Raw genomic sequence first — 72,089 nt, forward strand, 5'->3', positions numbered from 1 at the left:
ATGCATTTATTTTCACTTTTGTGTGAAAAAATTGGATCTAAGACACAGTTTACTGCCCATTTGATTACATTCCATGTTTGATTTCACTTCTGCATGAATGAAGCCAAATACAAACACAGATTTTTGTTTGGAAAACTGTCATGCAGAGTGATTTGCTCCAGCATCCCTTTACTTAATTAACTCCACGGCTGGTTCCACCACAAGGAATGATGACCTCCTTTTCTGACCAATATGCTTTTCAGCTGGAAGTGTATTTGCTTATAGACGGTCATTGTACAAATGTAATACTCCTCAAAAATCCTCAGAAAAAAAATCCTTCTAGTAGGTAAGACTTAGTACCAAGATGAGTTTTAAAGACAAATAATATGTAAAATAGTGGATGAAAACAATAATTTCAACAGAGGAGGGACCTAGCATTATAAGTAAACAGGTCAATGAATCATTGAGCACTCAGTAAATGAGATGGTAAAGTCCTCTCTAGTGATGCCCAAAAAGACCTCATTAATAGTGATGTGGGCCTGTCCTTGTGTGATAAGGACTACATTGGACAGTCTGTACACTAAAATGTCACCCACTGGGTTCAGAGACCATGAAAAAAAATCACACGAGGAACAAGAGGAGATCTTCATATGCATATATGGAAGTGAAATCAGGTTTTGGAGGGGTAATAAAACTGTGAAATTTGGACTGGGAAGTGGGCAGCACTGTAATGCTTATAGGAGGTATAAATATTGTTGTTCTGCATGGGTGTTCTAGAATTATGCTGCTGGTTAAATGGGATGGATTGACATCCTTAACAGGTTTGCAAAATAACTAAATATGTTGTTATAGCTTGCTAAAATGCAATCCCCCAAGCAATGCAGTAGTACTTTGAAAGGAGAGGTTGAAGTGATGTTAAGGATACAATACGTGAGGAAAAGGATCTAAATATTACTGACCAGTAGTGCACTAGATTACTGAAATTGAGTCATATAATAACACAGGCCTTATATTGGTCTCTGCCATTATATTGAATGTTTCTCTCTCTTTAAATTCAGCAAGTAAATTACAGACTATACAGTGCAGTGAGGACTTAAAAAAACATTTACTTGGCAAGTTTTTTTCATGATTATAAAGTGGTTTGTTCAAATTCAAACTATTTAACCTAAAAGTAAATCAATACAAATAAACAAGAACCAAATCATTATAAAATACAAGTTCTAACATAACTAACAAATACGTGCCAGTAAGTATTGCTTTCACATTCAGTTTCTGCCAGGTGTGCTGGCATTTGAATTGTGTAATACCAGAACATAGCCATAAATAAATGGCATGAATAACGTACTCAGCAGCAATGCATTACCTTCTATGTGTGCAAAACTCACAAAAAAGCCCTGCTCTTAATAATGCCTGCTTACAATTCTTATATAAACTTTACATTAGACTTGTCAATCAAGTTACCGATTCCTGCTTCTCTACAAAGTTCAGCTGATCATTTAATAAAAGTTTTGTCATTTACATTTAGGATTTCAAAGAAAGTCAAAGAACTTAAAAAGATGTAAGGGGCAGTGCTGTAACAGTATTCTGTAGGAACTTCAGTTTAACTCCACTTATGCTGAGTTCCAGATTTTAAGAGCCGATGTTTCTGTGTCACCTTGTGAAATCATTGTATCATCCATGCTTCAAAGTCATGCCCAGTGTAGAGCAGAAGCTGGGTCTCACTGAATGTAAGACATTTAAGCTGTGTTGGTCTATTCAGGGTAGATAAAGTGTAACAGTGAAATCATGTCTGTCTATAAATATATTGACACCTAGATAAAGGGCTTAGTGAGAAATTTCAAAGTTTACTGCCCATTAAACCAGCATAATTACCCCAGGTTTACATGGAGTGCCTATGTATTCTATGTAATGCTTTGGCATACTCCTGGATGCTTTTCTCGATTCTGTAGGCAAGCACTAGCAACACAAGTAACTGTTGCCAAGTTAAGAATTAGGGCACTCTAATGAGCTGCTGTTTATAGGGTCACGTTTCTACTTAAGGCATACGAGCAGCTAAATGGTGGGAGGAACAGTGATGGAAACCAGAGAAAATGCTGTATCTGATGCTTGCCAAAAGCCAACATACGCTGACCCTGCACTGCTTAGTATATTCAGATATATTTTAGAGTAATACTTTGTCAGCTAACAGAAAACAGGAAGTTATCTACCAAAGTCACCCAAAGAGCAACAGCTACAAAATAAAAATTTGTCTTATTACATTTTCATTTGTTTATTTTATTTATAATTTGCATACTGGAATGATCAGTGAATATTTTTTAGCCATGACCCATGCCAAGCTATCTATCTATATACACACACACACACATACATAACACACACACACACACACACACACACACACACACACACACACACACACACACACACACACACACACACACACACACACACACACACACACACACACACACACACACACACACACGCACACACGTATATGTAGACATTTCAGTGTAGTTAATCAACCAACATATTTTTAACAGGAAGAGAGAGCACTCTGAGCACAGAGAAAATCCAGACAGATAGGGAATGCAGGGAAACTCCAAGCAGACCCCTGGTGCTGAGGGACATTGAATTTACCACTGAACCTTTGGGGTCCATGCAGAGAAACTCCAAGCAGACCCCTGGTGCTGAGGGACATTGAATTTACCACTGAACCTCTGGGCTCCATTCTTATATGCTGTTTCATAACTAAAGGTTCACTATTCTGTCTACTGTCTTTATTCCTAACATCTCACACTAGATAAAAATTTTGCAAATACCATATCCATTTCTTTCAGTTTAAGAAGTATAGTACAAATTTTTTCCCCAATGAACATATTTCACTCAACCCTGAATTAACGATACCTTCATAGCACAAACATCATAAATTGATGCATCAGTAGTTAACAGAAGACGTGTAGAATGCCTAACTGCCCCTGAGCACTTTATAGTACAAGTGAAACAGTCAAATACTATACAAAAAAACTCAGCTGATATTACTAAGAATTTGTCAGAATGAAGATAACTTTAAGGTGACTGTTGTGGAACACTAGCCTTTAAAGATGAGCCCAACATGTAATTCGGTGCATGTTTATCAATCTGAAATAATTCTTATATCCCTTGCTGACTCAAAATACCATGGTTAAGGTAAAGGATTTGAAAAAATTCAAGACATTCATCTTGAGATTTAATAAGAACAATTGAGGAACATTAAGTTGCCATATGTAATGTAACAATATGTGCCATTGTTTTGTGCACTGATAACTTTTTTATATACACAAGCTACCATAAGGCACTCTGTGCACTAGTCATCGCAGGAACTTGTACCCTAGATTCAGAAACATTTTGTGGTTGCAATTGCAGCCATTCCTCCTCTGTTTACTGTGCATGTGCGGAAAGACCCAATACTCATTAACAGTGAATGCGGCCAGAACAATGTACACAGCTTTCAGCTAATTAAAATTTCTGGTTGCAACAGGGACTGTGGGAAGACTGTGTAAGAGCATGTTGTGGCTACAGGAAAGTGCAAACAGCAGTAAGGCTTGTCTGATGAACATGAAGCACAGTGGTGCTTGTTCAATCTTGCTCTCATAGTTGCAGCCAGAGAAAGAGCTATATGGCAGCCTTACAGAGTCATGAGAGATGTGCAGAGCTGGATCATTGTCAAATGGAGCCCTGGGCAGGGTAATAGGTCAGGGCCACCCAAAGCTGCCCCTCCTGCAGCAACCACCTAACCCTGCCCCCTGCAGCAGTCCCATCCTCAGCCATTCTAGTGTTTCATTACTTGGCTATTTCTCCTCAGTTACCATAAACACTATTCAAATCTGTCAGTGTGCATACTGTTTTCTTATTTACTTTTGCAATGATTACAGATATTTAAATAGAATACCAGAAACACTGACAGCCATTTGTAAAACAAACAATACAGTCTCATAATGAAAACACTTAGCATGAGCATTAAACTTCTCTGCTGTTGAAACTGACATTCATTGAAAAAGGTTCATAGGTAGGTACTAGGCTATCATCCCTAGAGCCAATATAAGCCTAGCCAAAAAGTTCCCTGGCTTTCGCCACCCACGAAAGTTATTTTCCTGCGCACTTGTCGAGCAGAGCCACAGAGGTGATCCCTGGGGTGGGTGAATTTCCTATTTCCCATCCAATTGTCTAGCTTCCTCTTAAAGAGGGCTAATGAGGAGCTTTGTTTGATGTGAATGGGTAGTCTGTTCCAGAGTATGGGAAGTCTCTGGGACAAAAATCTATCCCTCCAGCATGTTCTGTTTATTGTGATGGCAAGGTTCAGGTCCCTGGAGCATGTGGCATGGAGAGACTGGGGTTTCTTTAAGTGTAGCATGTCCAACAAAACTGGGTTTGACATGGCTTTGTAAGTTAGGCAGGGGTCACCTCTGAGTAGGTGATAAGCGACCGAGTAGAGCTGAAGTTTTTTGAGGTGGTCTGCGTATGGCATCTGTTTGAGGCCAGTAATCCTCTTAGTGAGGTATTTCTGTGGCTTTTCTAGCTGTTGCAGATGTTTTGTGAGTTACATGCCAAATGGGGCATTGTACTCAATGATGGGTCTGATGAGGGATGAGTAGAGAGGAACAATGACGTATTATTTTCTAGAGAAGAACCATTTTGTGATAAGGTATGCCACATAGAAGAATTTCATGACTACTGTGGTGATGTTATTGTCAAACGAAAGACTAGTATCCACCTGTGTCCCAAGGTCTGTTATCACATTTTCGGTGTTAAGTAGTCTACAGCCTATGAGATAGTTTATGGGTACAGTGTTTTTCCCAAAAGGGATGACAATACACTTTTTGGCATTGAACTTGAGGCCATGACTTTGACACCAAGCATCAGTCTCATTGAGGCCCCTTTGTAGAATGTCCATATCATTAGGTGATTCTATTATGTCTCCCAGTTTGCAGTCATCTGAGAACTTTGTTAGCCAAAGACCTGCTGCATTAGCCTGGACGTCTGAGAAATAAATGCCAAACAGGAGAGGACCCAGGACTGAACCCTGTGGTACTCAGCTTGTCACTGGTTTGAAGCTGGATTTGGAGTCGGCTACTTTCACTGTGTGGATTCTATTGGTGCGCCAGTTGGCCACACATCTTGTGACACAGGGATTTATGCCCAGTCTAGTGACGTTATCTATAATTCCAGAGTGGGGGATGGTGTTGAGGTGACACAGGGATTTATGCCCAGTCTAGTGAGTTTATCTATAATTCCAGAGTGGGGGATGGTGTCAAAAGCCTTAGTGAGGTCAAGATAGGCTGTGTATACCATCTTACCCTCGTCCACAGCTCTGGTGACTGCTTCAAAGAAGTCAATCAGGTTTAGGAGACATGATCTACCTTTTACAAACCCGAACTGAGTAGGGTCCAGATTTTGCAGGTTACCTGTGTCTTTGTTTATAAGTTCTATGATGATATGTTCCATGACGTTGCAGACCAAGCTCGTCAGGCTAATGGGGTGGTAGTTCCCGGGGTCCGCGGTGGCACCCCCTTTGTGGAGTGGGATAACCATCGCTGTGCACCATTCAGTAGGCACAAAGTCTGAAGTGAGGCTATAACTGAACATGGTACTTAGGTGGGGTGCCAGTTCGTCCTGTAGTTCATGCAGAACACAGCCTGGGATGTTGTCTGATCCCATGGATGCTGTGTTTTTGGCTTTGGAGAGCACAGTCTTAACTTGTGCATCCATGATTACAGCGGTATGAATTCTTCCAGTATGGGAATGGGCCCTTTGGGGGGTAAGGGGGTGAAGTTTGCACTGAAACTATCTGCCAGGATGTTGGCAATGTCAGTTGGTTTTATGTATCTAGTGCCATTGTTCTGTAGCTCGGAGCAGATCTGAGTGTTGCTATTGAGATTCTTGACATAGATGTAGAATGCTTTGTGGTTCTCTTTAGAATTAGTAGCAATTTTATTTTCATAGCTAGCTTTGGAGGATTTTATGAGGGATCTCAGCTTCTTACTGAGGCTGACCAGGGAGTTCCTGCAATCAGGGAATTTTACTTTTTTCTGCAACAACTTTTTCCTTCTGTTGTAGTTTATTTATGGCAGGGGACCACCAGATTGGCTTCCTTCCTTTTTTTGGAGGATAGCATCTTGGTTCTTTTGGGGATGGCACGATCCATGCACTCATGTATGTGTTTATACAGTGCATGTGTATAGGATTTAGCAGTCATACCTCTATTATCCGTCTGCACGGGTGTGGTGAAGTTTGCCACTTCTTTCTTAAGAAGTGTGAAGTTGGCTTTGGAGAGGTTTTTAACGGTGGTTTCCTTAATGGGGGGTGGAGGCAGAAAATTGATGTCTAGGGCGATTAGCTTATGGTGAGATCTGACCAGTGAGGAGTTGACTTCTGGTGTGGAACATTGGTTACCCATGTTTGTAATGACCAGGTCCAGGGTATTGTTGCCCCTGGTGGGGGTATGGACAAGCTGATCCAGGGCATTGGAATTTATGAATTCCAGAAAGTGTTGAGCTAATGAGTTAGTACATGAGTAGATTTCCCAGTTGATAGTGAGGTAGACGAAATCACCCAGTATTAAGGTATTAAACTGTACCTTAATATTATCCAGTATGTCAAGGAATGTGGAGTGGGTATCCTGGGGCATGGTGGGGGATTCGTAGCAAGCTGCAACCTGGATTACAGTCTTGCCCAGTGTTAGTTGCACTTGGATAATTTTGGATACATTATGTTGAGCAACTAGCCTGGAGGTCTGGATATCCTTAATGAATATGGACACTCCTCCTGCTTTAGTGTTTCGGTCCAGTTTAGGTGGCCGAAAGGTGTGGTATGAATTATAGCCTGGTAATGCAGGGGTGCTCTCTAGAGCTTTGAACCAGGTCTCTGTTACTGCACAGATGTCGATGTTTTCCATTTTAAGGAGTGCTTCCAGTGAGTGGATTTTGAGGTTTAGACTTCTAGCATTGAGTAGTATTACCCTCAGTTTTTGCTTGCATGTACCTGCTGCGGTGGTAGTTTTGTCATTTGAATGTTGCCTAAAAAAGGTGCTATAGGGGTGGCAAGAGCCTTAGCCAGTATCCGGAATCTCAGGGGCGGCAGATGCAGGCCATCTCTGGCAAAGCATTGTGGTCTGTCGATCATGTTGTCCAAGGCAGACAGATACTGGATCCCCTTTGAATGACACCAAAAACTTAGCCAATTGTTGAAGTCAGTCATTTTGTCCTTGAACTGCGGTATCATTTTGGGCGATGGCAGGATGCTACTCAGGGCTAGGGTCATACCTGCCTTAGCTACATGATCCAAGAGCTCCTTCATGTCTCTTTTCATGTAGTTCAGGGAGGTACATCTCAGGTCATTCACACCAACATGGACAATGACAGAGTCATATTTGTACTTGCTGTGGAGTGACCTGAGTGTGTGCATTATGTGGCAAATCCTGGCACCTGACAGGGAACTGACAGTAACTTTCTCCTTGTTTAGCCTGGTGAGTGTGCCTGACTATAGAGTCACCTATGACAAGTTTGTTGGGTATGTTGTTTTGCCTTAAGGGCTGAGGTTGAGTGGTACACTGATTGTCGTTTGGGTAGTGGGGGGTGGTGGTTGCTTGCGTTTCTGCTTTGGAGGTCTCTGTTGTTTGGGCAGATTTTTATTGAGAGCCTCCGTGAATGTAGGTGTGTGTTTTGTGTTACTATGTATGGGTTTAGGTGGTGTACGAATTGATGGACTATGTGTTGAGTATGGTGTGGTGTAGGTGTTTACCTTCTCCTCTTGATTGTCTAGTCCATTCTTGGCTGGAAAGAGCTTGGCTTCCAGTTTGGTTATATAAGTGCATCTCTCACAGGTTGTAGTGTTGGGTGGTACAAGGAGAGGGTTGTCGGTGTACATGAGGCAATTGCTACATTGCCCCACAATGCCCAGGTGGACAGGAGAAAACACCGGGAGCTGAGCCTTAGACATGCCTAGATAGGTGCATTTTAATTTAAGTACTAAAAACTTTTTTTCCTCCTGACAAGTGAGGAAAGTTGAGTGCTGTAGTAATTTGTAGTTTATATAGTGCTTGCAACAAGTCTTAAACAAGTGCTGAGCACAAGGATGCAGTTTTGAGGGCTAAAACTAGAAAACTGGCTAGTTCTAAGGGAAAATTTGAAGAGTAGACTTTCTGGCACGGGAATAGTCTAACACTAGTTAAACGGCACTGTGTGTTGCACAAAACTGCACAAATACGAGTTTTTAAACAGAAAGAGGAAAGGGATAGAAACAGCCCAAAATGGCCAATAAAACTACAGTTTATGAGCTGAAACCACTCCGCCAGCAACAGATAGGCTGTTCCAAAGCTCAACACTCTCACTGATGAACAGAGAAGCTTCCCTCTGTCTTAGAAAGGTCTGGGCAACACAGGTACATACAAACTGCCCAGAATTCAACAAAATCTGAAAACTGGACTTTACTAGTTCTAGAAAGGCGGGAAATGAGTAGAGGGATAGGATTTTTTTTGTTTTTTTATTAAAGTTAAAGCAAAAACAGGAATAAAAACACTTTTAACACAGAAAACAGGGTATCGCACTTGAGTGTGTAGCCCTTTACAGTTAAACAGATGAAAAACACTTAAAATGATAATTTAAAGTGCAAACAGTATAAGAATTCAAAAACAGTTCAAATAAGTAGCAAAGTTAATAAAAAAAGGTTTAATACGGCTAGCGAAAATAAGCAATAAAAAGCAAAACAGAGGTACTTAATCCACTCAAAGTCTCCTTTTCTCTTTCTGCTGCTGTAGGACTCTGCAGGACACCCAGGCAGGCTCTTGCTGAGGTAGTACAAGCACAAAAAATGGACAAACACAGGTTTTTTAACAGAAAGATGAAAGGGATAGAAATTGCCCAAAATGGCCAATAAAACTACAGTTTCTGAGCTGAAACCACTCCTCCAGCAACAGATAGGCTGTTCCAAAGCTCACCACTCTCACTGATGAACAGAAAAGCTTCCTTCTATCTTAGAAAGGTCTGGGTAACACAGGAACTTGCAAACAGCCCAGAATTCAGCAAAATCTGAAAACTGGACTTTACTAGTTCTAGAAAGCTGGGAAACGAGTAGAGGGATACAATTTTTTTGTTTTTAGTTTTTTTTTTTAAAAAAGTTAAAGCAAAAACATGAATAAAAACACTTTTAACACAGAAAACAGGCTATCACGCTTGAGTGTGTAGCCCTTTACAGTTAAACAGATGAAAAACACTTAAAAATGATAATTTAAAGTGCAAACAGTGTAAAAATTCAAAACCAGTTCAAATAAGTAGCAAAGTTAATAAAAATAGTCAAAATCCACTCAAAGTCTCCTTTTCTCTCTCTGCTGCTATAGGACTCTGCAGGATACCCCACATTCAAAGAAAATGCATCTGGCCATGGAGGATTAAATTTACCTTTGAGCTGTTTTCAAATCATAGGCTCCTTGTGCACATTTTTAGGGCCATGCATACATATATGTTTTCTTTGATTCATCTTCCTGATTTATTAAATTATATTCCTTGTATAATATGCCACCACTTTTTAGAGTGTTTTTTAAATTTGTAGTTTTGAATATTCTTCCAGTAACCAATGAAACAAAATGTATGAACCAATAATGACAAAGCTACCCATTTTAGAAAATTTCAACCATAAAAGGCCACTCAAGCTTCTGTCATTACAATTCACCAATAGTAGTCAATAAGACAATTTCTGCAGAAGTAAAAATCATCCAAATAATTACACATTAAAGAGGTCTATAACTAATGAAGAGGTTGCTACTGGCAAACAACTTTATATTTCAGTGTTTCATCTACAAATTCAGTGCCTGCTGCTCTTGAAGAATTAATTGCCTAGATTACATTAAAAAAATTGTTAAGCTGGTAATATTGCAATAGGGATTGACTGACAAACCAACAACAGGTTCATAGTTACTAGGTATCTCATATAAAGGAGGACACACTTAGGAGTGTAGAACCCCCATTCCCCCTTAAAACACACCAAATAATCAGCAAGTAAATCGCACTGCAGTATCAGCACTCCATCTACACTGGGATCTGAATGGAGAGATGATAAAATCAGCAAAATGGGAGAAGTAGTATTGGAATTGAATTCATCCTCAAGTTTTGGTGAGTACCTTCTTGAGGTGGACCCTGTTTTTCACAAAATATCACCAAGAGAACACTGATACATAGACTGTAATTTATATAGCATATATCATGGACAGAAGTAGGCTAAAAAATAAAAAAGATAGTTGAGTGCAGAAGTCCCAGGATAAAAAAGTGCCCAATCGAAAATATTCCTACAGTGGGGCTAGGCTAGGCCCAGGGTGAGGATGCCTCCATTGTTGTAGAGGGAAGTAGCAGTCCATAAAAATCAAAAAATAAAAAAACTGAGCCAAGAAAGAGCCATACAGATGACATAGTAGATTACTGAGGACAAGAAAGAAATTATGTATTCCAGGCTAATGATATATGAAAAGATTAAGAGAGAAATTAGAGGAAAGAAAAATACTTCCACAAGAAAATCTGTCAGAAGCTTCAAAATTTGTGTTCATTAATACAACAGATTTAAGAAAAACATGATATAGGCTAAGAAACCTTGTGCCGTTTGGAAAAAGAAATGACCGAGGAAGTCTGAAAATTTAAAGAACAAAATTTTGAGATGTTTGAAGGGTATAAAAAAGAAATATGGGCATGGAAAAGAGAGAGAGATCTGATATGGTACAATATTTATGCAAAGGAGAAAGTCAAATTAATCAATATAAAAAAGGCAACCTCAAAGATATTCAATGAGAAATATAGGCAAAGGCATCCAGATATGGAAAATTTCATAATAAAAAAATAAGATCACAAAGAGGGAATGTAGAACAGAAGATTAGCCAAGCAGAAGTTAAAAAAATAAAAGCTGAAGGTATGGAATGTTTGCAAAGTGAAGGATTCAGTGTAGAAAATCTAAGACAGGTCATATCACAGCATGATGGAACAACTAGTCCCCAAAGTAAGGAGAAACAAGAGGAGCAGGAGACATCTGAAAAAGAAATATGGACATGGGAAAGAAAAAGAGATTTAATATGGTGCAATATTTATGCTAAGGAGAAAGCAAAACTAATTAGTGCAAAAAGGCAGCACCAAAGATATTTCAAGAGAAATACAGGTAAATACATTCGGAAATGGAAAAGTTCAGAATACAAAAAATAAGAAAACAAAGAGGAAAAGTAGAAAACAGGATTAGTAATGGATATGTTAAAGAAATAGAAACTGAGGTTACGGATTATCTGCAACATGAAGGATTTAGTGTAGAAAATTTGGGTCTACTTTATTCCCACGAAAGTCGAATTGCTCAAATACAAATTGCGCGAACCATAATGAGCGAAACAAGAATACGTCGAATGCACTAAACCACGAAATTCAAAATCTCGATGTCTCATAGTTGGCCAACCCCACCACCCGCAACATACTACCTACTGAAACACAGTAAAAAACAACACATACACACACTAACCAAAACCCTACTTCTAACCCTAAAGTAAAGCACCAAAACCCTGCTTCTAACCCTACATTAAACCTACATACACAACTATCTATGCACAATCCTTAACCCCTCCCTAACCCTAAGGTCCGTAACTACCACACACTTACCCTACTGAGCTATAGCCAAACAAACTAAATATTCCACACACATAAACAAAACCCTACACTAAACCTTACATACATTACCTGTCTATGCACTTACCTTAACCCGCACCCTGACCCTAAGGTCCGTAACTATCACACACTTACCTTACGGAGCTATTCTGCAGATGGGCCAACTATGCAAATTTGATATTTCCACTTTCGCGTTTTAGTACATTCGATGTACTCGCATTTTGCTCATTATGTGTCCCACAAATTGTATTCGAGCGATTCGGCTTTCGCAGGAATAAAGTAGACCTGAAAATTTAACTCAGATAACAACACAACAGGATAGATCAATGGACACCCAAATTAAGGAGAAACCAGTGGAGCAGGAAGCATCTAATCAGTTGACATATGAAGATAATTTGGAGCCTCTCGAAGGAAACCAGTACAAAGGTTCAGTTGGCGCTATACAGCAACAGAAAGAACAGTAAACTGTGGCAACTCTAATACAGTCAATGTGTAGAGTGATAGGCCAGTGAGTTCCCGTATGAAAGAGCAATGGATGACACAGGATGAAAGTTGAAGAGAACGTGGCACAGGAAGAAGCTCTGGAACTTTCTATGGGATGCCCACAGGAAACAAAGAATGTGCCCTCAGTTTAGAAGAAAATTATCTGAGAAAAGAGTGTTTGATTGATTTAATAGAGATGGATAGACATATTAAGGTCAATGAAAGAAATAGACTGCAGAAGGTCAATAAAACCCAAAAAGTTAGAAGTTTGATAAAACAAATGAACACAGTAATTAGGACTGTCCATAGAGATTGATGTGACATAACAGAAGTAAATAGGATACATTACTGTGCAGCCAAATTAACAACAGATAAAGTCCTACCACAAGAACACAGGGTAGTAAAGGAAAGGACGGGGAGAAATTGAATGCCATCACGGAAGTATTGAATAGAGAAAACTATAAAGCAAATAAGACATGAAGTGTCACTGTTAGAAGAGTATAGAAGAGGGAACAGATCAACAAAAATACTCAGAAAGATAGGTGTGATAAAAGCAATGCCCAGTATTGTAAGGGATCAGGATTTATCATGCACTATTGCAAATAATAAACTAAAAATATCAGCACAGGCACAAAAACTTAGAAGATACACAGATAAATATAAAGGAAAAGTACAAAATAAGCAATTTATTGATGACTCAAAAAGGTTTTATAGAGAAATGGGAAATAAGGTAATAGGAAATGAAAGACCACCAAAAAAAGAAGAAATAGATACATTTTGGAGAAATATTTATGAAGATCCTGTGGAACATAACAAAGATACTAAATGGATAGAAGAAGTAAAAGAAAGAATAAGAAGTTCAAATGTACAGGATATGAAATGGGATGAAGTTACAGCCAGAGAGATTGAAACAAAGTTAAGAAAAGCCTCTAATTGGAAAATCCCAGGCTTAGAAGCAGTTCCTAACTTCTGGCCAAAGGTATTAACATCTTTGCATGAAGATTTAGCCACAAGTAAGAACTATTTATATGCGTAACCCGAACAAACACCAGCCTGTCTAACAACAGGAAAAACAATGCTCCTACTTAAGAGTGACCCTGCAAGCTACTGTAAAAACTATAGACCAGTAACTTGCCTTCCAACAATGTATAAACTATACACAGGAATTGATACCAACAGAGTTCAAAGTCATTTAGAAGAAAACTCAATTATGGCAATAGAACAAAAGGGTAATATAAGAAAGTCATATGGAACAAAGGATCATTTGTTGTTAAATAAAATCTTGGTGGAGAACTGGAAAAAAGGGTAAGACTAAGTATGACATAGATAGACTGCAAAAAAAAACAACATATGACAGTATCTCACATTCATGGATAAAAGAGTGCTTACAAATGTATAATATACACCCTACACTGATAAACTACATCCCAGCAAGTATGAAACAGTGGCAAACCACTTTACAAGTTTACAGTTAAGCCACAATAAAGGACAAATTATTATTCCAGGGATAAAAATCCAAAGGGGGATATTCCAGGGTGACTGTCTGTCACCATTGCTCTTTTGCCTTGCCCTTAACCCATTTAGGTATCTGCATAACATAATATGTCATGGCTATAATTTGGCTCCTAGAAAGCAACAAAGTGTAATGCCTTTTCATCATCTCTGTTGATGATTTAACACTGTATAGCTCATCAGATGAGGAACTGAAAGCACAACTGCAAGTAGTCAAAACATTTTCAGATAGTATAAGAATGTCACTTGATCTTGATAAATGTGCAAAAGCAACCTTTAAAGCAGGAAGCTGCAGCACCAAGAGCAAGTGGGAGTGTTTAAATATTTGGGAACTGATGAAGGATCAACAATAAAACATGAACAAATGTGAATAAAACTCAGTAAGGAATATTTTAGAAGACTTAAATTAATCCTGAAAACGGTGTTGACATCTAGGAACAGAGTTCAAACTATAAACCAATTTGCTCTTTCTGTCCTAACTTACAGTTTTGGAATGATTGAGTGGCTCCCAAAAGGTATCAGATAGATTAGATAGGAAAACAAAAAGGATGCTTCATGCTCTTCGAATGATTTGTAAAAATCAGTGTATATCAAGATTATATATTCTCCGTTTTGAAGGTGGTATGGGCCTCCTTCAAACTGATTACATGTATAGATCTGCAGTCATGGGAGTGTATACCTATCTGTTGACCTCACAAGACCCAAACATAGTGAAAATTTTGAAACATGAGAACAAATCTAACATGACTTCCCTGCTTAGTCTAGCAGAAGTATATTGGCAGCAAGCTGGAATGTAAATTAAACTAGAAGTAGATAAAAATCAGGCAGCAACTGAATGTGCCAAAAAACAAAAGAAAGAATATAAGATGAAGGATAAAATTCAAAGTCAAAGTAAACTTTATTGTCACTTAGAACTGCACACATGCAACCTAAATGAAATTTCGTGCATCAGCTCAGGTTTTGAGATTACAAAGGAAAGTGAAACAACATATACAAGTAGAGGAATAAACATAACTAACAAATACAATACTGCTCCCAATACACGCAAGAAAGAGTAGAGACATTTACCAATACTCATATACGAAAATAATACCCTCCCCTGAGTTAAATTAACTACCCTATTGAAAGTAATACAAAACACACCACAGATTGAACAATGCCCAAGTTGTTTGTCTAATATTGCACTTGAGTGAGTTAAATAATACTGACTTTAGATATAATAAATACCTCTTGCACTTAGTTGGAATATATGTAAGTACATATTGCACAAATGAATAAAAATTGACTAATGTGTCCAGACCCCTGGGACTAGTGCAGAGTTCAGAAGTCTAATCACTGTAGGGTAGAACCTGTTACTGAATCTTGTAGTCCTGCAGTGGATGCTGCGATATCGCCTGCCCGATGCCAGATGCTTAAACAGTCCATGCGCAGGATGCGTATTGTCCCGTATTATTTTGGTGGCTTTTCAGATGCTTCTTGCAGAATAAAGATGTTGTATTAATGGAAGACTGGAACCTGTTACCTTCTCTCCAACCCTCACCACTCTTTGACTGTGCAGCTTCCAAACCACACTGTGAATTTGCAGGTGAGGATGCTCTCTACTGCACCTCTACAGAAGGTGGCGAGAACATGAGGAAGAAGCTTAGCTTTTTCCGGCCTTCTTAAAAAGTGGAGGTATTGGTCTGCTTTCTTGACCAGTTGGCTGATGTTTCCTGACCATGAGAGATCCTCTGATATGTGTACACCCATGAATTTCATACTCTTAACCCTCCCCACACTCTCACCATTGATCCTGAGCACTGGGTGGTTTATTCTCCTTTTCCTGAAGTGGATGATAATCTCTTTGGTTTTCCTTACATTGAGGTTAAGGTTGTTCCCCTTGCAGCAACTGATCAGAGATGCCACCTCCATTCTCTACGGCCTTTCATCCTCCTTTGTGAGGAGCCCCACAACTGTGCTGTCATCAGTAAACTTGGGATGGTGAATAGCATGATGCACTTTGATGTGTTCTTACCTGAACACACCCTCTGTAGTCTCTCAGTCAGGAAGTCCAGGATCCAGTTACAGAGATGTTTACTAATTCCTAAATGTGACAATTTTTGTATCAGCTGCATTAGTGCCACCATATTAAATGCAGAGCTGAAGTCTATGAACAGCATCCTCACATAGTTGTCTTTGCCCTATACATGCTCAAGAGAGATATGTAGTACTACTGATATGGCAGTGATCAGATGAAAAGGCAAGAAATGTGGAAAATGCATAAATATAGTTGCAGGTATGAAAACCTCCTGGAACAACCTCATGTTGATCAGGACTGACTGCAGGAATAGTTAAGGAGAGATAAATTCAAACCAAAAGATAAAAAGTTAATATTGGCAACTCAAGATAGCGGACTATGTACACATTGGTTTACAATGTCCATTGAACATGTGAGAGAAAAAGACAAAGGTAGGTTTTGTAAAACAGAATTGGAAACAGTTGCAAACCTTGTTGCTGGTTGTGACATACTAATGGCAGAAGGACTGTATACTGAAAGCCATAATAATGTGGTAAGATTGTTGCATTTGGGATTGTGTAAAAATTATAATATTGAAGAAGCTGAAAAACACTGGAAACATAAGCCACAAAGCATCACAGAAAATGATGAAGTCCACATCACATGGGATCATCCATTACCAACAGTTCAAAAAAAGAGATCCTAGAAACCAGACATAGTGTTCCATGAAAATAAGTCAAAAGTAGCATTGATCATTGAAATCGCTACACCCAGTAACTATGTTACTGATACATGTAACTCCACACGAATTGCAGAAGGAGTCACTACTGGGCACATTGCGAGCGTTGCGAAGAACACTTCTGGCTGATGTCAAAGATTGAAACAATACTAATTTTATGTACTTTGATCATACTTTGACTTAGGAATGGGGTCCATTCCTGTCATGGTATTAGAAACCCAAAAGATTTGTAGAAATTAAAAAATGTGGGAGTAGAATCCACAGCCTTCTGTACCAAACACAATTATGCTACTAAAACTGCTTTCAAATTTTACAGCACAAACAGTGGCTGCCATTTGATAAACAAAATTAGTTGGACCATTGAAAGCAAACTTAGCATGAGGAACAGTAAACTTCTCTTCCTTTGAAACACACAATTCTATGAAAAAGAACTGAAACTCATAATCCCTTGAAAATACACTGAAACTCATAATTCCCTGGAAATGTATTGAAACAAACTCATAATTCATTCAGCAGTCTGGTAGTCAGTGTAAAGGATTCAAGCTCTTGTCTCCACTGTAGCTCACAATTCCTTCAGCAGTCTGGAAGTTGGTGTAAAGGATACAAGCTCTTGTCTCCACTGAAGCTCACAATTCCTTCAGCAGTCTAGTAGTTGGTGTAGAGGATTTAGGCTGTTGTCTCCTGTAACCAAACTCCAGTGTCAAACCTCATAATGTTATCTGACTACATGCCCTCCCCCCATAACTAAGGCATTACATACCATACCTCCATACCGCGCAACCTCTTAGTATAAGAAATCTGGTCAAAGCTTAAAATAATGGTGGGACAAAGGACCAAAATTAGGGACAGATTTTAAATATTGCTGTTATAGACTAGAAAGTTGTTAGAATAGCAGCATTTGTCTTAGTATGCATTTTCTGAAGGAAATGAAGTCTGGAACTCAAATGTATGGTACTATTTAGTTATTTCAATCCTCAGTGATTTGCCAGAAAACCACAAATTTTATGAGGAATATGTAAAAAATATGAAGCATAAATCTGGACATTCTCCAAAATCTGGATAGTTGAGAGGTATTCTTACCTCTTGACCTCTTAGTGCAAGAAATCTGGGCAAAGACTGAAATAATGGGAATACTATGGCCCAAAAATAGGGACAGATTTTAAATATTGCTCTTTTTAACTTATATAGTTGCTAGAATAACAGGATTTGTGTATGAATGCATTTTTCTGAAGGATATGAAGTCTGAAAGTCATATATATGTCATTATTTAGTGACTTCAGTCCTCTGTGAATTGGCAAAAAACCTCAAATTTTATGAGAAACAGACCAATACTATGAGGCTAAATCTGGACAGTTGAGAGGTATGTTAAAAGACACACACCTACCCACCTACCCACCTACCTTCTCTCTGCTCACACACACACACACACACACACACACACACACACACACACACACACACACACACACACACACACACACGCACACACACACCTTCTCTTTTACACAGCAACAAATGGCTTGTTTAAATTCCACGCACACCTACTCTCTCACACAGCAACCCACACACACTTTGTCTCTCATACAAACAGAACTGCTAATTTAAATCTCACTTACATGCGCACACACACACACACACACACAAACACACACACACACACACACACACACACACACACACACACACACACACACACACACACACACACACACACACACACACATAGACTATCTTGCCCTCTCAACGGAATGGTTAGTTTAAATTTTGTGAGTGAGTGCGGAATGTGTTTACTTCTGCATTGGCGTGCATGCATGTGATACATGCATGGTCCTCCTTAAAGGAGAAGACGCTGCCACCTTGGATGCAAACACATTCCACACTCATGAGCGGAATTTTTATTTTCATTTTTTTTTTTATTCTTAATCATTGAAGCCTCATGGCTAGAGTGGGCCTTCCCCAGCCATGAGGCCCTAGGTGACTGCCTATGTTGCCCAGTGCTGGATGTGGCTCTGTAGATGTGTGCTAATCTATGTTATGACCCAGTGATACATACATGCAGAGAGAATAACTTGTGAAAGGTAGTAATGGAATCAATATGAAGCTGGGAGGGTAAAATAAGCAATAGGACCACTCAAACAAAACATATAACAATGGTGTGGCTATATACAATGTCCGTGGGATATGAGCCCTACAGCCTTCCTCACTTGTATTGTGCAAAGCAATTTACATACAGGCTGAGATACAGCAGGAGTGAGGCAAAAGTGTTTAGGGAGCACACAGCAGTTGTTTGTTACCCACTTGCAGAATGAAAGAATAAAAGACACAAAACATTCAATCTTAATGGTATTTGAATCCACAGTTATTTCACTTGTAGTGTGTAAAACACTGGGGATTCAAACCCATAATCTTCTGCACTTGTGTTGTGCAAAGAATTCCATTTACAGGCTGAGCTATAGTACTAATGAGATAAAAGACTGCTACAAAACACACAGCAGATGGTTGTTACATACTTGCAGAAGGAAAGAATAAACGAGACTAAAAAAAAACATATAACTCTGAGGGGAGTTAAACGCACAACCTGTAACAGACAACATGTACAGACTGAGATATAGAAGCAGTTTGACAAAAGGCTGCAGGGAAACACACAGCATTTGGTCATTGCACACTTGTAGAATGAAAGAATAAGAGAGTCAACACTGACACCTCAGGCACTACCTTTGGGGTTTAACCTATCATCCACAGGGTAATTTGTATTTGTAACACTTTGCAAGGGTAACTCCTCAGATCATGATAGCTGTATTCTACAATGTATATACTAAATGGCATCCAGTGATGCTCAGTGCATGTACCTGGCCAGTACAGACTGAGGCTAATATACGTAGTGCATGATGTGGTTGTACTTGGTAGATGGACGTATGGAACATGGCAGTCTAGCTCTGTCCTATAAGACAAGCAGTGCCAGTGTTTAGCAGTTCTAAATGGGCATTGATGGTGCTGTTTGTGACCCATCACACACAAGTGCAATCTGGTAGCCCTAGATGGGCATGCATACACGAGGTGTGAGTATCTGTTTTTGACCAGAGATGGAAATGGTAGTATGGGAAAGAGATCAAAAGGGGAGGCAAGCAGAGGGTAGAGCAGAAGGTGAGGAAATAAGGAATGAGCAGGATGGAGGAGGGAAAGGTGGGGTATTTTTTTGGGGACAGTTACCCATTTTTCATGTATAAAAAGAAGGTAAGTTGGTGGAGGAAGAAAGTTAGGGAAATCAGAGAAAGGTAAGTGGGTTAGGTTAGGTAGTAGGGGAAGACAGACAAGACTAACAGTGTGTGTGGTAACATAATGAAGTAGGGCAAACACAATGGTGAAAAAGATAGACAAACAGAGGGGAGACATTGGTGAGGGGAGGATTGTACAACCATCAGATTTGGACACTGACACAAAATGGAGGGGATTCACAGCTTCAGTCCCTACTAGTTGAGATCCAGTGGGAGATTACTCACCATCCTGGATACCATCACCAATGGGCCATGTCTCAGATGGTGGAGATAGTACTGTGCAGAAACACAAAGATTCACTTATGGAGGTTCTCTGTCTGGCTGATTCAGGCATCTAACCTCCTGTTGAAAATCTTCCCCAGAATGTCTGCCAGCTGCTGATGGGTGACAAAGGTATCACCTCCGCTGACACTGCTACTGGTTTGTACAACTGTCCTAGCATCTAGTGTAAGGAGACATGGGTAGTGCATGTGGGGCAGGAGGTGTGGAGATGACTGTGGTATCCTAATTTGATGGGTACTTCTGGTGACAGCGATGGTGGTGGAACTGCTGCTGCCACCCATGGGCCTGACAGACCTTGCTAGAGGAATGCAAACAGGTCATGATACTGCTGCACATAATAATAAAAATAAAATGAGGGAAACAAAATAATAATCACAATAAATATTTAATAAAAAGGAAAGAACCAAAGAGTGTGGCTAGAGAGAAATCCAAATACTGTGAAAATGAGGCACTGCAATCCTGAACCCCTAGGCTAGTTAGAGACTGAAGTTAAACAGCAAGCACTACCTATGTAATGTAAGTAGAATTTATGTTATCTATACAGATTACCTGCCATTACATGCCCTGCGATTAGATTATACCTATAATAGTGAATTAACAACAAAATACTTCCCAAGTTAACATCACTGTCACCATACAAAGGTGACAGGGAGAGATAAATCCTCCCCCATCATCACCTATATTTCAAAAGATGAAGGATTAATGTGATACACTACTTGGACAAAGTAATAATGTCTGCACTCCACAACACAGCAATGATATCTGAGACAAATACTACTCAAACATACCTTTCACTCAGAGTTGATAAGCAAAGGAAACAAGTATATTGACAAAGATTGTCCATGACATAGATGTCCACCAACCTAAAAATATTGCTCATGCACATTTCTACAGCTACATATTTAGGTAGTACAATGAGATAGAAACCTCAGCTGAAACCTTGTTATAGGACAAATGGGGATTGAACCCACAGACATATGTAAAATGTGTAAGCACAGCTTTAAAATTCTGACCCACTTGCTCAAGGATATGGCAAGATGTATAGAGAAACACACACTAATAACATTCAACAGTAATACTGCTACCTTTGACCTATGGCAGTTATCACAGAAGTGCCAGAGATTTATGAAAGTTATGCTTTTTAAAAATGACTTTCTACTACTATTAATAGTAAAAGATGTACATTCTGAAGCAGGGTACTCACCCTGGTGCTCTCATAGGGTGCTCATATCTCTTGCTGTGCAGCTGCCTGTTGCCTGCAATGTCTTCAGGGACTATAGAGATAAGATGAGCACTGTGTAATACACGCGGATGGCATGTAGTGGCAGGTTATATGCGTAGCTAACATAAATTCTACTCACATTACATAGGTAGTGACTGTTGTTTAATTTCAGTCTCCCATTGACCTTGGAGGCCAGGATTGTAGTGCCTCATGTCACTGTAATGATGATGGCACTGTTCCTGCTTGGCACCCCTATCAGGTCTCATGTGTCTCATCTGCCACAAAAGGACAAGTATTGACAGCCACCTCATTTGTGTGACACATGGTAGACTAAAATAATATAGGTAATCTATTATGGTTCACAATGCCATAAGGTTTGAAACATGGCAGTCCTGTATCCCTGTGTTTGTTGTTAACAAATCAGGCACTACAGTGACTCCATTTACAGATGGGTGGATTTGGAATTACAGATTCCTCCCACTAGAGGGTTGGGCTGGGCCATTCATGCACAGTGTTACCCGCAGTGACCTTGGTTTGTGCCAGTGGTGACTCATGCTATTGGACTGCAGGACTACAGCCCCCCCAGCTGAAAAATCAAAATAAAAAATCCCAGAACTCACACATGCCAAAATAAAATCCCAGAACTCGTGCATGCATGGAAATTCGAATCTGGACTGCTGTTTAACCAGTCTGGATTCAGAAGATGGCAACAGTCTACAAATATCCCAAAAGTCTATGCGGTTGTAACCACATAGACTGGAAGGGGATCGGACTACAAGGTCTGCAGTCGGACCTTGTCAGGAGTTGCTTCCATCAGAATACTGGCTTATGGAGGAGGATCAGAGCACTCTTTCAGGTACTAGGTGTGTGTGTGTGTGTGTGTGTGTGTGTGTGTGTGTGTGTGTGTGTGTGTGTGTGTGTGTGTATGGCGGAGGATCAGAGGCACACTTTCAGGTACTAGGTGTGTGTGTGTTTATGTGTGTGTGTGTGTAATGCCCCAGTTAACTATAACTGGTGGCTAGAGGGAGTAATTCAGGTTAAAACCCTCAACCTTGGGTACATGTAGCAAGAACCTGAATTCCCTACCCATCACCACTTGTGAAAAGCATTCAGATTTTTGCCTCATATTTTTGTTCTGTTCCTCATAAAATCTGTGGTTTTCTGGATTTTCATACATTTGATTTCAGACTACAGCTGTGGTGATGCAGTGGTTAGCATTGCTGCCTCACAGCAAGAGGTTCTCTGGTTTGATTATTAGCTGGAGCGCCTTCTGTGTGGAGTCTGCATGTCCTCCTTGCGGTCGATGTGAACTTTAAAGACATCCTGGTATGTGTGTGGGTGTGCCAGGTTGGCAACTCAACACTGTAAAAATTCACTGCCAATCATGAGTGGACTGGAGTTCTGCTGTGACGATCTCTAACCGGTGAAAGCCAAAAGACTTTATTCTTCAGAAAATACATGGTAACACAAAACATTTTATTCTAGCAATTTTCTAAGTTGTGCCTATTTTTGGGGCTGTATTCCCCCATTATCGGCTTTGTGTAGGTTTTTTGTGCTAAGAGGTTGACAGCTATGGTGAGAACTGAATTTACTGAATATGTTTGGGGGCTGTATTCCCCCATTATTGGCTTTGTCCAGGTGTTTTGTGCTAAGAGGTTGACAGCTATGGTGAGAACTGAATTCGCTAAATGATAGCCATTTAAGTTTAAGTCTTCCTGTCTTTCAAGAAGCAGCTGATATGACATACAGGTATGTTGCTCTGACTGTAGTGCACAGGGTCCTGTGTTCAAGACTTAGCAGTGAAATGCATGGCGGTAGCACGACATTTTATTCTAGCAACTTTGCCAGGTTATACAAGCAATGTTTAAAACATGTCCCTGGTTTTTGGGTTTTTGTCCCCCCCCCCGCCTAATAAATTTTGGCTTTTTCCAGATTTCTTGTGCTTATGTGCTGCAAAGGTGAGAGATACAGTTGAGTGTCGAGTGGATTTTACAAGAAGCTAAGAGCTTCAGGGTAAGTTTAGTGCTACTTATGCTGAGTCTGCTTGCATTGTTAATAGCACAACAGGTAGTGTACTTGCTTTTGATGCAGAAGGCTGTGGGTTCTACTCCCACAGTATGTAGATGCATTACTGATACTGTAATGTGTTGTACTTTTAAAGGGGTGGATGCTGCAGTCCTGAGAATGTCTTCTTTGGTGGAGATATCTACCTAGTAACTATCAACCTGTTATAAGCTTGCCATCCATTCCCTATTGCAATATTACTAGTTTATCTTTTTTTAATGTAACATGGGCAATTTATTCCTCAAGGGCAACAGGCATTTTATTTGTAGATGAAACAATGAAATATAAAGTTGTTTGCTAGCAGCAACCTCTTCATTAGTTACAGATCTCTTCAGTGTGGAATTATTTAGATGACTTTTACTTCTGCAGAGAAGTTTGAGTAAACTTTTATAATGGAAATGTTCTGAATTGGGCAGTTTTGTCTTTATTGCTGCATGCATTTTGTTTCATTGCTTTCTAGAAAAATGTTCAAAACAATACATTTAAAACACCGTCTAACAACTGTACTGTATTATACAAGGAATATCATTTAATACAATCATGAAGGTGTATCAAAGACCACATTTATGTTTCATGTGCAAGGGGCCTATGATTTGAAAATAGCCCAAAGTTAATCTTTATCTGCCACTGGCTAGATGTATTTTCTTTGAATGGGGGTTTCAATGCTGTTTCAATGAATGTGAGTTTCAAGGCCAGAGAAGTTTTAATGCTAAGTATGTTTTCATTGTGACTCACTAAACTAGGTATAAATCCCTACATCACAAGATGGGTTGCCAATTGGCTCATTGACAGAACCCACACTGTAAAAGTTGCAGACTCCAAATCTGACTTCAAACCAGTGACAAGTGGACTACCACAGGGTTCAGTCCTGGGACCTCTCCTGTTTGGTATCTACTTCTATGAAGTACAGGCTAATACAGAAAGCCTTTGGCTAATAAAGTTCACAGATGACTGCAAACTAGGCGCCATAGTTGAGTCCCCAAATGATGTGGACATCCTACAGAAGGGCCTTACTGAGACAGATACCTGGTGTCAGAGCCATGGCCTCAAGCTGAATGCCAAAAAGTGCACTGTCATCCCCTTTGGTAAAAACTCTGTACCCATGAACTACCACAGAGGTGGCAGTCTACTTAACACTGAATGTGTGATAAGAGACCTGGGGACCCAGGTGGAAAGTAGTCTCTCCTTTGATAATCACATGGCCACAGTAGTCAGGAAATCCTTCTATGTGGCACATCTCATCACAAAAGGGTTCTCATCTAGGAAAAAAAGAGGTCATTGTTCCCCTCTACTCAACACTCATTAGATCCATTATAGAGTACAATGCCCCTTTTGGAATGCACCTCACAAGATATCTGCAGCAGATGGAAAGGCCACAGAAGTACCTCACAAAGAGAATTACTGGCCTCAAATAGATGCCCTACACTGACCATCTCAAAAAACTCCAGCTTTACTCCGTAGCATATTGCCTACTCCGAGGTGATCTCTGCCTAACATTTAAAGCTATGTGAAACCCAGAGCTGTTGGACATACTTCACCTAAAGAAATCCCAATCCCTCCGAGCTACATGCTATAGGGACCTAAACCTTGTCACCACAATGAACAGGACATGCTGGAGGGATAGATTCCTATCCCAGAGACTTCTCATACACTGGAACAAGCTACCCATCTATGTCAAGCAAAGTTCCTCATTAGCACTCTTCAAGAAAAATCTTGATAAGTGGATGGAAAATAGGAAATACACCCCGGGGATCACTTTGGTGGTTCTGCTCGACAGGGGCACAGGAAAATAACTTTCTTACCTTGTTGGCTAGGCCTACTGCCCTTGAGCCAATAGCCTAGTACCTTCCTATAAACCTATGAGACTGCATTGCTTTGTTTAGCAGATGTCTATTATTGTTTGTGCTATAAAATGTAAAATAAAACTTTTAAATGAAATCCAAATCATCGTAGGAGTAAAGCAGTATGCACATTACAGTGTTTATGGTAAATGGGGTGAAATAGCCAAGTAATGGGACATTGGAATGGCTGCAGGGGGGGAGGCCCCATTCGACCATGATTTTGTGAGGGGGAAGGGTGGCAAACTCAAAGACAGCTCCGTGTGAACTATACCTCTCAACTGTCCAGATTTTTACAGAATGAATAGGTTTTTGCTTCTTATTTTTGCTTTATTCTCATAAAATTTGTGGTTTTCTGGCAAATCATTTAGGAATGAAGTTACTAAATAATGACAGACATTAAGTTTCAGACTTCATACCCTTCAGAAAAATGCATGCTCAAGCAAGACCTGTTATTCTATCAACTGTCTACGTTTATACAACAGCAGTTTTTAGTACTGTCTGTATGTTCCCCCAATATATTTGGCCTTGTCCAGATTTCCTGCATTTAGAGGTTGAGAGGTACAGGCAAATAAATCACTTTATAGAATTAGGTATATCTAAACCTCTCAACTGTCCCCGACTTTGGCTCAGAAATGTTGCTCTCCCCCTAATAATCCCTCCACAAAATGGCAATTATAGAAGAAAATGTGTAGGGTTTACAATTAAGAAATAATTGTAATGATCAGAGTTATAGATTACTTTTATTTCAGAAATGCATGTAGATTCTCTTATTTTGTCAGCTGCTCAACATAACAGTACTAATATTAAAATGTGCCGCTTCTTTGACAGGTTCCCAGGTGTATTGTGTGGCTATTTTATATTTTTCCATCACATTTTTGGTCAATTTTTTATAAAATTATGGTTTTCTGGCAAATTAGTGGCAAATCATTAAAGATTGAAGTTAGAAAATAATGATTTCATACCCTTCATAAAATCCGTACTAATTCAAGACCTCTTTCTAAGCTTATAAGAGCAATATTTAAAAATTGTCCTTATTTTGGGCCTTTGTCCCACTTCTATTTATGGCTTTGTCCAGATTTCTTGCTCTGAGGTTGAGAGGTATGACAGATGAGTCAGGGTCATCACCGTCAGCCAGAGACATTTCAAATTGTGAAATGCTTGTTGCAACCCACTCCCCCATGTAATGACTCTGGATGTCTCCAAGCAAGGCAAGGAGAAGTTATGCAGTGTATGTGTGCAGAGTATCTCCCCATCCAAGGTAGACACAAGTACTACAGTGGCTTTTCATCTGTCATTGATTTTGCAGAATGTTCTGGTTTTCTGTCATATTTTTATACTGTTGATTTATGCTTCTTATTATTCAGAAAATGCATGTTGTTGCACTGCCTATTGCTCTGTGTTTAAGTAGCAATGCTTTAATGACCATCAAGTAAGCTTGTCTGAGATTGTAATAGGTAAGTAAGCTTTAATAAGCATACTGTTAAAGAATTACCAACATTGAAAGACTTTTTTGTTGTTGTCATGCAGAGAATATTTACATAACTAGATAATGTATAAGCCTTAGATATTGAAATGCATATGACACTATTTGTAATAAAGGACAGGATTACAGTATTTTCAGTAGCTCACTACATTTGTTGGAGACTTGCAGTCATCTTTGCAGGCTTTACCAGTAAAGTAAACAGAATGCCAGTCTATCATGTGTGGTCCATAACCTGTGCAGTAATCCTTTAAGCAATTTATCTTGAGCTTGTTTCTTGTTTGCTGTTCATTTTTTACTTTGATCATATTTTCCCCATGAAACAAGTAGATATTTGTTGTCAGGCAGCAGGTCTTTTTTGGATAAGAAATATTTTTACAAGTGAGGGTATCACAGAGATTGCTACTTTCAGCATGTTACTTGGTACTTTTATAAAGTTGAATATAAATTATAATTAGAACTGCAGTGCAAGGAGACGTGGTTTGAGTTGAGTGATGCTTGTTTTTTCTATACTTGATTTTGACTAGCATTCTAGTAATGTATTTAAAAAGTTATTTATTTTTTTCATGCCTCAACCATTTTGTTTCTATCTAGATATTAAGTAAGCTGTCATGTAGCCAATGCATTGAAATATTTTTTTCTTCTACACTTCATTTTGTCTTGATTGAACTCTCATAATGATGGTTTGGCACCCAGCGTAGCGTATTTAATTAAAGTCCCAGTTTCTGTGGTTTAGAGCATAGCTTCACCCCTTTCTGGTTGGTCACACCCCTTTCCATTGGTCCCACCCATTCAACTGTCTCCTGCAGCCCCCTTTGATTTGAAGTCACCAGCTGCCACTGGTTTGTGCACATCATAAAGGAGAATTGAGTATGATGGTTAGCAAGTGTACTCTTCTCCCGAAATGAGTGATTCAGAAACAATAACGATCTGAGTCCTAGTTAACATAATCATTGTACTTAGCCAGATGAATCTGCATGGATACAAGCATGTCAGCAGACAGAGCGCCTCACTGCACTAAGGAAGAAACTGTAGAGCAGCTACTTTTGGAAGGTGAGAAAGCTGAATAACCCAAGAATTGATCAAGCAGACCTACAGGTCTGCTTGTACAAGGTAAGTGGTCCTTTTCACAAGTCTATTTTTTCAAGTATAGCATGGCTGCTTTTCACTGCTATTGAACTTGTAGGCATAATAAGAGATAGGTTTGTCAATAGGTATGTTGGGAAAGTGTATTGAGAGGTGGTTGCATATTTGTGAGACACAACCATCAGGCCATACTCAGAGCTAAGTTTAAAGAATTTTGCTGGACTTCTGATGCTAATTTCGGCAAATACTTGTGTCTGTTATATACATTAGCTATGTTAGTTGCAAAACAATTTTTATCCTCAGGAAAAAAAACAGTCATGTCACCTTTCCTTTCAATAGTATGGATAATGTTTTGGGGGATATTTGTTCGGTAAACGTATGTGCCTGACTTTCATCAAAGAGTGTGACTTCAGATACATAACTGTTAGATACACCAACAGCGTGCTATACATCCAAAGGAAGATACTGGTGGTGAATAGACTTGACAGGACCTCACAGGAGCAAAAATGGTAATTCAACTTTTTTTTCATACCTATTGAACAATGCCTAAATAATGGGAGTCAGTACAAGCACACTACTGACTCTGGCACTTTTGCTGAGAAATTCACCTGTAAGCCAAAATTCTCCAGTGGAGAGAATAACGTGCTCCTCCAGGCTCTCCATACCCATGGATGATGGCTCTTTGGTCTACATGAAACTGTTACTGACCAGACTTACTGGGACAGTAATAGGGATGATGATTTTGCAAACATGAATGTGATTGTGATTGGTGGCCACAACAAAAGTTATAACATGTTGTGCTATAGGACCAGTGACATCATAAGTACTGCCCAACTACTGTTATGGAAAGGCAGAGCAATGAGTGGGTTGGGGGGCATCATGTGTCAAACCTCTCACAGAAATAGTATAATTCCTGGCCTCTGTGAGGCGTAGTAACACCTGAAAAGAGTCCCACAGTGCAGTACTAGATGGTGACAGAGCTATTTCTGTGTAACAGTACCTGAAGTCCCCTGCAGCCCTTAGTCACTGTGAAAATTATTAAGTTGTCTGATTACATTCCCTAGGAACATTGGGATTCACCCTCCACAGCCATCCGGACAAGATATATGATTAAAGTACTCTTTATTATCATGTTAATGCTTGTAAACACAGTTGCCTCTATATTTCAGGTGCTGGGCATACTTACATAGGATAGATATTTTGTATTTGGTGTATTAACAGGTAATTATTTATGCTGAACTGTGGAAATGCCCCTCTTTAATGTTGAAGAATCTGCAGCCTATGATAATGATGGAAGGGATGAGCTGGCATAGTTAGGGAGGACAGAGTGTTGGATGCAGGGAATGTGACCACTACATTCTTAGCAAAGTCTGTCTATGGAGATAGCCTTTATGCCTGTGGTTACCCAGGTTAACCATATTTCATGGGGAGAACAGGTTAATGGGGGCACTAACAATCAACAAAGTGTGCTAGTCCCCGATATACAGATATCAGCATCTACCCCTAACACCCATGGGCACAGAGGTCCACATAGGGTTTCTGTAATGGTGCTTGCTGGAGACATGGTTACTACCCTCCTGCTGAGGTTGGTTTGTCAGTCCCTGCAAACCAGCATATGTGCAGGGCCATCATGGAGGCACAGGCTACTACAATCGCAATACTGAGGATGAAGCAGTGTATACATGATGGCCTAAGAGAGTAGATGTCCTGTATTCGTGATTGCTTGGATAGACTCAAGTCACACACTGGAACATACACTTTGCAGTGGTGTATTCCCTGGCTCATGTAGTGTCTTCCTTAGCTCATGTACCAGGGGGGTGAGAGGTGGTCTATGAAGCTAGATGGTAGCCATCATGGCCATGGATGACCAAGGTACCACTTCTGCAGTGCTAGCACTTCCACACCTACATCTGTTGTGAAGGTGTCTACATCCAGGAGAGGCTGTCCCTGTGGTCATGGCCATCACCATATGTTACACCTCACAGCAGACATCACTCACAGTTATGTAGCATACCAGCATCTAGCTAGAACTGTTATACATCCAGTGCACTTCCTGGTAGGGCCAGCTGTCATGGGTGGTGGAGTACACAGGATGGTGAATCCTCTTCCATGAATGCCCTGGACCTGTATGGTACTTTGTGCAACAGTGTTGCAACGATCACTGAAAATGTGTGCCTAAAAACCCACACTCACATCACCACAGCCCCTGTACATCATACACACGTCCACTGGCAATGGCCTTTCTCAAAGAATTTTACATTAAAGCCCCCCTTCCCACAAAACTGACAGCACACAAAACATGACATTTTACTTTCATAGTCCTCAGCACTCATAGGCTTCCCCGTGAAAAATATCCACTCCTGTGTGCCCTTCCCCACCTATGAAAATGATGATAACTGTGCCCTGTCCATTTCTTATCTGTGTTGTCTATGTCTGATGCCCAGTCTGGTGGTTTTGCACACATCATTTTTATTTTAGTGTATCAGCTTTACTCTTGTGTGTTATATTCTGAAGCTGTGTGCTAACCCATGCCTCTTTGCCAATGTCATGGCATACTCTGCCCACCTCCATTTGGTGCGATCACTCTTTTATGCTGATTTCTCCACTGATTCTTCATCTGACCACTCATGACCAGCCTCCACTGCCTTATGTGCTGAGGGCTGCTGGCCCAGCAAGTGCTAACCCTGCTGCAACTGCTTCAGTAGTGTGATATTATGTAAAATTCTATACACTGACAGTATTCTTGTGCATATGCCAGGGTTATACTGCTGGGCACAACTGGCTGAATCCAGACAGCAAAGGCATACCTTAAGCAATAATGTTTCTTGTTAGCAGTTGGGTATGATTGTACTCATGGTCTATTTGGTCATTTGAGCTTCTTATGGGTGTCATGAGCCAGGGATCCAGGGCATATCTGGCTTCACCAACAAGATGTCCCCATGGAAAGTCACCCCTCCCAAACCATTGGTTCATGTCACGTGTGTGATATGTGGGAGTCATGATAACTGCCAGTGAGGTCTGCACAAACATTGCATTTGATACCTTGTGTATTATAGAACACCTGCTGTTGATGGAGTGATATCCTTTGTGGTTCACCTACTTCCTTCCCAGTTCACCAGCTGATACCTTTATTTTAATGTAGGTACAGTCTATGACCCCGGTACCTCAGGGAAATTAGATCTGCCATAGACATTCTGCATGGTATTGGCAATGTCCTCTTGGGCACATGGGAATCACACATGTTCTCTCACATGCTGAAACATGGCATCAAGAAACTGATGGAATATTCTCAGTGCAGATGCCTGATATACCCCACTGTGTCCCCAGTAGGTTGCTGAATGGTCCCTATAGTTAGTATATGTAACGCCACATATACCTTGGTATGCTCTGGAATAGATACTCCACAACTCACCATGGAGCTGCAAATGAGACTGACACATTTTTACAGTTTCTTGGATGGTGTCCTTATCTATACACTACCAGTCTACAATGTAGGTGCTGTGGAGTCTGTGGCAAAAGGGAAACACTGCCAGCATGGCTAGCTGGAATTTTGTAAATAATTATATGTCATTTATGAATATTAATATCATTTCTATAAAAGTGTGACAGAAGGAGATACTACCAGCTCAGCTATCTGGAATTTTGTAAATAATTATATGTTATTTGGAATATCAACATGATTCATATGCTTGTGTTACAAACATATTAGAACTGTATTTTATGTGCATATCAAACTGCTGGCACAGAAGTGTTTGTTGAAAGGGTTTGTAAAGTACTGAGCTTAAACATGTATCCACAGTGTACCATACTGGAAAAGGACAGAAATGTATGTACACTATTGTAACTGTGTAAATGTATATAGTTTAATAGTGGAAACTGGAACATAGAAGGTTAACTTGCAAAACTTCAGAAAAATGTTTGAAAATAAATGATTTTATAACTGTGCCATAAAAGATGGTTTCAATGCAGCAAGGAGACAGAATGTCTAAAACTAGGGAGCCTTCTGCATTGTCTTGTAAGTGTTTTATTGTTTTATTTCTTCCAGAAGCTGCAAAGATCTGAGGGCTATGTATTTTTCCCAGGGAGATACTAAATGCTGCCAGTTTCTAGCAATGGGGGTTTAGCTTGGGAACTAAAGTCAGATGTCATCTTGCAAGCTAACCTAGCAGTAATATTTGATATTAATTTAAGAAGTCTCTGAGAGAGAGAGAGAGAGAGAGACAGAACATTTTTCTATTTTGTCTTTGACCTGACAGCATCAGCTGGAAAGACCTACTAACCACATCTGTCTTGCCTTTCTCTGTAAGTATGTTAACCAGGGTACAGTAATTTATCTTAAATACAGTTAGGAATATAGTGAAGTATAGCTTAGATGCTTTCTGTATTTATTTGAGATTATCCTGCAATGTTGTTTTAAGTATTTCCTGTGATTTTGAACTCTGAAGTTACTGTGATTATTTACTGAGTATTTTCTTGTTTTTTTATTATTTATTATTAAATATATTTAAACCTATCTTTGTGGCTGATATTTGTGAGACATATTTACATTCTGAGAGTACTTGCATATTTATTTGGTGACACTGTGTAAACCATTCCTAATAGCCTTGTCCTTGGTCAAACTACCATTTGGATTAATAGAAAGTTACACAGTATGATTGGACACCCTTTGTTAAGGTTCTTAAAGTAGTTGATAAGGAGTGACTGGTGGCAGGCAAAACTATCTCATAGTCTGGGCAGAAGGGGCATATCTAATAAACCTGTGCCAGCCTTTTCCAGTTGTGTGTGTGCATGTGTGCATGCGTGCATGTGTGCATGTGTGCATGTGTGTGTGTGTGTGTGTGTGTGTGTGTGTGTGTGTGTGTGTGTGTGTGTGTGTGTGTGTGTATATGTAAATCAAACTTTAAAGTGTGTGTGTGTCAGCTACTTAGGCAGGGACATGAAGCACTGGTTGGACAGAGAGGGTGCTGGAGGTCTTGACTTGGTCACTCAGCTGAGATCTCAGTTCTATAGCTGTGTCAGTGAGGAGTCTTATTTGGGATCTGGAGAAAGAGAGAGAAACCAGCCCCAGATTGACTGTGGTCTCGGTGTGCTGTTAAGGGAAATTGCACTTTACTGTGTGTGTACTTGTCATCCCCTCAGTGTGTACGTCCTCCACTGTTGCCAGTGGTGAGGATTGAGGCTCCTTGATTACTGGGCCAGTGATGAGGAGTCACAGAGTCCATGAAATGTTAAGTGTGGTCTGATAACCCGATACCTCTAGAAGTGACATCATGCACCAGTTGGTACTGCAGTGGTAACAACAGCCCTTTGCAGGTGCACATTTCCTAATGTGGCAGCAGCCCCCAACATTGTTTAGTAATTTTCTTTTTATGAACACAAGCATTTGATCGAGTTCAAATATGCTGCAAGTGCAGCTAAGTTGCATGGCATTCATACATTTCTGAAATACTCTGCCATCTTGTTTTGCCTCATTAGCACATGAGAACAAGCTTATTTTAATAATGTTGCACATTACCATGTCATTATATGGCCATTACCATGAATCACGCACACCTTATGTATGGACGTTCATGATGCAGCAAAGTTTTCTGAATACCAGCAATAGTCCTAAACAAGTTGCTATGTATTATCTAGGAGATGGGTGCAACACATATAAGCATGAGCTTTACTTTGTAAAACTGATCTGTAACATCTGCTATCTTCACAGGAACAGGAAGATCAAATGTGTTTGATCTCATGAACTGTAGTTGTAAAAAAATGAAAAAAGTATAAATGTGGTCTTGCATTACATAATAATAAACAACGTATCAAGTGTTACGAAAATGCAGAATTACAACAGATATCTCAGGCAGGGGAAGATAATGGGTGGGACTCTACAGCATAAAACTGCCTGACAGAGTCATGGCCTTCTGTACACACTGCACCAATACTTAAAATAAGAGTAGAAAATGGACACCAAGGATATCTTGGATGCTTTTCATATCTACTAAGGGAGAACAAAGCTTTGCATGCTATATCTCATTGTAGCCTGAACCCTGGGTTGTATCATTTCCTTATGGGCTGTAGTGTCAGTGATCCTAAGGAGCTTATAGCATCCAGTAATAGGATTGTTACCTGCAGCATCCATGAGAAGTCTTAGTTTGCATTTGCCCTGCATCAGATGAGATCAGCAAAGGCTGGAATTACGTGGTCTTAGGAGGTTCAGGCAAAAGTCTAAGCACAGAACGTGACATACTTGGTTTATTTATTTATTTATATTCATTAACTGGAGGTGAAGCACAGATACAAAGGGACCCATTTCATGCTCTGCCTGAGTGTGAGAAAGGAACATGCCAGAAAAAAAAAACAAATCAGAAAATAAACAGTAAACATTTCAACATAGGAGTGTCCATACAATTTTACAATATTTACCCATCATATGTAGACAGCTTTGCCAGAGGAAGAAAAATAAACATAATTCTTGAGTTAGTATGGTTGTTTGATGATGGAAATGATTTCCTTTTGACCATTTCACTGAAGCACTAAGAACTGAGAGCTATGTATTGCATGGTTTGATTAAATTTTATTTTCTCCAAGCTTTGTTTTTATTCATTTATTGTATTTTTTGTCATGATGAAATATATCACAGTCCAGCTTGCCCCAGTAAAAAATAAAACATTTTTTTTTTACTTATTGCTGACTTCAGATCCCCACTTCCTTAGCCCTTCCTTCCAGTGCCACCAAAGCATGTCCCATCACCAAGTGGATCTTATCCCTTCACAGAAGACCAGGCTGTTAGATGTATTTTTAAGTATCACCCTGCTCCTGGGGGACGATTGAGGAAGTTAGGACCATCATAAAGCAGTTACATTGTCTTTTTTTTTTTTTTAGTCCTAAGTCCTACCCCTACATGCTGACATCGTCAGGCTGGGCAGGTAATGGGGTGTAGATGCTTATGCTCTGCCTCAAGCCCTGTCTATCAGGCAGCTATGTCTGCTGTGTTCTCCTCGCCTCCAAGGTGGTGTCAACTCTTTGAGCTCCAGCCTCCAACACCTCCATAAGAGATGCCAAGCACAGTGCCTTCCTTCACGATAGGCACACCCATCCTCCCTGCCAGCACTTTTAGGCACCAGATACATGAATTAACCATAAATTGTCTGGGTCATAGTCAGGGCTTTTGTTCTTTACACCACTAAGCTGGCTAGAAACCCTTTTGTACTTCTGAATATGAGGCTCGTGCTCATTACTCTCCTGGAAAGATTGGCACCAACAAGCTGGAACCTCTCTAAACTGACTCCTTTGTGCATTGCCTTGATGGTAAGCATGGACCTCTAGAGTGGAGCTGGGTTAACTTTTAGTTTATTGATGATAATGAGTTTGGTTTAGCCTTACACTGATTTATTGTGCACTGGATTTGGGTCTTTTTCAATGTATATAATCTTGACTGACAGTATTCATACCTCTAATTTTCCAGCTTGTTCAGACCTTACTAAACATAGGCAGATGTTCCACTCATTATAAGATCATCCCTGGATATTCATTATCTGGCAAATTATTGTCCTATCTTTAACTTTCCCTTACTAGGAAAGTTATGGAGAAAGTGTTACATGTCCAAACTGATGGATTCTGTTATTTTTTTTACTCATAACCTCAGTGACCCATGTCAAGCCAAGTTCAGAAGCTAGCACAGTACCGAGACATATGTTGATATGATAATGATTGATTTCCTAGTGAAGAATTAACAGTGTTATGCAGTCTTTGCTTTCCTTGTTCTTTCTGCTGCATTTCACAATGTGAATCATGACATCTTAGTGGAGCATCCGTGAAGCTACTATGCTATATCTGTCAGTGTCTTATTTTGATTTTAATTTTATCTGTCATGCTGCTTGTAGAAAGTAGTCTCAAGAATTAGCACAACCTAGAAGTGTCATCTTAGATATGAATTGCTGCAGGGTCCCAGAGTGGTAATCCTTTTTATAGTGTACCCACTACCACTGAAATAAGGAGTGCAGCAAGGCTCCACACTGACACCCGATTTCATAGTGTACACGCTGCTACTGAGATGTGGAGTGCTTCATGGCCCCAGACTGGCACCTCTTTTCATAGTCTACATGCTACCACTGAGAAGTGAGTGCTACAGGACCCTGGGCTGCCACCCCATTTTCTAGTGTACATGCTACCACTGAGATGTGGAGTGCTGCAGGGCTCCAGATTGTCATCCCTTTTCATAGTGTACATGCTAGCACTGGGATGTTGAGTGCTACAGGGCCCTAGACTGGCACCCGTTTCATAGTGCACATGCTACCACTGAGATGTGGAGTGCTGAAGGGCCCTAGACTGGCACCCCTTTTCATAGTGTACATGCTACCACTGATATGTGGAGTACTGCAGGGCCCTGGACTGGCAGCCCATTTCACAGTGATGCGGAGAGCTGCAGGGCTCCAGACTGGCACCTCATTTCATAGTATATATGGTAGAACTGAGATGTGGAGTGATGCAGGGCCCTGGACTGGCAACCCATTTCACAGTGATGTGGAGAGCTGCAGGGCTCCAGACTGGCACCCCATTTCATAGTATATATGGTAGAACTGAGATGTGGAGTGCTGCAGAGCCCCAGCCTGGTACCCCATTTCGTAGTGCACATGGTAATAGTGAGATGTGGAGTGCTGCAGGGCCCTGGACTGGCACCACATTTCATAGTGTACATCCTACTACAGAGGTATGAAGTGCGTAGGGTTCCAGACTGACACCTCTTTTCATAGTCTATATGCTAGCACTCAAATGTAGAGTGCTGCAAGGCCCCAGACTAGCATTTCTTTTCATAGTGTACATGCTAGCACTGGGATGTGAAGTGCTGCAGGGCCCTGGACTGACAACCATTTCACAGTGTACATGCTACTGCTGAGATGTGGAGTGCTGCAGGGCTCCAGACTGGCACCCCATTTCATAGTGTATATGGTAGCACTGAGATGTGGAGTGCTGCAGGGCCCTGGACTAGTACCACATTTCATAGTGTACATACTACTACAGAGATGTGGAGTGCTTCATGGCTCCAGAGTGGCACACCTTTTTATAGTGTACATTCTACCACTGAGATGTGGAGTGCTGTAGAGCTCCAGACTGGAACCTCTTATCATAGTTTACATGCTGGACTGGCACTCCATTTCATAGTGTACATTTTACTACTGAGATGTTGAGTGCTGCAGGACTTCAGATTGGCACCCCCTTTTCATAGTGTACATGGTAGCACTGAGATGGATCATTAGGAAAAGAGATCTGGCTAATCATACTTATTCACATGACACTTAGATGTACATCTCCATCTTTCACAACATATTGGCTGCTGAAGGTTCTTTGGAAGACCCTATGAATACCATCAATTAATGGACGATTGCCAGAAGACTGAAGCAGAACTCTCATATGGAGGTGGTAATAGCTGTGCATGTGACTGTCAGCTCGTCTAATCACCATGACTGTCAGCGCTTCTAGTCACCATGTGTTACCTGCTATCAGCTCTTGTACTCAGCCATGTGTTACCCATTTTCAGCCTTTCTACTGCTCAAAGTATTACTCACTGTCAGCTCATCTACTGTTCCATGTGTTTCCCACTGACAGCCCTTCTACTGCTTCATGTGATTCCCACAGACAGCTCTTTTAATGTTCCATGTGTTTCCCACTGTCAGCTCATCTATTACTCCATGTTTTACAAAATGTCAGCTCTTCTTCTGCTCCATGTATTACCCACTGACAGCTCTTCTACTGCACCATATATAACCCACTGTCAGAGCTTCTACTGTTCCATTTGTTGGCCACTGTCAGCTCTTCTAATCCTCCTTGTCTTACCTTCTGTCAGCTTTTCTACTGCTCCATGTGTTACCCACTGAGAGCTCTTGTAATCCTCCATGTGTTAACCACTGTCAGTTCTTTTACTATTGCCTGTGTTACCCACTCTCAGGCTACTACCATTCCATGTGTTACCCACTGTCAGCTCTTTGATGGCATCTTGTGTTACCCACTGTCAACTCTTCTAGTCCTCCATGTGTTACCCACTGTATGTTTGTCTACTCCTCCATGTGTTATTGACTGTCAGCTCGTCTACTGTTCCATGTGTTACTCATTGAAAGCTCTTGTAATGCTCTTTGTGTTACCCACTGACAGCTATTCTACTGTTCCATGTATTTCCTACTGTCAGCTCATCTATTGCTCCATGTATTACAAACTGCCAGATCTTCATCTGCTCCATGCATTACCTACTGACAGCTCTTTTACTGCTCCATGTATAATCCACTATCAGCTCTTCTACTGTTCCATTTGTTAGCTACTATCAGCTCTTCTACTGTTCCATGTGTTACCCTCTGTCAGCTTTTCTAGTGCTACATGTGTTACCCACTGATAGCTTTTCTACTCCTCTATGTGTTACCCACTGTCAGCTCTTCTACTCCACCATGTGTGTCCACTCTCAGCTCTTCAACTGTGGCTGGTTATTTGGGTTTGTTGTGTATTGAAGAGGTTTACCCTTGTGTCAGTCCTATTTGTTTTGTTTTGGTGTACTTGGAATAAATATGTGTTTTGTTGGCTCAGCGTGTCCGCTATTTGGAATTCTGTGGCAGGTTATTTAGCTTTTCTACTCCTCAATGTGTTACCCACTGTCAGCTGTTCTACTCCTCCATTTGTTAACCACTGCCAGCTCTTCAACTGTTCCACGTGTTACCCACTGATAGCTTTTCTACTCCTCCATATGTTACCCACTGTCAGCTCTTCTACTGGTCCATGTGTTACCCACTGACAGCTCTTTGATGACTTCTTGTGTTACCTACTGTCAGCTTTTCTAGTCCATGTGTTACTCACTGTCAGCTCATCTACTCCTCCATGTGTTACCCTCTGTAAGATTTTCTAGTCCATGTGTTACCCACTGTCAGCTCATCTACTCCTCCTTGTGTTACCCACTGTCAGCTCTTCTACTGCTACTTGTGTTACCCACTGAGAGCTCTTTTTCTCCTCCATGTGTTGCCCACTGCCAGCTCTTCAACTGTTCCACGTGTTACCCACTGATAGCTTTTCTACTCCTGCATGTGTTACCCACTGTCAGCTCTTCTACTATTCCATATGTTACCGTTGACAGTTCCTTTATGGCTTCTTGTGTTACCCACTGTCAACTCTTCTAGTCCTCCATGTGTTACCTACTGTCAGTTTGTGTAGTCCGCCATGTGTTACCCACTTTCAGTGATTTTACTGTTCCATGTGTTAGCCACTAAGAGCTCTTGTACTGTTCCATGTGTTACCCACTGTCAGCTTGTCTACTGCTACTTGTGTTACCCACTGAGGTCTCTTTTACTCCTTGATGAGTTACCCACTGTCAGCTCTTCTATGGGTCCATGTGTTACCCACTGACAGCTCTTTTACTGCTCTATGTGTTACCCACTGTCAGGTCTTCTACTCTTTCCTGTGTTACCCACTCTCAGCTGCTCAAGTGTTCCATGTGTTACCCACTGACAGCTTTTCTACTCCTCCATGTCTTATCCACTGACAGCTCTTCTACTGTTCCATGTGTTACCCACTGATAGTTCCTTGATGGCTTCTTGTGTTACCCACTGTCAGCTCATCTAGTGCTTTATTTGTTACCCACTGTCAGCTTATCTACTCCTCCATGTGTTACCCAATGTCAGCTCTTCTAGTCCTCTATGTGTTATCCACTAAGAGCTCTTGTAGTGCTCCATGTGTTACCCAATGTCAGCTCTTCTACTATTCCATGTGTTACCCACTGAGAGCTCTTCTACTCTTCCACATGTTACCCACTCAGCTCTTCAACTGATCCAAGTTTTACCCATTGATAGCTTTTCTACTACTCCATGTGTTACTCACTGTTAGTTCTTCTACTGTTGCATGTGTTAACCACTCTCAGGTCTTCTACTTTTTCATGTGTTATCCACAGTCAGCTCTTCTACTCCTCCATGTGTTACTCTCAGCACTTCAACTGTTCCATGTGTTACCCACTGATAGCTTTTCTACTCCTCCATGTGCTCACAGCTGTCAGCTCTTCAACTCTTCATGTGTTACTCACTGTTAGCTCTTCTGCTGCTCCTTGTGTTACCCACTGAGAGCTCTTTTACTCTGCCATGTGTTACCCACCATCAGCTCTTCTATTCCTCCATGTGTTACCCACTCTCAGCTCTTCAACTGTTCCACGTCACCTACTGATAGCTTTTCCACTCCTCCATGTCTTACCCACTGACAGCTTTACTGCTCCATGTATAACCCACTATGAGCTCTTCTACTGCTCTGTATGTTACCCACTGAGAACTCTTGTAATGCTGCATGTGTTACCCACTGTCACCTCCTCTACTGCTCCATGTGTTACCAACTATTATGTCTTCTACTATTGCATGTGTTACCCACTCTCAGGTCTTCTGCTGCTGCGTGTGTTATCCACTGTCAGCTCTTCTACTCCTCAGGTGTTACCTACTCTCAGCTCTTCTACTCCTCCATATGTTACCCACTCTCAGCTCTTCAACTGTTCATGTGTTACCCACTGTCAGCTCTTCTAGTGTTCCATGTGTTATCCACCATCAGCACTTCTATTCCTCCACGTGTTAGCCACTGTCAGCTCTTATAGTGCTCCTTGTGTTACCCACTGTGAGCTCTTCTACTCCTCCATGTGTTACCCATTGACAACTCTTCTATTGCTCCTTCTTTTACCTACTGAGAGCTCTTCTACTCCTCCATGTGTTACCCACTGTCAGCTCTTCAACTGTTCATGTGTTACCCACTGTCAGCTCTTCTAGTGTTCCATGTGTTATCCACCATCAGCACTTCTACTTCTCCATGTGTTACCCATTGTCAGCTCTTCTATTGCTCCTTCTTTTACCTACTGAGAGCTCTTCTACTCCTCCATGTTTTACCCAGTGTCAGCTCTTCTACTGTTGCATGCGTTACCCACTGACAGCTCTTTGATGGCTTCTTGTGTTACCCACTGTCAGCTCATCTACTCCTCCATGTGTTACTCACTGTCAGGACTTCTGCTACTCCATGTGTTACCCACTAAGAGCTGTTCTACTACTTCATGATTTACCCACTGTCAGCTCTTCAACTGTTCCATGTGTTACCCACTGATAACTTTTCTACTCCTCCATGTGTTATCCACTGTCAGCTGCTGTACTATTCTATGTCTTACCAACTGACAGCTCTTTGATGGCTTCTTGTGTTACCCACTGTTAGCTCATCTACTGTTCCATGTGTTACCTAATGATAGCTCTTTGATGACATTTTGTGTTACCCACTGTCAACTCATCTAGTGCTCCATGTGTTACCCACTGTCATCTCGTGTACTCCTCCATGTGTTATTTACTGTCAGCTCTTCTACTGCTCCTTGTGTTACCTGCTGAGAGCTCTTGTAGTGATTCGTATGTTATCCACTGTCAACTGTTCCACTCCTCTATGTGTTACCCTCTCTCAGCTCTCCAACTGTTCCTTGTGTTACCTACTGATAGCTTTTCTACTCCTCCATGTGTTACCCACTGTCAGCTGTTCTACTGGTCCATGTGTTACACACTGACAGTTCTTTTATGTCTTTTTCTGTTACCCATTGTCAGCTCTTCTAGTCCTCCATGTGTTTCCCACTGTCAGCTCGTCTACTCATTCACGTGTTACCTAGTGTCAGCTATGTGTTACCCAGTATCTGCTCTTGAACTTTTCCACGTGTTGCCCACTGATAGGTTTTCTACTCCTCCATGTGTTACCCACTGCCAGCTCTTCTACCCCTCCATGTGTTACCCACTCTCAGTTCTTCTGCCGTTCCATGTGTTACCCACTGATAGCTCTTTGATGGCTTCTTGTGTTACTCAATGTCTGCTGTTCTAGTCCTCCATGTGTTACCCACTGTCAGCTTGTCTATTCCTCCATTTGTTAACCACTGTCAGCCCTTTAACTGTTCCTTGTTTTATCCACTGTTCACTCTTTTACTCCTTCATGTGTTAGCCACTGTCAGCTCTTCTACTTCTCCATGTCTTACTCAATGTCAGGTCTTCTTCTGCTCCATGTGTTACCCACTTTCACTTCTTCTACTGTTGCATGTTTTACCCACTGATAGCTTCTCTACTCCTCTGTGTGTTACCCACTGTCAGATCATCTATTCCTCCATGTGTTACCCACTGTGAGCTCTTCTGTTGCTCCATGTTTTACCGACTGTCGGTTCTTCTACTGTAGCATGTTACCCACTCTCAAGTCTTCTACTCCTCCATGTGTTACCCCCTGTCAGTTGTTCTACTGCTCCATGTGTTACCTACTTTCAGTTCTTTTACTGTTGCATGTGTTACCCACTCTCAGGTTTTCTTCTGTCTCATGTGTTACCCACTATTGGCTCTTCTACCCTTCCATGTGTTACCTACTGTCAGCTATTCTAGTGTTCCATGTGTTACCTAATGATAGCTCTTTGATGGCTTCTTGTGTTACCCACTGTCAAGTCTTCTAATGCTCCATGTGTTACCCACTGTCATCTCATGTACTCCTCCATGTGTTATTCACTGGCATCTCTTCTACTGCTACTTGTGTTACCCACTGAGGCATCTTGTAGTGCTCAATGTATTACCCACTGTTGGTTCCTCTAGTGCTCAATGTGTTACCCACTGTGAGTTCTTCTATTGCTCCATGTTTTACCGACTGTCAGTTCTTCTACCGTAGCATGTGTTACCCACTGACAGCTCTTTGATGGCTTCTTGTGTTACCCACTGTCAGCTATTCTAGTCCACCATTTGTTACCTAGTGTCAGCTCTTCTACTGTTGCATGTGTTACCCACTCAGAGTTCATGCAATGGTCCTAGTGTTACCTACTGTTAGCTGTTCTACTGATCCTTGTGTTACCCACTGAGAGCTCTTCTACTCTTCCAGATGTTACCCACTGTCAGATCTTCTACTGCTCCATGGGTTACCCACTGTCAGTTCTTCTACTGTTGCATGTGTTATTCACTCTTAGGTCTACTACTGTTCTATTTGTTACCCAGTGTCAAATCTTTTCTCCTTCATCTGTTACCTACTCCCAGCACTTCTACTGTTCCACGTGTTTCCCACTCTCAGCTCATAAATTGCTCCATGTATTACAAAGTGTCAGCTCTTCTTCTGCTCCATATTACCCACTGACAGTTCTTCTACTCTTGCATGTGTTACCCACTCTCATGTCTTCTACTGTTCCATGTGTTATCCACCATCAGCTCTTCTACTCTCAGCTCTTCAACTGTTTCATCTGTCACCCACTGATAGCTTTTCTTCTCCTCCATGTGTTATCCACTGCCAGCTCTCCTACTCCTTCATGTGTTACCCACTCTCAGCTCTTCAACTCTTCATGTGTTACTAACTGATAGCTTTCTTACTGCTCCATGTGGTATCCACTGTCACCTCTTTTACTGTTTCATGTGTTACCCACTGACAGCTCTTTGGTGGCTTCTCCTGTTACCCACTGTCAGCTCTTCTAGTCCTCCATGTGTTATGCACTGTCAGCTTGTCTACTCCTTCATCATGTGTTACCCACTGTCTGGTCTTCTTCTGTTCCATGTGTTACACACTGAGAGCTCTTGTAATGCTCCATGGGGTACCCAGTGTCAGCTCTTCTACTCCTTCCTGTGATACCCACTCACAGCTACTCATCTGTTACATGTGTTACCCACTGATAACTCTTCTACTCCTCCACGTGTTCTCCACTGTCAGTTCTTCAACTGTTCCACGTGTTGCCCAGTGTCAGTTCTTCTACTGTTGCATGTGCTGCCAACTCTCAAATCTTCAACTGTTCCATGTATTACCCACTATCAGCTCTTTTACTACTCAGTGTGTTACCCACTGTCATCTCTTCTACTCCTCCTTGTGTTACCCACTGTCAGATATTCAACTGTTTCACGTTAGCTACTGAGAGGTCTTCTACTCCTCCATGTTTTACACACTGTCAGCTCTTCTAGTGTTCCATGTGTTACCCACTGACAGCTCTTTGATGGCTTCTTGTGTTACACACTGTCAGCTCTTCTAGTCCTCCATGTGTTACCTACTGTCAGCTTGTGTACTCCTCCATATGTTACCCACTGTCAGCCCTTCTACTGTTCCATGTGTTACTCCCTGAGAGCTCTTGTAATGATCCATGTCTTACTCACTGTCAGCTCTTCTGCCACTCCTTGTGTTACCCACTGAGAGGTCTTCTACTCCCCCATATGTTAACCACTGTCAGCTCTTCTTCTTCTTTCTCTCTCTTTCTCAGCTCAGCTTAGACATTGACACTGATAGCTTTTGTACTCCTCCATTTGTTATCCACTGTCAGCTCCTTTACTGTTCCATGTCTTACCAACTGCAGTCCTTTGATGGCTTCTTGTGTTACCCACTGCCAGCTGTTCTACTCCTTCATCTGTTACCCACTGTCAGCTGTTCTACTGTTCCATGTGTTACCCCCTGACAGCTCCTTGTCGGTTTCTTGTGTTACCCACTGTCAGCTCTTCTACTCCTCCATGTTACCTGCTGTCAGCTCGTCTACTCCTCTATGTGTAATCACTGTCAGCTCTTCTACTGCTCCTTGTGTTACCCACTGAGAGCTCTTCTACTCCTCCATGTCTTATCCAATGTCAGGTCTTCTTCTACTCCATGTGTTACCCGCTTTCAGTTCTTCTACTGTTGCATGTGTTACCCACTGATAGCTTCTCTACTCCTCCATGTGTGTTACCCATTGTCATCTCTTCTATTCCTCCATGTGTTACCCACTGTGAGCTCTTCTATTGCTCCATGGTTTACCAACTGTCAGTTCTTCTATTGTAACATCTCAGTTCTTCTACTCCTCCATGTGTTACCCAGTGTCAGCTGTTCTACTGCTCCATGTGTTACCCACTGTCATCTCTTCTATTCCTCCATGTGTTACCCACTGTGAGCTCTTCTATTGCTCCACGGTTTACCAACTGTCAGTTCTTCTATTGTAACATGTGTTACCCACTCTCAGGTCTTCTACTCCTCCATGTGTTACCCAGTGTCAGCTGTTCTACTGCTCCATGTGTTACCCACTTTCAGTTTCTCTACTGTTGCATGTGTTACCCAATCTCAGTTCTTCAGCTGTTGAACATGTTACCCACTGATAGCCTTTCTTCTCTTCCATGTGTTACCTACTGTCAGCTTTTCTGTTTCTCCATGTGTTAACCATGTCAATCCTTCAACTGTTCCTCGTGTTATCCACTGTTCACTCTTTTACTCCTTCATGTGTTAGCCACTGTCAGCTGTTCTGTTTCTCCATGTGTTAACCACTGTCAGCCCTTCAACTGTTCCTCGTTTTACCCACTGTTCACTCTTTTACTCCTCCATGTGTTACCCAATGTCAGCTCTTTTACTGCTCCTTGTGTTATCCACTGAGAGCTCTTCTACTCCTCCACATTTTACCCAATGGCAGGTGTTCTTCTGCTCCATGTGTTACCCACTTTCAGTTCTTCTACTGTTGCTCGTGTGTTACCCACTATCAGGTCTTCTATTCCATGTGTTAATCCAAAAAAAGAGAAAGGTGGTACAACATGACTATCGAAGCTGACTGGGTTAGAAAATTAATCCTTTATTGCAACAACATCCAAGTAAGCGCTTTCGCGTTATTACTAACACGTTTTCAGACTTTACACTGCATAACTAGTAAATCATTTAAATACTCTCACTCTATTTAAAAGAGCCAATCAAAAGATATTGCAACATTAAAGAAAAAGTACAAAAAATCTGAATAATCTAGTGATTGCATTTGTTCTAAAAACATCTATATGAAACTTCGCAAGAAATACCTAGCAATAAATGCATAATGCTAACACCTACTTGCATATATATAAAAACCATAAAATATATATATATATATATAAAGATACATATATAGAACATTTTAAAACAATATAGAACAGTATAAAACAGTATAAAACAGTACACAGCCCAGTTATTATGATAGATCTAAGGATACAAGGGCCGATCTTTCAAGAAGGGCTTCAAAGAGACTTTCTCATTTAGACCATGTCCCTTATCTGCCTGCAACTTAATTATCCATTTCCCTTCCTGTTTCTCTGTGTAATTTCTAATATAACCTAAGCTTATTGTTGAATTGATAAGTTGGAGCACATGAAACTTAAAAGTGTGTGTACTGTCACTATATAAAACATGTTTGGCTAGTGCATTGGTGTCATCTTCCCTATTACTAGCATATGTATGTTCCCTAACTCTTTCTCTAAGAGTTCTATTTGTTTTCCCCATATAAAAACAATTAGATTTTTGACACATAGCTACGTTGACCAGGTTTCTAGACTTACAATTTCTATAGGGTTGAAAGGTATATCTATTCCCCGTATCGGGATGAATGAAACAGTTATCATTCAACATATAAGGGCATTGGTTACAGGTACGACATGGTTGTTGTTGTGTCTTTATGACTTTTCCCGGTTAGGGATCGCCACAGCAAAACTCCGGTCTGCTAATGATTGGCAGTAGATTTTTATGTGCCGAGTTGCCAGCCCTGATGCACAACCTTCAACAAAGGTGTGCCCATTCACGCATGTCTCCACACAGAAGACGCTCGAACTGGGAATTGAACAGGGCAACGTCTAACTGTGAGGCGACAACGCTACCGCCAGCACCACCACCGCAGTATTACAGGTACGACACGGAAAAGGAACATTACAGGTACGACACGGTAAAGTTACTTTTCTGATGGAACATGAAATATTCTTATTCCTACCTTCATAGCATAAAAGTCTCTTTAGTGATTTAGTATTTTTATAGCTCATCTTGGGTATCTCACCCGCAATATTCTTGATCTCTTCATCTAAACATAACATACTCCAATGTTTTTTGATAATGTCTGTTACCTTCTTATTATTGTTGGTATATGAAATCACTACTCTATTATTATGTGAAGGTGTCTCCTATTTGAAAATGGAACTGATCTATCTTTCCTAATATATGGTCGACCAGCATCTTCTCTAATCAATTCTTCTATTGGTAACAAATCGCCTGCATGATAACCCCTATTAATGAATTCATTCTTCACTATATCTCGAACTTCATAAAATGTTTGATCTTCACTGGTTAAACAGGATGTTCTCATAATCTGGCTCTTAACTATATTCTTATGAATATGTGGAGGATGCATACTATCTCTGTGGAGAAAAGTATTTCTCCTACAGGGTTTCCTATATACCTCGATAGTTATTTTACCATTACCTTTTTCAAGCTATGCATCTAAAAATTCAATCTCATGTGCTGAGTATTTTTCAGTGAAGCAAAAAAATGATGTGGTCCCATTGATGTATTGTATAAATTCCTGAAGGGTATCAAGACGCCCTCTACATAAAAGAAAAATATCGTCAACAAAGCATTTATAAAAAAATAATATGTCCAGAGAAATGCAGATGTTCAAGGACATAGGTAGATTCCCAGTATATAAACCAAAAACCAAATGGGCAAACCAAGACCAAGAAATCCAACAGCCCTCAAAAGATAAAGGAACAATAAAGCCCAAGGAACATTCAGTAAAACACACTTTAATAACACATTAAAGCTATACACAGTACGTTTTCGTTTTTAGTCACTTCATCAGATGTGGGTCAAAGTTACAAGTACCTTGCTTTTCATACATTCATTAGTTCAAACCAACCAATAAAATCATCAAATTTTTATTGATTCAGTTACATACTGAAAAAAACAATTAACCGTACATGGGCATATTTCCTTTCCTCCAAAACCACTGAACAATTTCAACACACTAAACCACAGTCCCCTAAATAAAATACTTATGATACAATTCTTAAAAACCGTAACACAAGTAACATATTACTACTTTAATTAACTTTTAAGTAAATTTTTTAAATTAAAAATGTATTATATAAAAGTATTAAAACCATTTGTGAAAGTTAAAAAATGCATTATACATACTTTGGTTCCCTCTTGTGGTAAAATAAAAAAAATACAGGAAATATGCCCTTGTATGGTTAATTGTTTTTCTCAGTATGTAACTGAATCAATTAAAATTTGATGATTTTATTGGTTGGTTTAAACTAAGGAAGGTATGAAAAGCAAGGTACTTGTAACTTTGACCCACATCTGATGAAGTGAATAAAAACGAAAACGTACTGTGTATAGCGTTAATGTGTTATTAAAGTGTGTTTTACTGAACATTCCTTGGGCTTTATTTTCCGTTATCTGTCGAGGGCTGTTGGATTTCTTAGACTCCCAGTATGCCAAAACTAAGTTGACACACAAATTGGCACACGCACTCCTTGTGTTACCCACTGTCAGCTCTTCAACTGCTCAATGTGTTACCCACTTTCTGTTCTTCTATTGTTGGATGTGTTACCCACTCTCAGGTCTTCTACTGTTCCATGTGTTATGCATTGCCAGCTCTTCTACTCTTCCTTGTGTTACCCACTCTCAGCTGTTCAACTGTTCCACGTGTTAGCCACTGATAGTTTTTCTCCTCCTCCACGCGTTACTCAGTGTCAGCTCTTCTGTTGCTCCTTCTTTTTCCTCACTGAGAGTTCTTTTACTCCTCCATGTTTTACTCACCGTCAGCTCTTCTACTGTTGCATGTGTTACCCACTGACAGCTCTTTGATGGCTTCTTGTGTTACACACTGTCAGCTCTTCTAGTCCTCCACGTGTTACCTACTGTCAGTTTGTGCACTCCTCCATCTGTTACCCACTGTCAGCCTTTCTACTGTTGTATGTGTTATCCACTGAGAACTTTTGTAATGATCCATGTCTTACCCTCTGTCAGCTCTTCTGCTACTCCTTGTGTTACCCACTGTCAGCTCTTCTGCTGCTCCTTTTGTTGCCCACTGAGAGCTCTTCTACTCCTCCATGTGTTACCCACTTTCAGCTCTTCTACTCTTTCCTCTGTTTCCCACTCTCAGCTCTTAAACTGTTCCATGTGTTACCCACTGATTGCTTTTCTACTCCTCCATGTGTTACCCACTGTCAGCTCAACTGCTGAATGTGTTATCGACTCACAGCTCTTCAACTGTTCCACGTGTTAGCCACTGATAGCTTTTCTACTCCTCCATGTGTTACCCAGTGTCAGTTCTTCTATTGCTCCTTCTTTTACTCACTGAGAGCTCATCTTCTCCTCCATGTTTTACCCACTGTCAGCTGTTCTACTGTTCCATGTGTTACCTACTGGCAGCTCTTTGATGGCTTCTTGTGTTACCCATTGTCAGCTCTTCTAGTCCTCCATGTGTTACCTACTGTCAGCTCATCTACTCATCCATTTATTACACCTGTCAGCTCTTATATTGTTCCATGTGTTACCACTGAGAGCTCTTGTAATTCTCCATGTCTTACCCACTGTCAGCTCTTTTGCTGCTCCTTTGTGTTACCCACTGTCAGCTGTTCTACTGTTCCATGTGTTATCCACTGACAGCTCTTTAATGGCTTCTTGTGTTACCCATTGTCAGCTCTTCTAATCCTCCATGTGTTACCTACTGTCAGCTCATCTACTCATCCATGTATTACCCCTGTCAGCTCTTATATTGTTCCATGTGTTACCACTGAGAGCTCTTGTAATGCTCCATGTCTTACCCACTGTCAGCTCTTTTGCTGCTCCTTTGTGTTACCCACTGTCAGCTGTTCTACTGTTCCATGTATTACCCACTGCCAGCTCTTCTAGTTCTCTATGTGTTACCTACTGTCAGCTTGTCTACTCCTCCATGTTTCCCCAATCTCAGCTCTTCTGCTGCTCCATGTGTTACGTATTGAGAGCTCCTCTACTCCTCCATGTGTTACCCAGTGTCAGTTCTTCTATTGCTCCTTCTTTTACTCACTGAGAGCTCATCTTCTCCTCCATGTTTTACCCACTGTCAGCTGTTCTACTGTTCCATGTGTTACCTACTGACAGCTCTTTGATGGCTTCTTGTGTTACCCATTGTCAGCTCTTCTAGTCCTCCATGTGTTACCTACTGTCAGCTCATCTACTCATCCATGTATTACCCCTGTCAGCTCTTATATTGTTCCATGTGTTACCACTGAGAGCTCTTGTAATGCTCCATGTCTTACCCACTGTCAGCTCTTTTGCTGCTCCTTTGTGTTACCCACTGTCAGCTGTTCTACTGTTCCATGTGTTACCCACTGACAGCTCTTTAATGGCTTCTTGTGTTACCCACTGTCAGCTCTTCTAATCCTCCATGTGTTACCCACTGTCAGCTCTTCTACTGTTCCATGTGTTACCCATTCAGATTTCTTGTAAAGCTCCATGTGTTACCCAGTGTCAGCTGATCTGCTGCTTTTGTGTTAGCCACTGAGAGCTCTTGTACCTCTTGTACTCCTCCATGTTTTACCCACTGTCAGCTCGTCCACTCCTCCATGTGTTATCTACTTTCAGCTCTTCAACTATTCCACATGTTACCCACTGATAGCTTCTCTACTTCTGCATGTGTTACCCACTGTCAGCTCTTCTACTGCTCCATGTGTTACTCACTGTCAAACCTTCTACTGTTGCATGTTTTACCCACTGTCAGCTCGTCCACTCCTCCATGTGTTACCCACTTTCAGCTCTTCAACTCCTTCCTCTGTTTCCCACTCTCAGCTCTTAAACTGCTCCATGTGTTACCCACTTATAGCTTTTCTACTCCTCCATATGTTATCCACTGTCAGCTCCTGTACTGTTCCATGTCTTACTAACTGACTGCACTTTCATGGCTTCTTGTGTTACCCACTTTCAGCTGCTCTAGTCCTTTATGTGTTACCTACTGTCAGCTCATCTGCTCCTCCATGTTTTACACATTGAGAGCTCTTGTAATGCTCCTTGTGTTACCTACTGTCAGCTATTCTACTACTCTTTGTGTTACCCACTGAGAACTCTTCTACTCCTCCAGATGTTACCCATTCTCAGGTCTTCAACTGTTCTATGTGTTAACCACTGTCATTTCTTCTACTCCTCCATGTGTTACCTACTGTCAGCTATTTTACTGCTCCATGTGTTACCTAATGATAGCTCTTTGATAAGTTCTTGTATTACCCACTGTCAGCTCTTCTAGTCCTCCATGTGCTACCCATTGTCATCTCGTGTACTCCTTTATGTGTTATTCACTGTCAACTCTTCTACTGCTCATTGTGTTATCCACTGACAGCTCTTGTAGTACTTCGTGTTTTATCCACTCTCAGCTCTTCTACTCCTCCATGTGCTACCCACTGTGAGCTTTTCTATTGCTCCATGTGTTACCGACTGTCAGTTCTTCTACTGTTGCATGTGTTACCCTCTCTCAGCTCTTCAACTGTTCCTTGTGTTACCCACTGATAGCTTTCCTGCTCCTCCATGTTTTACCCAATGTCAGCTGTTTTACTGTTTTATATGTTACCCACTGACAGCTCTTTGATGTCTTTTTGTGTTTCCCACTGTCAACTTATTTACTCCTCCATGTGTTACCCACTGTCAGCTCTTCTACTCCTCCATGTGTTACTCACTGTCAGCTCTCCAACTGCTCAATGTGTTATCCATTCTCAGGTCTTCTACTGTTCCATGTGTTACGCACTGTCAGCTCTTCTACTCCTGCATATGTTACCCACTCTCAGCTCTTTAAGTGTTCCATGTGTTACCAACTGATAGCTTTTCTACTCCTCCATGTTTTACCCAATGTCAGCTGTTTTACTGTTTTATATGTTACCCACTGACAGCTCTTTGATGTCTTTTTGTTTCCCACTGTCAGCTTGTTTACTCCTCCATGTGTTACCCACTGTCAGCTCTTCTATTCCTCCATGTGTTACTCACCGTCAGCTCTTCAACTGCTTAATGTGTTATCCACTCTCAGCTCTTCAACTGTTCCACGTGTTAGCCACTGATAGCTTTTCTACTCCTCCATGTGTTACCCAGTGTCAGTTCTTCTATTGCTCCTTCTTTTACTCACTGAGAGCTCATCTTCTCCTCCATGTTTTACCCACTGTCAGCTGTTCTACTGTTCCATGTGTTACCTACTGACAGCTCTTTGATGGCTTCTTGTGTTACCCACTGTCAGCTCTTCTAGTCCTCCATGTGTTACCTACTGTCAGCTTGTCTACTCATCCATTTATTACCCCTGTCAGCTCTTATATTGTTCCATGTGTTACCACTGAGAGCTCTTGTAATGCTCCATGTCTTACCCACTGTCAGCTCTTTTGCTGCTCCTTTGTGTTACCCACTGTCAGCTCTTCTACTGTTCCATGTGTTACCCACTGTCAGCTCTTCTACTGTTCCATGTGTTACCCATTGAGATTTCTTGTAATGCTCCATGTGTTACCCAGTGTCAGCTGATCTGCTGCTTTTGTGTTACCCACTGAGAGCTCTTGTACCTCTTGTACTCCTCCATGTTTTACCCGCTGTCAGCTCATCCACTCCTCCATGTGTTATCCACTTTCAGCTCTTCAACTATTCCACGTGTTACCCACTGATAGCTTCACTACATCTGCATGTGTTACCCACTGTCAGCGGTTATACTGCTTCATGTGTTACCCACTTTCAGTTCTTCTACTGTTGCATGTGTTACCCACTTTCAGCTCTTCAACTGTTCAACGTGTTACCCACTGATAGCTTTTCTCCTCCTCCATGTGTTACCCACTGTCGGCTCTTCTACTCCTCCATGTGTTACCCACTGTCAGTGGTTATACTGCCTCATATGTTACCCACTTTCAGTTCTTCTACTGTTGCATGTGTTACCCACTTTCAGCTCTTCAACTGTTCAACGTGTTACCCACTGATAGCTTTTCTCTTCCTTCATGTGTTACCCACTGTTGGCTCTTCTATTCCTCCATGTGTTATCCACTGTCAGCCCTTCAACTGTTCCTTGTTTTACCCCTCTCAGCTCTTTTACTCCTCCATGTGTTACTCACTGTCCGCTCTTCTACTGCTCCTTGTGCTACCCACTGGGAGCTCTTCTACTCCTCCATGTGTTACTCACTGTCAGGTGTTCTTCCGCTCCATGACTTACCCACTATCAGTTCTTTTACTGTTGCATTTGTTACCCACTTTAAGGTCTTTTGCTGTTCCATGTGTTACCTAATGATAGCTCTTTGATGACTTCTTGTGTTATCCACTGTCAACTCTTCTAGTGCTCCATGTGTCACCCACTGTCATCTCTTGTACTCCCCCATGTGTTATTAACTGTCAGCTCTTCTCTTGCTCCTTCTCTTACCTACTGAGAGCTCTTGTAGTGCTTCATGTGTTACCCACTGTCAGTTCTTCTACGTTTGGATGTGTTACCCACTCTCAGCTCTTCAACTGTTCCATGTGTTACCCAATGATAGCTATTCTTCTCCGCCATGTGTTACCCACTGTCAGCTGTTCTGCTATTCCATGTCTTACTCACTGACAGGCCTTTGATGTCTTTTTGTGTTACCCATTGTCAGCTCTTCTACTCTTCCATGTGTTACCCACTTTCAGTTCTCCTACTTTCACGTGTGTTACCCCCTTTCAGGTCTTTTAGTGTTCCATGTGTTACCCACTGTCGGCTCTTATACTCCTCCATGTGTTACCCACTCTCACCTGTTCTACTGTTCCTTGTCTTACCTAATGATAGCTCTTTGATGACTTTTTGTGTTACCCACTGTCAACTCTTCTAGTGGTCCATGTGTTACCCACTGTCATCTCGTGTACTCCTCCATGTTTTATTCACTGTCAGCTTTTCCACTGCTCCGTTACTCACTGAGAGGTCTTGTAGTGCTCCATGTGTTACGAAGTGTCAGCTCTTCTACTCCTGCATGTGTTACCCACTGTGAGCTCTTCTGTTAAAGACTGTCAGTTCTTCTACTGTTGCATGTGTTACCCACTATCAGCTGTTCTACTTCTCCATGTGTTACTGACTGTCAGTTCTTCTACTGTTGCATGTGTTACCCACTCTCAGGTCTTCTACTCTTCCATGTGTTACCCACTATCAGCTGTTCTACTTCTCCATGTGTTACTGACTGTCAGTTCTTCTACTGTTGCATGTGTTACCCACTCTCAGGTCTTCTACTCTTCCATGTGTTATCCACTATCAGCTGTTCTACTTCTCCATGTGTTACTGACTGTCAGTTCTTCTACTGTTGCCTGTGTTACCCACTCTCAGCTCTTCAACTGTTCCATGTTTTACCCACTGATAGCTTATCTACTCCTCCAGTGTTACGCACTGTCAATTCTTCTAGTGTTCCATGTGTTACCCACTGTCAGGTCATCTACTCTTCAATGTGTTACCCACTGTCAGCTCTTCTACTGTTCCATGTGTTACCCTCTGAGAGCTTTTGCAATGCTTCTTGTGTTACCTACTGTCCACTGTTCTACTGATCCTTGTGTTACCCACTGAGAGCTCTTCTACTCCTCCATGTGTTACCCACTCTCAGATCTTCTATTACTCCTTGTGTTACCCTCTGTCAGTTCTTCTACTGTTGCATGTGTTACCCACTCTCAGGTCTTCGACTGTTCCATGTGTTATCCACTGTCATCTATTCTACTGCTCCATGTGTTACCAACACTCAGCTCTTTATCTGTTCCACATGTTACCCACTGATAGCATTTTTACTCCTCCATGTGTTATTCACTGTCAGCTTTTCTTCTGCTCCTTCTGTTACCCACTGAGAGCTCTTGTAGTGTTCCATGTGTTGCCAACTGTCAGTTCTTCTACTCCTCAATGTGTTACCCACTGTGAGCTCTTCTATTGCTCCATGTGTTACCGACTGTCAGTTCTTCTACTGTTGCATGTGTTACTCACTCTCAGGTCTTCTACTCTTCCATGTGTTACCCAGTGTCAACTTTTCTACTCCTCCATGTGTTACCCACTCTCAGCTCTTCAACTGTTCCATGTGTTACCCACTGATAGCTTTTCTACTGGTCTATGTGTTACCCATTGCCAGCTCTTCTGTTGTTCCATGTGTTACCCACTGAGAGCTCTTTGATGGCTTCTTGTGTTACCCACTGTCAGCTGTTCTAGTCCTCCACGTGTTACCGACTGTCAGCTCTTCTAGTGTTCCATGTGTTACCCACTGCGAGCTCATGTGATGCTCCTTTTGTTATCTACTGTCAGCTGTTGTACTGATCCTTGTGTTACCCACTGAGAGCTCTTCTACTCCTTCAGATGTTACCCACTGTCAGATCTTCTCCTGCTCTGTGTGTTACCCACTATCAGCTCTTCAACTGTTCCACTGTTCAACATGTTACCCACTGATAGCTTTTCTACTCCTCCATGTGTTACCCACTGTCACCTCTTCTACTGTTCCATGTGTTGTTACCCACTGAGAGCTCTTTTAATGCTCCATGTGTTACCCACTGTCAGCTCTTCTACTGCTGCATGTTACCGACTGTCAGCTCTTTACTGCTCCATGTGTCACCCACTGACAGATTTTCTACTGCTCTATGTGTTACCCATTAAGAGTTCTTGTAATGCTCCATGTTTAATGCACTGTCAACTCTACTACTGATCCATGTGTTACCCACTGACAGCTCTTCTACTGCTCCATGTGCTTCCCACTGACAGCTCTTCTATTGCTCCATGTATAACCCATTATCAGCTCTTTTACTGTTCCATTTGTTTCCCACAGTCAGCTCTTCTACTCTTCCATGTTAACCTCTGTCAGCATTTCTACTGCTCCATGTGTTACCCACTGAGAGCTCTTGTAATGCTCCATGTGTTACCTAATGTCAGCTCTTCTTCTGCTTCATGTGTTATCCAATGTCAGTTTTTCTACTGTTGCATGTGTTGTATCAGATTTTTTCTGATGTTTAGGATGAATGCTATCAAAATGTAAGTAGCTATTTGAGAAGGTGGGTTTACAATAGATATTAGAAGTATAACAGTTGTTCTCATAATCCTTAGAAATAGTCACATCTAAAAACACAATACTATCTCTATGAAAAGTATGCACAAATCTCAAGAAGGTAGTTGTTAATTAATTTATTCCAAAAATGCCTTCAGTTTGGCCTTGTTATCATTCCAAACAATAAAAATATCGTCCAGGAAATGTGTATAAAACCCATACTTTCCCTAAAGGGAGTATTAAACACAAAGTTCAATTCCCAATAAGCCATGACCAGATTGGCAAAAACTGGGTAGCATGCTGCACCCATTGCCACTCCATTAGCTTGCCTAAAAATCTGGTATTCAAAAAATAAAAAAATATTAGAAAGAACAATTTCCATAAGACTAACCAACACATTAGCATGATCCTGTAGGTATAACTTAGTTGATACCAGCATTTCTTCTAACCACCTGAGACCAGTCTTGTGGGGGATAACAGAATATAGGTCACAAACATCAATAGTAACCAATAAACTGTCTTTTATAAATATTACCCCTGAAAGTTTGTCCAAAAAATCCCACGAGTCTCTACAAATTTGTGGTACTGATGAAACGGCCTGTTTCAACCCATGGTTGATAAATTTAGCCATATAATTAGTTTTACTTCTGTGGGCATCAACAATGGGCCTAAGTGGTGGGTTACATTCATTTTTATGGATTTTAGGGACACCAAAGATGCCTGTTATAAGGGGCCATTTATTATATAAAAAATTCTATTCTTCCTTAGTAATCTGCCCCTGGAATAGCATATTGTTTAACTCAACATCTATTTTACTATAAGCAATATACAATTAATTCCTAGATATTTCTTCACACACACTTGTTAATAGCAGAGTATTCATTCTATTGTTATAATCAATGGTATCCATAATTACCCCCCCCCTCCTTATTAGGTTTCATTACTCTTATTTCCTTATCTTCAACAATGTTTTTAACAACCCCCATTCATCATTGCTTAAATTAAAACATTCATAGTTGCAGGGTTCATGAATGAGCATTCAACTATCCCTGTCACACATTTGTTCAAAAACTGACAAAGTACTATTTAACGGTGGATCAGATGTACTAGACCTCTTAAGACTACCACTATTATTTCCATTTTCACCCACAGGATTGTTTCCACCAAAACCAAACACTTACATTTAGTTTTCTAATATATAATTTAAGATCTAATATAGTTTGTGCAGATTTTGCCCTTGTTGCTGGCATGAAATTAAAACCTTTAGAAAGTAAATTAGCATGAGTTTCACAAAATTCCCTTGATAAAAAATTATAAACAGTGAAATCACTATTTAAATTGAGTACCTTCCTTACAGTTTCATTTTCGTTAAGTTCGTTCAATTCGGAAATATCCCATCTGCCAATTAACATTTCCTCCTTTTTCCATTCCTCTTGCTGTTGTGAAGAATCTTTGGCCTGGTCCCTTGTTGTTGGTAAAAATCCCCTTCCCCAGAACCATTACAGATTACCCACACTTTGAGCCTGGATTATTTCGGATCGCCGCACCTCAAAAACCTCTGGTTCTCCCTGGTCCACCAGAACTCATCTAGAAGCATTTGTAACTTCCTCCTCTGCTAGTATTGGAGGTTGCCTGGAAACAAAGGGGCGTCCTTTATTGCTGTTGGTTGGTTCTGGATAGGTGTATCCACCCCTATGTGCTACTGAATCTCATTCAAACATTTTACATTTTCTAAGTGCATTAATTTCAGAGTCCTTATCCACCTTATTGAAAGTATTGGCATATTTGGTCTTGTACTGATCAAATAAATCCTGTGTAATATTACTGTTGAGAAGGTTCAATTCAACAGAAAGATTTTCAGTAAGTACATTGTTGTTTTTTATCAGTTCATTGACTAGTTCACACCCTGCAGTATTGAAGATTTTAATCAAAGAAGTATGGAAAACGGTGCTCTTCTCCACTCCATTTGGAAATTTCCAAAACTGAAGAACTTTGGGCACGTATTCCGTTTGTAGAGAATCTCTGAGATAAGTGTTATCAAGTTGTAGTCTCTTGAAATGCCATACCTTATTTTCAAAACCACGTAGCTGTTTACTAAGTGAACTATTAGGAGCCCCTGCTACAGTCTTGTGCTCCCGAACGGAATTCTTCAAATCAAAATTATTTGTCTTCCAAGCCTGGAAGTCAAATTGACTTGAATTCACCTGTCTTGCATTGTTATGGACAGGACTTATTTGGGCAGGAGCTCTCTGTGTTTGGGGAAAACCAAGGCTATCTCTGCTGCTAAAATGTCTCTCTCTGAGATATTGGTCCCATTATTTTTCTGTTGAAATTGCTGGTTCATCTGAACCATAAGTACAGTCAGATTACAAATGGAAGCAGTCAATCCTCCAATAAGTTCAGCAAGTTCACCGGTTTTGCCTTCACCAGAAGCCATACTCATCCACAAATAGAGGAATCCAGCTAAAACCAAGAACCAGAAGGACAAACAGTAGAACTACCACTGCACTTTATTAAAATTCAGTAAAATTCAGTAAACTGCTTTCATCCCACATGGTACATCATCAGAACTACTGAAGAAATCAGTCAAGTCACTTAAATACACCTGATAAAATCACATGACCCATGAATAATTAATTAGTAAAATTAATTATTATAAATATCTAACAACCATATATAGCAAACTTTAAATAAATAAATAGTTGATTTAACATTCCAAACTCTTTAACTTAAGAAAGGTGTTACGGTACTAGCCTCATTAAGCTCTGGGGAAATATATGCATTTAACCCCAGTTGCCACATAAGCTCCCTAGCTAACAAATGGCCTTCAATTATTCTACCCCTATCATCTTTTTTAACTTGTTCAATAATAATGTATTTAAAAACATGTGTTGAAAAATCTTTAGCATGCCTAAACAGTGCATTAGTCTCCCTGCCCCTCCTAATGTCTCTCTCATACTCATACATTCTATCTTTAACTTTCCTAATAGTTTTACCTATATAAAAGGCAGGGCACAACTGGCAAGTGGTTAAATAAATAGCCAAATTTGTCTCACAATTAAACTGTTCCCTAATTCTAATTAGTTGTCCCTTGACAGTGATGGATTGATCCACCAAAATACATTTACAAATGTTACAGCGGACACATTTGAACATGCCCCAGGAAGGACAATTACTCCAACCTTTACTTGTAGGATAAGGTCCTCTTTTCAGCAGGTCTTTAAAACAAGTGTCCTTTGAACCACCTCTGGACGATCACCCAATAATTGGTGTAACTGTGTGTTTAATGTAATGACAGACCAATTTTTACCAAATAATCTGTCTAATATTACAAGAATCGACTGTAAATGTCAAAACACAAAATCTGGAAAAATCTTTTCTACATGGGACAACAGGTAAATTCCCAGCAATTCCTCCCATTGGTCCATCATCTTGGTTGTTTACCTGATATAGGATAGGATTATAAACCTTCCTACTTCTTTTATTCACCACCTCATCTCTTATTGGATTTAAAAATCCAAAGGGTAACGCTGCAACACAAACATATTAGTAAATTTATCACATTCAAAGAGAAATAAATCATCACTAGAAATCATCCTAGCAACTCTACTCTGTTCCATGTGTTTCTCACTGACAGCTCTTCTACTGATCCTTGTATTTCCCACTGTCATATCTTATATTGCTCCATGTATTACAAACTTCCAGATCTTCATCTGCTCCATGTACTACCCACTGACAGCTCTTCTACTGCTCCATATATAACCCACTATCAGCTCTTCTACTGCTCCACGTGTTATCCACTGAGAGCTCTTGTAATGCTCCATGTTGCCCACTGTCAGTTCTTCTACTGTTGCATGTGTTACCCACTCTCAGCTCTTCTACTGTTCCACATGTTTCCCACTATCAGCTCATGTATTGCGCCATATACTACAAAGTGTCAGCTCTTCTTCAGCTTCATGCATAACCCACTACCAGCTCTTCTACTCCTCCTTGTTTTATCCACTCTCAACTCTTCAAGTGTTCCATGTGTTACTCACTGTCAGCTCTTTGATGGCTTCTTGTGTTACCCACTGTAAGCTCTTCTTCTGTTCCATGTGTTACCCACTGAGAGCTCTTATAATGTTCCATGTGTTAGCTACTGTCAGCTCTTCTACTGCTCCTTGTGTTACCCACTGAGAGCTCTTCTAGTCCTCCATGTATTACCCACTGTCAGCTCTTGTAATGGCCTACATTTTACCTACCGTCAGCTGTACTACTGCTCCATGTGTTACCCACTGTCAGTTCTTCTACTCTTCCATGTGTTACACACTGTCAGCTGTACTACTGTTCCATGTGTTACCCACTGTCAGCTCTTCTACTGTTCCATGTGTTACCCACTGAGAGCTCTTATAATGTTCCATGTGTTAGCTACTGTCAGCTCTTCTACTGCTCCTTGTGTTACCCACTGAGAGCTCTTCTAGTCCTCCATGTGTTACCCACTGTCAGCTCTTGTAATGGCCTACATGTTACCTACCGTCAGCTGTACTACTGCTCCATGTGTTACCCACTGTCAGTTCTTCTACTCCTCCATGTGTTACACACTGTCAGCTCTTCTACTGTTCTATGTGTTACCCTCTGTCAGCTCTTCTACTGTTCCATGTGTTACCCTCTGTCAGCTTTTCGACTGCTCTGTGTTACCCACTGTCAGTTCTTGTACTATTACATGTGTTACCCACTCTCAGGTCTTCTACTATTCCATGTGTTACCCACTGACTGCTCTTCAGGTCTATATTATCTTATTGCACGCTTACAAATGTAAATGATAAATAATCAACTGCATGTAAGTGAAAGCTTACAATGTCGAAACTTCAGAACAGTGATTTTTTTTCGCTGTTCCGAAATTAAAAAAAAAAAAAAAAAAACCCTTAAAACATTACATTAAGGCTTTGCCCCCCACACCCTCCTACTTAGATCTACCAACTCTGAGATTGCACTACAGTGCCGAAAATGGCAAAGTAACAAAAGCAGACATGCAAATTCTTTCCCAGGGAAAGAATTCACTGTAAATCCGCTTCGCTATTTTGTCTTTTCGCTGTTTTCGGTTCAATCAAGACGCATTCGACAAACTGCATCTGCGATCTGGTAATAGGGAACCAGCTCTTCTACTCCTCCTTGTGTTATCCACTCTCAGCTCGTCAAGTATTCCATGTGTTACCCTGTGTCAGCTTGTCTGCTCCTCCATGTGTTACCCACTGACAGCTCTCTACTGCTCCTTGTGTTACTCAATTTCATCTCTTCTACTGTTCCATGTTTTACCCACTGTCAGCTCTTCTACTCCTCCTTGTGTTATGGGCTCTCAGCTCTTCAAGTATTCCATGTGTCACCCATTGACAGCTCTTTGATGACTTCTTGTGTTACCTACTAACAGCTCTTTGATGGCTTCTTGTGTTACCCACTGTCAGCTCTTCTAGTCCTCCATGTGTTACCCTGTGTCAGCTTGTCTACACCTCCATGTGTTACCCACTCTCAGTTCTTCTACTGTTCTATGTTACCCACTGTTAGCTCTTCTACTGCTCCTTGTGTTATGCACAGAGCACTCTTCTACTCCTTCATGTGTTACTCCCTGTCAGCTCTTCTACTCCTTCCTCTGTTACCCACTCAGCTGTTCTACTGTTCCATGTGTTACCTACTGACAGCTCTTTGATGGCTTCTTGTGTTACCCACTGTCAGCTCTTCTAGTTCTCCATGTGTTACCTACTGTTAGCTCGTCTACTCATCCATTTATTACCCCTGTCAGCTCTTATACTGTTCCATGTGTTACCACTGAGAGCTCTTTTACTCCTTCTTGTCTTACCCAATGTCATCTCTTCTACTGCTCCTTGTGTTACCCAATGAAAGCTCTTCTACTCCTGCATGTTTTACCCATGGTCAGCTCTTCTATTATTCCATGTGTTACCCACTGAGAGCTCTTGTAATGCTCCACGTTACCTACTGTCAGGTCTACTACTGCTCCATGTGTTATCCATTGTCAGCTCTTCTACTGCTCTATGCATTACCCACTCAAATTCTTGTAATGTTCCATGTGTTACCCACTGTCAACTCTACTACTGCTCTATGTGTTACCTACTGACAACTCTACTACTGCTCTATGTGTTACCTACTGACAACTCTACTACTGCTCTATGTGTTACCCATTGTCCACTCTTCTACTGCTCCTTGTGCTCTCCACTCTCAGCTCTTCTACTGCTTCTTGTGTTACTCACTCACAGATCTTCTACTGCTCCATGTATTACTCACTGTCATCTCTTCTACTGTTCCATATGTTACCTACTGACAGCTCTTCTACTGCTCCATGTGTTACCCACTTTCAGCTCTTGTACTATTGTTTGCATTACCCACTGAGAGCTCTACTCTTCCTCTGTGTGTTACCCAGTGTCAGCTCTTCTACTCCTCCGTATGTTACCCCCAGAATTAGTATGAAGGAAAAGTAGTTTGGCAGTAAAATATATGAGCTGTGCATCATCCTGCAATTCTTCCTGTAACTAAAGGACAAAATGACAGGTGTCTTAATCAATATATTTCATCCTAAAAAAAACTTTAATTTATTCATGGATTAAATTTTAAGGCTGTCTCGCTATGTTAAGCCCATTTAACATAGCGAGACAGTTTGTAAAAAGCAACGGAGATCTTGCTTTCTCCGTTGCTTTTTTTAAAGCTGTCTCGCTATGTTAAATGGGTTTAACATAGTGAGACAGTGAGTAGATAAAGACTTATACTAATGGAAAAAGTCCGGGCGACCGGACCTTTTTCCATTAGTATAAGTCTGATTTACAACATGCATGCTGACCAATCAGTGTGCACGTTTTGGAATATTAATGGAGGGTCATTGTATAATGAAGATTTACCCACGGTTGGCTTTATTTAATCACCCAGGTTTCGCCCTCGTGATTAAACCACATCAACCATGGGTAAATCTTCATTATACAATGACCCCCATTAATATTTCAAAACATGCATGTTGATTGGCCAGCGTTCCCATTGTAAATCCCACAATATACCACCAGAAAAAGGTCCTGCCACCCGAACTTTTTTCCTTTGGTATAAAGTCTCCAAAACCTTTTTTTTAATAAAAAAAAAAAAAGAAAGAAAAAAAAAACGGGGCAGCGGAGACTTTCTTTTCACTGTTGCTTTCGTTTCAAAGCATTGATGTACTGGGTATGCAAAGGAAAGCAAGTCCCATACTCATGCACAGTACATCAGCACAAGGAAGCAGTATACCACCACCAGCAGAAGAACAGTAATGTGCCATTATACAAAGACATTATTTAAGAAAAGTATATATTTTTAAATAATATCATTGTATAATAGCAATAACCAACTCCGTGGTTGTGGTATATTCAAATGTATCCACAGTTGGCTTTATTTAATCACTTAGGCTTCGCCCTTTTGATTAAACCATGCCAAACATGGGTAAATTTTCAATATACCACACCACATTGTCAGTTATTGCTTAATTGTTTAACAGGCATTTTCATGTCTTATCAGTAAAGTGTCCAAAACTGAAATTCAAAGTAAGCACACAGTTATTGATAAATAGTGGAGCACAGAGATTTTAACATTTAGTGAATAGATAAATACTATTCACTGTCTAAAGAAATAACCCTGTAACTATACCTTTTATGTCACCTAAATTAAAGCAACCAATCTGGCACAAAATCTAGCAGAGAACAGAACATTTTCAAAAGACTGTGTACTGAGTATGAGGCAACTAGTATGGTTAGCTATCCAACTAAATGTCTAAAGAGAAATAGCTGATGCAATGAAAAAGTGTGCAGAGTGATTCCTTAAAGAACTACAGATGTTGATTCTGGACATAACACCTAAACTCAAAGTTTGGAACAAGAGATCCTGTAGAATTATTATAAATATTTTGGAAATTTTATGAAAGTCTGTATAAAGCAGAGAACTATGGAAATCAAGAAACAGTACAAATGGAAATGTTTAGGGAAGAATTAAATATGCCAAAGTTAGAGCTAGATGAGACTCAGTTACTAACAGCCAGGATAGGAGGAGATGAGATAAAAATGGTTATGTGTAACCAATCTACAGGAAAGACCCCAGGAATAGATGGGATTCCTGTGGATGTTTGGAAGCTAGGAGGGGAAAAACTGATAAAGGTCTGGAAGGTTTTCTTTAACAATATTTTAAGAGGATGAGAAGTACCAGCATCCTGGAAGAAAGCAGTGGTAGGTGTAATACCTAAAGAGGGTAAAGATCCATCGGATCCAGCTTCACACAGGCCCATTTCAATATTAAATCATGATTCTAAAGTTTTTATGTCTATAATGGCTAAAAGAATGGAAAAAGTGATACCAAAATTGATAGATATGGATCAATATGATTTTGTGGAGGGGAGGCAGACATTTGACAACATTAACAGAGCATTGATGATCCAGAACGAAGCAGAATGTAAAAAAATGCCACTGTTATTGATGGATCTTGATGCAGAGAAAGTATTTGGCAGAGTAGACTGGGACTTCAAGAGCAGGGCAGTGGAAGCATTTGCTTTCTCTGATACAATTATAAGGTTGATTCGAGTGTATATGAGGGATCAGAGGCGAAAATTAAAGTGGATGGGTTCTTCTCAGATAATTTCTGCTTGAGTAGAGGAACCAAGCAGGGGTGACCTATTTCCCCTTTGTTGTTTGCATTATATTTAGAACCATTGACAAAGAAAATAAGAGACTCAGAAATTCAAGGATATAATTGGTATGGCAGTCAAGAAAAGCTGGCTCTATTTACAGATGATATTATTTTATACATGACAAAAGCAGAAAATGATATTACATTTTGTGGAACATTTTAAGGCAGTTTAAGATCTTTTCAGGAATGAAGCTAAAACAAAGGCGACAGAGGTAAATTATGTACCCACACATGAATTGGTCCAACAATATCTATATTTATGGGAACATGATAAAATGAAGTATTTAGGAGTAAGGATTAGAAATCACTCTTGTGGCAGGTAGGGATATGTGGGAAGAGACTAAACAGAAAATAATACAAAAAATGAGAAAATGGAGGCTTTGCTATATGGATATGGATAGTAAGATATAAGAAATTAAAATGTTTTAGTCCCTTTAATCTTATGCACAGATCAAACATATTTTTATCAGATGGAGTAGAAGCTGTGGATAGTAATTGAAAAAGAGCTGAAGGATTTTATCTGGGAGGGAAGATGGCAATGGTCAAGTGGGATAAGCTGATTCTTCCAATAGAACAAGGTGGACTAGGAATACCCAATTTGACGGGTATTTTAGAGCAACACAGTTAAGGGTCTTATACACAGCACAAACAGAAAACTATGATTCAAAGTGGAAAGGGATGATGATAATACAGGGAGAAGCTCAAGTAACAAGGAGAGATTGGGATTTTGGATGCAGACTCTTAAGGAGAACAACAATCATATAGAATATTATATTCATAAAATAACAGGGAGTATTTTAAGAACTAAACCAGCACGGGGATGGAGAAAAGAGATTCTGCCTATAGGGATACAGACAATAGGCAAGAGGGGGCTGGAAGGAACTGAGGTATTGGGAACAAATAACTACAAAGGAAAAGGTAATAGAATGGGAAGACGCTAAGAATTTAGTTGGACTGCAGGTTAGAGATAGCCTTCCCTATCAAGGATTGATATCAGAGTATATGCAAAGAGAAAGAAATAGGGGGGTCTTAAACAAAAGACCAGCACTGGTAGAGTTTTTAATTGAATCTAAAACAGAAGCTGCCATTAAAAAAGGAATAATTAGTAGAGCATATAAAATATTCCATAACTACAACATTCAATCAGAGGTGGTTAGAAAGGATTGGGAAGAGAGTCCAGATAAGCAATTCACAAAGAAACAATGGGGCTATATGTATGTCTCCCAAATATGCAACAAAATCCAGAACATTTAGGATTTTTGCCTGGAAACATTTACATAGGTATTTTTATACCCCAAGTAGATGCCAAAGAATTTTTCTCAGGTGGATAGCAAATGTTGGAGGTTTGACAAGGAAGAAAGGTTGGTAACATATTTTTTGGGAGTGTAATGAGTTGGCAGCTTTAAAGATTTCCTGCGGACTGCTGTATCGGGATGCTGGGTGAGTAGATTGGATTGACTGGGGAGATGATTTTTTTGAGCTATGATACAGAACAGGAATTGCCTAGACATAGTAAAGTCTTGCTGAGTCTAATTATGGTGGCTGCCAAAAACACAATTACTAGAAAATGGAAATCAAAGTCTAAACCAACTTTACTAGAAGTCGTGAATATAGTAACAGAGATAAAACAACTGGAATTGGAATCTTTAGAAATGGGAAGGAGCAAACTATATAGGAAAAATGGGAATTGTGAGATCAGTAAATGGAAAGAAGGAACGAGGTTTAAAAGAAGGCAGGATATGAATGAGCTGTATATTGCTTAACTGACAATGACTGGTTAGATTATAAGTGATGTGTAGTATTTGCAACTACAGTTGTTTCAGTGATGTCTGTGTTGCATAATGTTTGCAACTAAAATGGTGTCAATGGTTGTTTTTCTTTTATAATAATATTAGATTGCTTAGATCATTTGTGATAATTTAATAAAGATGTTTTTTGTAAAAATAAAGTTTGAAGTAAGTAAAGAGTAAGCAGCCTGCAGCAATTAAAATGTTGCAGTGATGTTCCCCATTTAGAAGTATTCTGCCAACAATCAAGACAGATTTTTTATGATATGTATGAACTTCAGATATTGCAAGCTGCTTACATTTTACATCATGTTTCTTCTTGTAAGCACAAGGTGACCAAAGGTCCCAGTTTTTCCAGGACAGTCCCAGTTTGGAAGTCTCTGTCCTGGAATCCCAAACATTGTCTTTGGGACACAGAAATGTCCCAGTTTAGACTGCTCAGTCTGAATGGTGACTTGGCTTCCCAGGGTTGCCAGTCCCCCTGCTTGCCCATCCTAAGCAGCTCTGGGGACTTTGCGATTTTTTGGGGATGCCATTGGGTATGGTGTAAGGTCGGATGCCTTCACCCTGGCAGGAGCCTGCTAGACCCTGCTACCATCAGTCAGTCACTCCCTCAAGGACTTCCATTGTGGGGGGGTTCTGCTTCACCCCACTCACCCAGGCAGGAGCTCTCCAAGCCCTATGCCCATCTGCCTGGCACTCCCATACTGACTTCTGTCAGGGCTAAACCCTATAGTCCTCCCCTTTGTCCTGGCCAGGAGACCTTCCCCAGCTGCGGCCCCCACATATCCAGGGACTCCGCTGCCTGCATGTCTTCTGCAGGCTGTCAAAGCATGCTGGATCACTCATGCCCTCAGACCTTCTCAGGGGAGCTTCCCTCCAATCCTGTCTGCTCCTCCGGAACTCCCCTTGGCCGCTGAGGGGCAGATCCTCTCTCATGAAGGCATCAGAGTCCCCCTGCTTTCCCATCCAGAGCAGCTCTGGGGACTTTGAGTATTTACAAGGATGCTGTCGGTTATGGGGTGAAATTGGATGCCTTTGCCCCAGCAGGATCTCTCCAGGCCCCTCTGCCATCCACACTGGTGCTTCAAGGACTTTCATCATGGGGAGCACTGCCTGATCCCAGTCACCCAGGCAGGAGCTCTCCAGGCCCCACCACTGTCCACCAGTTGCTCCCTTAAGGACTTCCATCATGGGGGCCTGTACCTGACCCCACTCACCTAGGCAGGAGCGCTCCAGGCTTCACTGCTGTCTGCCCTAGCGCTCCCTTAAGGACTTCCATTGTGGGGAGCTCTGCCTGACTTCCCTCACCAAGGCAAGAGCTCGCCCAGCCCTTTCACTATCTGCCTCTCTTCCCCTTTCAGACTTCCATCCCAGAGGGGGCATGGTCCGTACCCCCTCACCCAGGTGAGAGCGGTCTTGTACCAGTCACTTTCCACCTCTCTCTTTCCCCTTTCAGACTTCCATCAGGACTGACCCCCTCTGGGGTTCCACTTCTACCCAGGAGAAAGAGCTCTTTTCCATGGTTACATATCTCCTAACTGCTGCCAAATCATGCAGTGTCATGCATGCTCTTGGAGTCTCTCAGGGGAATCTTCCCAGCCTCATGGAACTCTGTTGGGCCACAAAGCCTCAGAGAGTCTCTCATCCAGACTTCCGTGACACAGGCTCTCCACTTTACCTTGCACCTAGGGCTTTCAAACTCACAGGGGAGATGGCCCTGGGTCCTCACATCTCTGCACATTTTGTGCACATCTCAGTCTCTCACCCCCCATGGTGCCAGGTGCCAACAAATGTGCATCCTTTCAAGCCTCCTGGCATGTGGCATCTTGCCTCCTGGGTGGTGCTATTCACAGATTAGTGTCCCCACAGTGACTGGTGAAGGATGGGAGGCCAACCTGCCTGCCCTGGTGTGAGATGACATGGCTGCCTTATCTCCACTCCCATGGGGGCTGAGAGAATGGGATTGCAGACCTGGCTTCCCGGGGTGACCCTCAAGTATCCCAATTTTGGTCCTGGTACAAAATGGTCACCTTAAGCACAGATGCTGTATTTTGGTATAATACAGAGCTTTGTTTGCACAGCGAATCATTCATTCACCACTAAGGTGCTGAGTGCTGACATCTGCAGTAGGCACAGAGAAAGTAGCCTGCAAGAAATGAAAAACTGCAGTGAGGTTATTCATTTTTGGAAGGATAATACCAGCAAGCATACATCTCAGCCTCTTAACACAAAAAAATCTGGACAAACACCTAAAACAATGGGGGACAAACACCCCAAAATAGGAACAGATTTAATCTATTGTTCTTATAAACTTAAAAAAGTTGCTAAAACAATGGGATTTTTGTTAGCATGTATTTTCTGAAGGGTATGAAGTCTGAAATTCAAATTTATGCCATTATTTAGTGACTTCAATCCTCAGTGATTCACCAGAAAACCACAAATTTTATGAGGAACTCACCAAAAATATTAGGCAAAAATCTGGACATCTGATGAAAATTTGGGCAACTGAGTAGAATGCCAGTAATCCACCTCATTGTTGGAAGGATAATGCCAACAATCAGTCTTTGTCATGAGAATAAATAAAAACAATCAGTATTCATCTTTGAGTGATGACTATTTTGAAGGCAATTAAGATGAATGCTATTTTAAGGTAAATGTACTCTTTAAAGCACCCATATGTATTTTACTGGCACTGAGAGCAACATGCTGAAGTTAAACACTGTCATTTGCAGTAAGCACAGAGCAAGCAGTATGTAGGACTTAGACAGTGAAATGTATTATTGAATGTGCACCATTTTTTGTATGTACTTTTGCCAGAATTCATAGGTTCATAGATTCATAGATAAGGTACTGCCCAAAGGCATTTATATGCCTAGCCAGAATGTGTTGGCTTTCACCACCCCCTTAGTTTAGTTCCCTGTGCCACTGTCCAGCAGATCCACTGAAGTGATCCCCAGGGTAAACTTTCTGTTTCCCATCCACTCATCAAGGTTTCTCTTGAAGAGTGTTAGTGAGGAACTCTGCCTAATGTAGATTGGAATCTTATTCCAAAGCATGGGAAGTCTCTGGGACAGGAATCTATCCCTCCATCACATCCTATTTATTGTTGTGGTGAGGTTTAGATCCCTAGAGTGTGTGGGTCGAGGGGATAAGGTTTTCTTTAAGTGGAGCATGTCCATCAATTCTGGGTTGGACATGGCCTTGTATGTCAGGCAGAGATCACCTCTGAGTAGGCGGTATGCAACCGAGTACAGCTGGAGTTTCTTCAGTCGAGCTGCATAGGACATCTGTTTGAGGCCAGTGATCCTCTTGATGAGATACTTCTGTGGTCTTTCCAGCTGTTGCAGGTGTCTTGTAAGGTACATCCCAAATGGGGCATTGTACTCTATGATGGGTCTGATGAGTGATGTGTAGAAGGGCCCAATGACCTCTTTTAATCTGGATGCAAACCCTTTTGTGATTAGGTGGGCCACATAGAAGGATTTTCTAGCCACTTTGGCAATGTGATTATCAAATGAGAGACTACTATCTGCTTAGATCCCCAGATCCCTTATTACGTCTTCCATATTTAGGGGACTGCCACCTATGTGGAAGTTTGTGGGTACTTTGTTTTTTCCAAAGGGGATGACTATGCACTTTTTGGCATTTACCTTGAGGCCATGATTTTGACACCAGGTATCCGTCTCAGTGAGACCCTTTTGGAGGATGTCAGTGTCAGCTGGAGAGTCAATTATAGCCCCTAGTTTGCAGTCATCTGTGAACTTGGTCAGCCATAGTCCTCCTGTGCTTGCCTGTACCTCTGAGAAGTAGGCAACCCATCTTGTAACATAGGGGTTTATGTTCAGGCTGGTGAGCTTGCCTATAATACCAGAATGAGGAATGGTGTTGAAGGCCTTTGTGAGGTCTAGGTAGGCTGTGTGTACCACCTTTCTCTTGTCTATAGCCTTGTTAACTGTCTCAAAGAAGTCCACCAAGTTTAGGAGGCATGATCTGCCCTTAACAAAACCGAACTGGGTAGGGTCCAGTATTTGGAGGTTCCCAATGTCTCTGTTAATGAGTTCCAGGATAATGCGCTCCATAGCCTTGCAGACCAAGCTAGTCAGGCTTATAGGGAGATAGTTCCTGGGGTCTGCTGTGGCTCCACCTTTGTGGAGTGGAATAACCATTGCTGTGTGCCACTCTGTGGGTATGTAGCCTGTGGAGAGGCTGAGTTTGAACAGTGTGTTTAGGTGAGGGGTTAGTTCATCTTTGAGCTCATGTAGGATGCAGCCTGGGACACCATCTGGTTCCACTGATGCTGTGTTTTTGACTTTGGAGAGGGTTGTTTTAACCTGAGTGTCTGTGATTTCAGGGGCTCTACATTCTTCTGGTATGGTTATAGGCCCTTTTGGGCATGGGAGGGGGGTGAAGTTTGCACTGAACCTGTCTGCCAGGATGTTGGCGATATCTGTCGATTCAGTGTATTTTGTGCCATTCTGCACTAACTCTGAGCAGATCTGAGCATTGTCACTTAGATTCTTGACATAGCTAAAGAATGCCTTGTGGTTATCTTTGAAGTCCTTGGCAATTTTCTTTTCGAAGCTCACCTTGGATGATTTTATGAGGGATCGTAGTTTCTTAGGTTCATAGGTTGGTAGTAGGCTATCAGTCCTAGGGCCTATAAAGCCTAGCCATACCAATTCCCTGGCTATTTCTTCCCACACTATTTACTTCCCTGAACCCCTGTCTGGCAGGGTGACTGACATGATCCCTGGGGTGAATTTCCTTTCTCTCATCTTGCTGATACTGATCAGGGATGTCTTCCCTTCTTAGGATTTTACTATTTTCTGTACTAGTTTCCTCCTTTTCTGTACTAATTTCCTCCTTCTATTGTATAGCTTGTTTATGGCAGGGATCCACCAGACTGGTTTCCTTTTCTTGGAGGAGTGAGTCTTGATTTTGCTTGGGATAGCATGACCCATGCATTCTTGTAGATGCTTTGGGACAGGGAAGTGAAGTAGCAGATTGTGTCTGTCTTTTGCTGAAATCCTGGATGATGGTATTTTGTGGAATCAACAAGAAAAGGAGTTCCTTTGGGCCTAGTACAGAGAAGCCATAGATGATTACCAGATTCTACTTTTCTCATCAGAGGAACCACAGTGCCTGGTCACTAGGATATTCTTGACAGAGTGTTGAGAGACTCTGGCCGTCATTTTTATATTTTTATAAAATTGTGGACACCCCCCCAAATGCTTTGTGGATTACAAATAACTGGGATCCATGTGAGCTTCAACTTGGGCTCCATCATGCCAGCAGCAAGACTGTTAAGTAGTCACTGGCCAGTGAACAGGGTATAATAGAGTGTTTCATAGCTGGTCTGTTTAGAATTGATCAAGGGGGTTGAGGGTGTTAGTACTGCTCAATGACATTGCATTTTCTCATATTTGTATTGTTGCATTATAAATCTTCATTGCTCAATGACATTGTATTTTGCTTGTGTTAGGACTGCTGCCTTCAAGAATTTTGCTGCTCAATGACATTGCATTTTCTCATATCTGTATTGTCGTATTACAACTCTTTTCTTGCTTAATGACATTGCATTTTTTCCCGTGTTTGTATTGCTACATTATAAAGCTTTACTGCTCATTGATATTGTCTTCTTTGTGCATGTTTGAATGTCTAGACCTTTTTCTGTTGAGTTCTGGGGAAGAGGGTGAATGTATGTTTTCATTGCATGCATATCTCACCTTGACTTATTGCTAATGGGTGCTGTTGAAATAATTTGTTTGTGGTTGTGCTATTGCCTTTTTAAACTAGATGTGTCACCTAGAATAAAATCTGTCATTCTTGGTGTGTTGGGCCTATAGGGGTGTCACCAGAGTCAGGTAGATATCTATATCTATAGCTCTATGTATCTAGTTCAGCTTCATCTGCAGGTGCAGTGCACATTTCTCTGATAAAGAAAATTATCCAAAACCTAAGGCCCTGCACTAATTCGACCGACAATATTCCTGCCAATTTCCTCAAAATTGCTGCCAATGCTATAGCCTATCCTGTTAGTATCTTAATCAACAGGTATATCCAGGAATCATATGTCCCTTGCCTATGGAAAACAAGCTACAATCCTCCCTCTTCATAAAGGTGGCCCTTCCTCTGATATCTCAAACTTCCAGCTTATTGCCATTCTATCCCCAATTTCTAAAATACTGGAAAAATGTGTCCATAAACAACTCATCCATCACCTTCTAAACCACAATATTCTCTCTCCATCCCAGCATGGAGTCCATCCAGGGCATAATACTTCAACTGCCTTGA

Source organism: Protopterus annectens, chromosome 5.part0, assembly GCF_019279795.1.
Source record: "Protopterus annectens isolate FY-2018-M chromosome 5.part0, PAN1.0, whole genome shotgun sequence".
Taxonomy (NCBI): domain Eukaryota; kingdom Metazoa; phylum Chordata; order Ceratodontiformes; family Protopteridae; genus Protopterus; species Protopterus annectens.